We start from the raw sequence: 72,089 nt of genomic DNA on the forward strand, positions 1-72,089 counted from the left end.
TCATTCAGATAATTGTTACAACCCCAATAAGAATCAAAACAACATCAGAAGTGAAACTTATATTTTCTTATAACATCAATGAAATGAGGCTCTGTTGTTGACAGGATATACACAGCTGTAAACTTGTAAGTTGAGACATGGGTGCCTTATTCTGTCAAGTGATTTTTTATTACTATTGATCTCCAAAACAGCTGTACAATTCAGATATCAAGAATAAGCCTCATGAAACTCAACAGTGGTGACACTCAACATATGAAAGCTTTGTGCTGCAATGCATTGTCGGTAATAGCAAAGAAGAAAACTCATCCATGACTCCCAGCATGTATAAAACTCTACTTTACTTTTGTCACCATTGTTGAGATTCATACGCTTATTATTGACTTCTGGAAGATTCAATCCAGAAATCTTTTAATAGAAACTATCTTTTAAAGATTTCTGCTGCTTTCTTAAAAAAGCTGTTATGACAGAGATGTAAATTGGGAGACTCAAGTCTAAAAAATGATAGGAAAAACCAACACTCTAACTAGATTTGTGCAAGAATTCCCAACAACAGGACAATATCATTAGTTTTTTTTTCTTTGTCGTTATAAATGTGCTTTAGAAACACACAATTACAGCTAACAATAAAACTTAACATAATACATCAAGAGTTAGAGCTCAACTAAAGGAGACACACTGTTATGATAAATTCTTATTGATCTTGTTTTGTAAAGCGATTGTGTTTGTTAACAGCAGATGTTCATCCTTAATGACTCAATCATCACTTAATTATCTCATTATCTGGTCACGTGTTGAATATAGGGAGACATCTAACATATTCTGTCAGGGGGAGCTGAGGACTGGAGTTTAGATCCACTGAGCTACACGAAAGATTTTGTTTCGTTCTCTATAATAAATCTTTTAAATTCAGTCATATACACAATTATTCATACAGTATGTACAGCATAGGCCTAAGTGCTACATTAACACAAAGACAATACAAACTTGTTGTTTTTTATTGATGTGAAGTGGTGGCGTATTAAATGAAACCTTAAAAATATAAATCGATACAAAAACAGTTATTCCACCCTTTGACCGCCAGATGGCGCTAATCTAACAAACCATTTTGTGGGGAGAGCCATCATTAGAAAATACTGATACACTGCATTTCCTCTGTATAACAACATTATACTTTAACAATGCAGGTTCACGTTAGGATATGATGGAAATTAGGGCTGTGTATTTGGCAAGGGCCTCACGATACGATACATATCACGATAGATGGGTCCCGATACAATATATCACAATACATTCGATACGATACAAACGTTCGATATATTGCAATAATTTGTTTTAAATAAATACGAATTAAGAGTGAGCTAAAAATACATGTTGGTGTGTACAATCTATGGTATTCTGGTATGTTCATCACATTATAGTGATAACTCTGCAGACACAAAAGATTCCATTCAATTTTATTAACAAAGCTATTTATAAGAGGTATTTGTAATCTTGCTTACACAGTGTTACTGAACAGCGAACATATAATGTTTAAAGTGCATATTTAGTCATTAAACATTTAAATGCAAATGCCACAAAAACGTATTTTTTTCAGTATGTTGTTAATAAAAAACAAAGTACATTAAAATCTATTCATAAAACTGAAATTGTCAGTATGACTCTCTTTTATATACCACTCCACCAGTGCAGTTTTCAGTAACTCCGCAATGTTTATGCCAGTATGGCTTCTCATGCATTGCGCGTGTCTGTGGTTGTGATGTAACCCCAACATACGATGCATTGCAAATCAGGGTCACTCGCTCTCCGGGGTAAGGGATTTTTTTACCTCTTCGTAAATCCCGGGTACTTCTACGCAGTGGCGGCGCCAGGGGGGGTCTTGGGGGATCTCAAGACCCTTCCAAAAAACGCCTTGACCCCCCTTTTGACTCCCCACTCCCTTCCTGATTAAAAAAGATTTGATATATATTAAAATATATATATCCGGGATAAAGATTTAAAAATAGTTATCTTCAAACTACGCAAAACAATAATAATTAATAATTTAGTCGACATATAAAAAATATAAACATAAGAATCAATGCGACGCACCATGAGCGTTGCTGCCGCTGCGCCTTGCGTCATTGCGTTCAAGGCGCTGTCGCGAGCCTGTCGTCGTGCCCGCGTCATACCCGCGTCGTTCTTTTGGATTGTAAATAGGCTTGTTTGAGATGCGCCTTGCCTCGCCTGAAATATAGACGAGAGTAGGCGGCTACAGTGAGGGGAGGAGTGAAAAAAAGTGCAGGCAAGCCGGACACTTCCTGAATCTCGCTGTGTTGTGGACTGCAAACGTCAACAATGGAAGAGATCGCGTTCGCGTTCTTTATCGCAGACGAAGTTGATGCAGTTGAAATACCACTGTTTTTACACGAAGATGGTTATGATGAGGAGAATCACCGAAGGTGAACAGTGCTCATTACTTAAAATGGCTTATTCAGTAAATGGTAGGGATATAAATCTATCCGATCTAGAGTGGTATTGAAACTCTCATCTAATGAAATTAATGTCGAGTAAAAAATAAACAGTCCTGACTGCAGATAATTCAGCACCAAAGAAAATTGTTTTTATTATTATTACAGTTATTTGGGTGAACTATCCCTTTTTTACATGACAAATATTCCATATAAATATATTACACAATTGTTTGTCACCTTAATGTAAGTTTCAATTCATGTTTAATGATTAGGAAAAGTGTGTGCTGCAAATTATTCTTAAAAAATAATATGAAACAACAACACATTCTAAATTAAGAAATGAGCATGTGTGGGTTTTGTTTATTGCACTCCTGGAATCAGACATATCCAAATAAAGATATCGGATAAAAACACAAACATGAGGCCTAATTGTAAAACAGTCACATTAGATGTATGCATGTATTGATGGATTGACTAATTTATTTAATGGAATAATGCTGTACAAAAATGTCAATGTATAAAGAGAATACACATCTCTCAATAAAGAGAAAATAAAAAACAAACAGGACTTCACTTCAAACCAAGACAAATAAAAATAAAACATTTCCTAATTACTAAGTACTATAGAAAAAGTAAATCGTATTAGGCTATAGGTAATGGACTTCTTAGAATTAAGGGGAAAAAAATATCAGCTGACATTCTCAGCCAATGAGCACGAAGCTGTGTCGTCAGTCAGTCGTTTCCCATAATGCTTTTGAGTAGCGCAGTCGGTGGAGAGCAACTGCGCTCGACTGCTCAATCCGACACAGCCGCCTCGCTGTCGCGAGAGTTTTTGGGCACACGTCAGCATGAGGTCAGAGCAAGGCGGACGTAACTCGGACACTTTTCTAACCGGCATGCAGCTCGCGGTGATCACCGGTGATCGGTTCTGCGCAGATTTTGTTCATCTCAAACAAGCCTAATATGTTTTCTGTAATGGGTGTGGCCAGCGCCGCCGCTCCCACGCGCTGTGCGTAAGGCACCAAGTGCTGAGGCGGCACCAAAAATAGCGTAATAAAAAACATTTTTTTAAATCTAATATTATTTCATTAGGCTATAGAAAAATTATTAGGCAGGCACATTTTAGCCATGTATATGTAAAAAAAACAAACAGCTGAACAATCCTATATCACTAATAATATACCACTGTCGCAAATCCTTACAAATAAAATACACCACCGACTCCACCAACTGTTATTTTCTTTGCACGAGCTAAGATATACGGAAGCTTGTTGGTGATATTATATGAATGAATCTACTTTACGCCATTTGCTTTCTCGCACCCGCTTACTTTTGAGACATTGTCCGTATGACAGCGAATCACAGCGACATCAACAGGAACGGAAAAAATGGTTAGGCGATGAAGCGTCATTTTGAATCCATTCAAAACATGACTTATTTAAGGTATCGATTCTATAGGCTGGACTATCGATACACTATCGTGAAAAAAAATTATCGCAGTAGTTAGCTGTATCGATAATTTTGCACAGCCCTAATGGAAATATCATCATCCACCCACCCACCGACCTTTTGTTAATTGGGAACGTTCCTTAAACATTAACAAAATTGACATTTTGAATGTTTTTAAAACGTTCTCTAAAACACGAAAAACTTCTAAGAAACATTCATATAACAAACTTTTGTTAGTTGGGATATTACAAACAAACAATAAAAAAAATTGTTTTACCAATCAACTAGGTCAAAGTAAGGGACGATAAATTATTTTCATAATAAATACATCAAACTTTTGTAATTTCAAAATACACAATAGGCCTAGATCATTAAAATTATGTTAAACACAACCCATAGTGTTGATAATATACCTTAATGTATCACTTGCTAATCTTTTGAAAGACTTGCAATAATACTACTGAAAACTTGAAAGACTACAATAATACTGGACAATGCTTGTACTCTATAATATAACATACAATACATATATGTATAACATAAATATATACGTATATGTGTATGTATTTCATTTTCTTTTGCGTTACAATTGATGTTCTTCTCTTTCTCAGAAATCCTCTGATTGGATGTGCTGATGAATGTACTTATTGATCTGCAGACATGTCTGGCCGCTGTGAAAATTAGCCGTTAAATGCATTTGAGAGCACAGGGATCATAATAATATCATGTGATGGTTAACAGGCTTTATCACATCCATACAACTGCAGTAGGCTACCAGTCATAAATGCGTCCGTCTGTTTAGGTAGGTGCTTATTTCTAACTGATTGCCTTTCTAACAAGATATTGTTATTATTGTTTTGTTATTGTTATATAAAATATCGAGTTTTGCATTTGTGACTGCTAATCCATATGATAGATGTAAAATTGTTTAATTATTGATTGAGACACATTTACATTTAGTCATTTACAATAGTTTAGTCAAATACAATTTTACATTTAGTCATTTACAATAGAACATTTACAATAGACATTTACAGCAGCAATAACAAATCATTGTAATACAACATTTTAAGGGTTTCTTTGATAGCCCATTAACGTTTATATAAGATATAATGTATCAAATATGAAGTAATAATATGGATGTTATAAAATGGATGTTTTTAAAATGACGGCAAGTTACCACTTTACTAGAAGAATAATATGGATGTTATAATATGGATGTTTTTAAAATGACGGCAAGTTGCCACTTTACTAGAAGAAACTTTCACATTTCTTTTTCTTTACTGGAAAGTAAATTAGTAAATATACCGTCGTCCCTGTTCCCGAGAGCACACGAGGTGGCACTAGTCACGTTGTAGTAGCAGCACCATAGAATCAGAGCGGAAGGACGCTAAGGGCAGATCCAGTCCATTCCATTTGACTGACAGCACGCAAACCAAATACTCATATGGAGCAGCAGATATTCACCAATCATGGTAAAGTATGGCGTTGCCCTCAACCAGTCACTGCAGTGTGCTATGTTTGCTGGGCACCCTGATAGGCTAACTCTGCTGCGCCGATTCTGTAAAATTACAGGAAGTGTTCCTGTAAGCGGATCCGTTGATAATACTGTAGTGAGCTCTATTAAATCCATAGTTTCTCTGGCTGCGTTATTATTAATGTCCTAAACTGTTAAAGTGGCTGAAGCTAAGGAAACATGGAAAAGATGGGGGACAAGCATTTTTGCGACGATCCTTTCAGGTGATTCATTTTATATTTAATTATTAATGCAAAAACAAATTCTAGATATAACACACGATATAGTATAAATGTTGTATACCATACACAAACTGCCTCTAGAACGCGGAGGAAATGGGTACACAAGTGTAGTAGGCTATACTAAATGAAAATCACTCACCCAACTATCCCTTTAAACATTTAGTTTGTTTACATGAACAGTCATACTCAAGTAAGATAAAAAGTAAGGTGATGTAAACGCGTAAAATGGATGTCTTTTTTAGGGGAAACTCACAGCAAAACCCGCCCAGCAGAGGTAGTTTTTGCCCATTATGGTGGGTTCACATTAAACGCGAACAATAGCGTTCCGCGCTCTTTATTACTCGCAGGAAAATGTCGCTATTTTCGCGAAAGTTATGCGATCTATCAAATATTAGGCTTGTTTGAGACGAGCAAAATCTGCGCAGAACCGATCACCGGTGATCACCACGAGCTTTATGCCGGTTAGAAAAGTGTCCGAGTTACGTCCGCCTTGCTCTGATGTCATGCTGACGTGGGTCACAGCTTCATGCTCATTGGCTGAGAATATCGACTGATGCATTTTCACTTTATTCTAAGAATTAAATTACCCATCTGTTTATTTAAATTTACATGGAAACGAAACAAAAACAAAACACGCCCAGTGAAGTTAAGAATTAGGACATGCATATTTTATATTTCTCTTCAATAGAATTCAATAAATGGACTGTTTAGACATTATGCCTCATCTTTGTGTGGTTTCATCTGAAAAGTGCCTGGGTCTTAAAACAAGGGAAGAAATTCTGAAGAATGTTTGCTACAATACAGCTTTGACTTGCATGGTATGGAAAAATACTATGGACGTGAAATGGTGGCAGAAACCTTCTTGTTATTAAATATTATAAACATTTGTTATGACCTAAGTCTCTCAAAAGCAACTTGCAATTTACTTCATTTACCATTTGTTTATACAATCCTTGAAAATGTCTTACATGTTGTTGTGTAAGCTGTTTATTTGGACATTATTTCACAGTACATTCTGATTATGAAACCATCTTCATGTAAAAACAGTGGTATTTCGATTACATCCACTTCGTCTGCGATAAAAAAGCGAACGCGATCTCCTCCACTGTTCACGTTTACAAGCGACAGAACAGCGAGATTCACGGAGTGTCCCACTTCAAAGGTCTTTTTTGACTCCTCCCCTTACTGCAGCCGCCTACTCTCACCTACATTTCAGGCGAGGCAAGGCGCATCTCAAACAAGCCTTTTTTCAACCTTCGCGGAAGACGAAATTGACGCGCGATTCGTATGAAGGTAGAATAGTAGCAAATCTCGAGAGCACGTAGATGTGAATTTGAGACATTGTACAATAAATATTTGCACTTGTATGCTACAATTTACACTCACAGCTTCGATGTGAAAACCTGTAAATTAAAAATCTGAGGTTGAACGCTGAGATTTGCACTCGCAAACAATAGTCACAAACCTGTATTCTGAATTTGAAGCTGCAGACAAGTAGTCACAAATGTGTAAAATGACAGACACAAACTTGAAATACATATTTGCATTTCTTCTTACATTCACATTCGCAGTACAACCTCAAATAGGCACTTGCAACTTCTCAAGTCTGTCACTGCAAGTTCAAATTTCGCGCTTCGACTTTTGCTACTCTTATCGCGATATATCAGTTGCAAAACTGATTTGTGCACTTGAAACTCAGTAGCAGCGAGGGGCGCGAGGGGCGGGGGTGGGTGGCTGCAATGGAGTCGTTTTATTGGTCGGCACCTAGCCAATGAAATCGGGCTTCTTTTCTACGCGATGACGTCACGACACCCGCAGCCTCGCATTCGCGACACTTTGGTTGTCATCGTGATGGCGGGATATAACGATCCGAGGGCAAGTTTTTCTTTTTATACAATATTTGTTATTCAAATTATTACATACATCACATATAACATACTGTGTAAATACAGTTGACATTGTGTGAGATGTCTTTGTTATGACCACTTGACATAAACCAATATATCATAACCTGCAGTGTACACGTCATAACTTGACATTACTAAGACAACATAAATTGTAAATTGTCATGTGGTTGGTTTTGACATTGGCTGTCATGAGGCAATTATAACTGTGTCATGAATATTTTTCTTGACCTCAACTACAGTGGTACAAATTTAATTTGTCATTAAAATGTTATAATGGCCTTACGACAGCCAATGTCAAAACCAACCAGCTGACAGTTTTTAATGTAATGTTAACCCATAAAGCTAAGTGGTTTCTTAAGTTTGATACTTAATCTGCTATGTCATGTTTATGACATATTTGTGACAGATTTGTGTTGTCTTAGTAATGTCAAGCTGTTATGACAAAGACACTGACAGGTTATGATGTATTGGTTTAAGTCAAGTTGTCATAAAGACATCTCACACAATGTCAACTGTATTTACACGGTATGTTATATGTGATGTATGTAATAATTTGAATAACAAATATTGTATAAAAAGAAAAACTTACTGTAATAAAGTTCCATAGAAGGGAAGGAAGGAGGCGGGAACCGGCGAACATTCAAACAATAAAACTTTAATTTAATAAACAATTAACACGGAAGTAACCGGCAGCCACCTCACGGTAGACTGCCGGCCATAAAACATACACATAAACATAAACACATGTTCGGGCCCGGTCCTCTCTCGTCAACAGTCCTGACGATCGTCCTTTTAAGCTCCCAATCTCCTCTGTGATAAGACGCGGGACCGGTGCGTGCACAGCTGCTTGCACTTATCACTCACCGGCCCAGCGTCACGGCTCTCGTCCTGCCTTCCTCACCACACTTACCCTCGGATCGTTATATCCCGCCATCGCGATGACAAGCAAAGTGTTGCGAATACGAGGCTGCGGGTGTCGTGACGTCATCGCGTAGAAAAGAAGCCCGATTTCATTGGCTAGGTGCCGACCAATAAAACAACTCCATTGCAGCCACCCACCCCCGCCCTTCGCTGCTACTGAGTTTCAAGTGCACAAATCAGTTTTGCAACTGATATATCGCGATAAGAGTAGCAAAAGTCGAAGCGCGAAATTTGAACTTGCAGTGACAGACTTGAGAAGTTGCAAGTGCCTATTTGAGGTTGTACTGCGAATGTGAATGTAAGAAGAAATGCAAATATGTATTTCAAGTTTGTGTCTGTCATTTTCACATTTGTGACTACTTGTCTGCAGCTTCAAATTCAGAATACAGGTTTGTGACTATTGTTTGCGAGTGCAAATCTCAGCGTTCAACTTCAGATTTTTAATTTACAGGTTTTCACATCGAAGCTGTGAGTGTAAATTGTAGCATACAAGTGCAAATATTTATTGTACAAGGTCTCAAATTCACATCTACGTGCTCTCGAGTTTTGCTACTATTCTACCTTCATAGATTCGCGTCATTCAACAAATCTAAACCGGTGATTTATGTTAATAATTTATGTTTATATTCGTTTATATTATTATTTTACTGTATAATAATTGTATTTAATAAACAATTTGTTGAATTTTGTTGTATGTAAATTTTATTAAACAATTTGTTGAATCCCAGTAAATGTCGGACTCCGGCAGGGCTGCCCTTTGTCACCGGTTCTGTTCGTAATTTTTATGGACAGAATTTCTAGGCGCAGCCAGGGGCCGGAGGTTGTCAGGTTTGGGGACCACACGATCTCGTCTCTGCTATTTGCGGATGATGTTGTCGTTTTGGCCCCTTCAAACCAGGACCTTCAGCATGCACTGGGACGGTTTACAGCAGAGTGTGAAGCGGCTGGAATGAAAATCAGTACCTCCAAATCCGAGGCCATGGTCCTCAGTCGGAAAAGGGTGGCTTGCCCATTTCAGGTTGGTGGAGAGTTCCTTCCTCAAGTGGAGGAGTTTAAGTATCTCGGGGTCTTGTTCACGAGTTAGGGAAGGATGGAACGGGAGATTGACAGACGGATCGGTGCAGCTTCTGCAGTAATGCGGTTGATCTACCGGTCCGTCGTGGTGAAGACAGAGCTGAGCTGCAAGGCGAAGCTCTTAATTTACCGGTCAATCTACGTTCCTACTCTCACCTATGGTCATGAGCTTTGGGTCATGACCGAAAGGACAAGATCCCGGATACAGGCGGCTGAAATGAGCTTCTTCCGCAGGGTGGCTGGGCGATCCCTTAGAGATAGGGTGAGAAGCTCGGTCACCCGGGAGAAGCTCGGAGTAGAGCCGCTGCTCCTCCACATCGAGAGGGGTCAGCTGAGGTGGCTTGGGCATCTGTTACGGATGTCTACTGGACGCCTTCCCCGGAAGGTGCTCCGGGCCCGTCCGACCGGGAGGAGACCCCGGGGAAGACCTAGGACATGCGGGTGGGACTATGTCTCCCGGCTGGCCTGGGAACGCCTCAGTGTCCCCCCGGAAGAGCTGGAGGAAGTGTCTAGGGTGAGGGATGTCTGGGCATCTCTGCTTAGACTGCTGCCCCCGCGACCCGGCCCCAGATAAGCGGTAGAAAATGAATGAATTAATGAATTTGTTGAATGGGTCCTCTAGTCCGGTCGCATTTAAACAAACAGTGTGGCACATTGACATCTAGTGGTTGAGCTTGGTATCGGAGTCTACATTCAAAATATATTGAGAGAGATGTTTAGCCAAGTAACAGTTCTTCTAAGTTTCTTTTGATTGTTATCAGAAAGGCACTGTAGATTGTTTGTGAATGTGTACCTTAAGCTCAGTTGGGGTCACAAAAGGGTACATGCGAAGTAATGCTTATTAATGTTGTTAAGATGAAACCGTCTATAGAGGTGACCACAGACTGCCACAAATAGATTTTTGCATTCTCATTTGCTCAAACAGCAAAAGAAAAAAGAAAAAAAAATTCTCATAACAACGACATGAGAAAAATAGAGACAGTCTGATAAAGGCAGTCAAAAAAGAGAATGATGTCAAATTTACAGTGGCTTCCATAGATGCTCTATTCTGGATCATCTCCGATACCATCTGAAGAGTAAGGGGGGTGGGAGCAGTGCTATGATTTGAATTTGAACATTTTATTTCTGTTTTTTCTTTTAGATTTGCATCGAAGGATAATGCATTTTGAGGATGGAATACTCATTAAAGATTACATTCGGATGATGTCGTACATGATTGTGTTGTGTTTTACACTGGCCATTTCACTGTCGTTCTGGATTCTGTCCATAACTGCAAGCACATACTATGGTGAGACATTTCTAACAGTTTGTGTTATTTAGTTTTGTTTCAGCAAGTGTTGATGATGCAAGCATATTGTGCATTCTTAAAGTCACCATGAAACCAAACAGGAAAGTGTTTTACACAGAGTTGCAGTGATTATTTTAAATGATTTATCAGGGCACACCATTATTTAAACAAAAATAATTTGCACTTGTAATCTTTAATCAGAAACATTAAGCTCCTCTCCCCCTCCCAACAACAACTCTTAACCACATGACGTCAGCAACAAAAAATAGGTAGGACTTTATACTGACTGTCCAATGGCCAGGCATTTTTAGCCCTACCCTCCAGACCCAACTTACAACAAACCTATCACTAAGGGAAGGGCATAATAAAGTCCTGCCCTATTTTTTTCTAATTTCAGAAGGTAGGAAGGAAACAAAAAGCTGACAAAAATTCCCTTTTTTGTACGACATTTTGAAAAAGAGTGTCTGCTAAACACTGGTGTTGCAGCAGTTTTCATTCATTGTTTATTAAATGCTATTTTGCAGGTACATTGCAACCAGTTTCACCATGGCGATGGCTGTTTTCAGTGCTCATCCCTCTTATTATCACCTTCAAAGCCTTTAAAAAGAAGAGTCTTGATCATGGTGGTGCTGTTGGAGGTGAGAAGCATATTTTGAGGTCTTTTAAATCATTCTGCCTACCGCAACAACATCATTATTAAAGCCCCATGCATATTTCCATAAAAAAGATTTTGTGGTTAAAGAATACAGTAAATTTCAGTTTAATTAATTGTGCTGATCTGATTTTACTTGAGCAATGTTTGCATCTTAATGTGGCAAAAATACGATTTGCTGCTCAAATATTTTTTTTTTACGTAAGCATAATCTCATGATATTTTTTTTTGTTTTAAACATGTTTATTGTGCAAACTTCCAAGCATGTTACAGACAATAAAAAGGTCAACTGTAAATAAGAAGTCTTATTTTTCCATTTTTTTTCCCTGGGGGTAAATCTTTAAAAAACATAGATGAGAAAAAAAAGAAAAAAAAAAAAAGGAAAAGAAAAACAGTGACAACAACAATATTAAATAATAATAACAATAGTAATGAAACACTCAAAAACAAAAACAGAAAAGGTATTCGGACAAAATTAAGAGTCTAACAAAGTTAGGGAGTTAACATAAGAAAGAAATGGGTCCCATGTACTATGAAATCGTTTCACAGATCCTCTAACTGTATGCTTAATTTTTTCTAAATGAAGAAAAGACATTAAATCTTTTAACCAAGAGGTTGAGCCAGGGGGATTAGGACTCTTCCAATGCAGCAATATACGTCGCTTGGCTATGAGGGCAGAAAACGCAACAAGGTCAGCTTGATATTTATTAAACCTGCCCACAGGGGGCACACCAAAGATAGCAATTAGAGGGCATGGGGTCAGGGGGATGCCCAGAATTACAGAAAGGGAGTTGAAGAAAGACGACCAGAAGGAGTCGAGCTTAGGGCAGGAGAAAAACGTATGTGTGTGATCTGCAGGGGAAAGGGAACATCTAATACAAGAATCATCCATGTCAGGGAAAAATCTCTTTAGCCTGGCCTTAGTGTAGTGAATCCTATGTACCACTTTAAACTGAATGAGGCTCAAACGAGCACAAGTGCAAGTGGAACTGATTCTAAGCAGTGACTCTCTCCACCAGTCCTCGTCTAGTGCCAGCCCAAGCTCTTTTTCCCATGTATCCTTTAGCCATAGAAGGGAAGATACTTGCGAAGAGAGTAAAAGATTGTAAATTGGTCCAATGCTGTTTTGTGACGCTGATGAAGACATTATATCATCTAAAAGAGTCTCCTCGGGTAGGTTAGGAAAAGATGTAAAATTAATTTTAGCAAAACTACGAAGTTGGAAATATCTGAATCGACCGTGAATAGATAAGCTAAATTTAGTAACAAGGTTTTCCCAACTACCAAATATTTTGTCTAGGAAGAGATCACAAAAAGAGACCAGACCTCTCTTTTTCCATAATTTAAAAGTTGGGTCTAGCAAAGAAGGTAGAAAGAGGTGGTTATTGCAAATAGGGGAAAGGACAGAAGGAGATTTTAGTCCAAAATGTTGCCTGAACTGTTTCCAGATTTTTAGCGAAGAAAGTACAACAGGGTTATTAGTATACTGAGAAGGCCGCGTTGTAAGTGGAGCAAAAAGCAGTGCGGGTAGAGATGAAGTGCAAGAGCTGGCTTCTATAATGCACCAATTAGTGTCAGGGGAATGATACCAAGTTTTTAGCTTTTGGAGATTAGCAGCCCAATAATACAACTGAATATTAGGGAGTGTAAGGCCTCCATCACGTTTGGGCCTCTGGAGAATTGATAATTGAATTCTGGGGGGCTTGCCCACCCAGATGTATGAAAGTACAGTGGTGTTAAGTGATTTAAAAAAAGATTTAGGGAGAAAGATCGGGAGAGTCTGAAAGAGAAATAGAAACCGAGGTAATATGTTCATTTTAATTGTTTCGATGCGACCCACTAGTGAAAGAGGTAGTACCCTCCATCTCTGGAGGTCTGATTTAATCTTCTCAGTCAATTCCACAAAGTTATTCTTATAAAGTGAGCTAAAGGAGTGTGAAATGTTTACACCCAAGTATTTAAAGCCACTAAGAGATAAATGGAAGGGTAGCGCGTCAGGAGGAATCAATTTTGCTGACTGGTTAACAGGGAAACATACACTCTTTGTGATGTTCAGTTTATAACCAGAAAATATTCCGAAGGCCTCTAGCAGATTTACTATTCCGTCAACACAGTTTACTGGGTCTTGAACATATAGCAATAGATCATCAGCATATAGTGCTACTCTGTGTTCGATACCTCCTCTAATTATGCCTGAAAATAATGTGGACCCTCTCAGGGCTATAGACAGAGGCTCTATAGCGAGTGCAAAAAGCAATGGTGAAAGGGGGCATCCTTGGCGTGTGCCACGCGAGAGAGGAAAAGGAGGCGAGGTTTCGGAATTTGTTTTAACTCTTGCCACTGGAGCAGAGTAGAGAAGACGAATCCATGAGACAAATTTAGGGCCAAATCCAAATTTTTGGAGGGTTGTGAACAAGTAATGCCATTCCACCCGGTCAAATGCCTTCTCCGCGTCGAGCGAAATAACCATCTCAGGGTTTGGAGAGGCAGAGGGAGACAGAATCACATTTAGAAGTTTACGTACACTGGATGACAGTTGACGGCCCAAAATGAAACCTGTTTGGTCATCTGATATAATATCAGGGAGGCAGGTCTCAAGTCGGCATGCCAGTACCTTTGCCAGTAACTTGACGTCAGTGTTTAGCAAGCTAATTGGTCTGTAGCTACTACATAGGTTTGGGTCCTTATCCTTTTTTAGTATGAGGGATATCAGCGCCTCGTTCAGTGTTGGCGGCAAATCTCATGATATTTTTAATGTAGTCCATATCAGACTCTCGTCTGAACAGCCAACATTCCTAAACTTACTCTTGCTAACACACGAGCATGTTTTAAAGAACACTTTAAAATGTTTTTTTAATTGATATATTTATTTAATTCAATATATCCAGTTCCCACAGAAATTAGTCATATTTTTTTTATGTTACACTTCCAAAATTTAAATAACTGATATATTTTTAACATGCCCTTGCCATCCCTCTAATTGCGATTTTCCACTAGGTGGTCGATTAGTCTTGGTACACTTTGGCTACGTTTGCTTTTCCAATGTAGTTTAGTACCGCTTCAAACTGGGTGGGATTATAACGTATCGTCCTAGTTGCGCCGCCTCTACTGCATCATCGATGCGTCACGAGCAAACACAAAACATGCAAAGGAGCATATCGATGGTTGATGGCAGCAAACCAAAATACTTCTAAAAAATACTAGAGAGTTTGGGAACTGTTGCAACAAAAAGAAGATGACAACATGATTTGGTTTGCTCAACAGCGCACAAGGGCTAATTATCATATTATCAATGTCTCAAGTAGGGCTGGGTATCGATTCAGATGTTCCGATTCAATTCCGAATCACAAGCTCTTGATTCATGTCTCAAGTAGGGCTGGGTATCGATTCAGATGTTCCGATTCAATTCCGAATCACAAGCTCTTGATTCATGTCTCAAGTAGGGCTGGGTATCGATTCAGATGTTCCGATTCAATTCCGAATCACAAGCTCTTGATTCATGTCTTAAGTAGGGCTGGGTTTCGATTCAGATGTTCTGATGATTTCAATGATTTTAGATTTAATACAAATCCTATAGATATTTCTAAAAAAGATCAGTAAACATCAGATTACAATATGCATTTAAAAAAGAAATGAAGAGCCACAAACCTGTTTATTTAACTTTATTTTTAGACGCACGTGGGTAGGGCTGCACGATGCATCGTTTCAGCAGGATGTGTGCAACTGATCTTCTAATCATATCACAAGAGGTGCGATTGGTCAAAACATATACGGTACATATTTTTGTGTTTCATTCCAAAAGGAAAAACACCTACAAATATATTTGCCTGATGTAAACGAATCGCTTCTGAAAAAAAACTTAAAGCACATGTTTTAGGTGTAACATGTTTTTGACACGCTGGTGGCAGGCGGCAGGTGCTGGGTTTGCACAACAAAATGAGCGCGGAACAGGAGAAAAGCACAGAAATTTAAGATTTGGTCGCATTTTGGTCCTTGTTACTTAGTCAGTAATCTGCAAATATTTTGGCTACAGAAAGGATGATCTTGACCAAAAACAGGCACTCTTTCGGCAGTGTCTTGCAGTTGTTGCCACAAAACATTTAAACATGTCTGATTTGTTTGATCTTTTCAGTAAGCACCACGAAACGTATTAAAGACGAGTGCAAAGCCAGGTCTGATTGCATATCCAAAGCAAAAAACAATTTCGGATGCGTTTTCCAATGTAACACCATGTGAGAAGGGTTCCAAGTGGCAAAAAGATATCACTGATGCAGTAACATTTCCGCGAAAGACATTGTACCAGTTAACACGGTTACCAAACAGGGTTTTAAAAACATGATCCGGTCACTTAACAAGTGTTATGTTATACCATCACACGCCTATTTTTCTCAAGTTGCCATCCCAGAGCTGTAAGAGAAATGCAAGGCACTATTGCTATGCCATGACCTCACTTAAATAATAATCCTTTTAAAAAAAGGTTAAATCAATAATTTACCAAAGATATTAGTTTTATAGGCAATTTATTAAGGCAAACTTAGTTATCTGGAAGCTATTTTATTTACAAAAACAAATGCCATTTATTTGGGGATTTGGTGAGGTAAAGGAGTAATAATTCACAAATTATATTCTTTGAAAATAAATGGGTTATACTATAGCTCTTTAAAAGGAATCAAGAAGAAAAATCACTTACAAAAATTAGCAAATTATTTTTCATCATTAAACGTGAAATGTATGTGATTACTTATCAATGAGGTTAAGGTCTGGACTCTGTGGTGGCCAATGTGGGAAAATTATGTCTCATGCTCCCTGAATGAATCCTGGTATTGTCATCTTGGAATTTGCCAGTGCCATCAGGGAAGAAAGAACCCATTGATGGAATAACCAAGTCATTCAGTATATTTAGGAAGTAAGCTGACCTCATTTTTTGGGCACATAACGTTGCTGAACCTAGACCTCCAATCCAATGGGAAGCTCTTACCTATTTGCTTAGTTAAATCCAGGTGGTGACTCTTTTTTGGACAGGCAGTGTAGTTCTTCTGATAAATGGTATTCAACATGCACTCAAAAAAAATATTTGTTGGATTTACATAAAAAAGTTGTGTCAAGTGGTTCTACGCAAATATGTTGAGTATTTTCTACAATTAAAATTTAGTTAAATTTAGTTGTATGAACAAAATACATTTAAATTAAGTTGAGGAAATTACTGATACAATCTGAATGGTTTGTATTTAAAGTTTATCAAACTCAATATTTAACGTTCTCAATGGTACTTTTTGTTGTCATACATAAATTATATACAGACATACTGCATGCAGGTCAAAGCACAATGGGCCTCATTTAGGAAACGTTTGTAGATAAACATGTATGTATACATTTTCAGTAATTTGTGTGTAAAACGGACCTTCCCAAAGACGTTCTTTCGGATTCACAAATACTTTGTGAAATATGCCTTCTAATCTGTAAAAAATGTAAGAAGTCCTGTTTTAATAGTTGATGCTTCTGTCTTAGGTCCTCAAAGGACATTAGGCCTTTTACATCGAACAAGTCCATAAGACTATTAATACATTGATTCGTCCAGTATCTAAACCTACCGTCGAACCTGCCTGGAGGGAAGTCTGGGTTAATAAACAATTGGAGTCAAGTCAACTTTATTTATATAGCGCTTTTTACAATTTTCATTGTAACAAACCAGCTGTACAAGAAAACATATTGACTATAAGCAAAACATATAAGGCTATGCAAGTCTAAACAAAAAAAAGGTCAAAACACAGAAGACAGACACAGATTCAGACACACCCACACACAAAACACAAAACACTCCACACAACACGCACCAACACCCACAGACACACATACAAACGCGCACACAGAGAGAAACGTAGACACACGCACAGGGGCCATCACCTAGAACCACACACCCAAGATAAGGAGAGAGAAACACAGGTCAAATATTAAACAGACTGTAAATTCCTATATGCAGTGTTAATGAAATAAAACTTAAAAATTCTAGCTGCCCCTCTGCCAGGCAAACAGTGCAAACCAGAATGCAAACGGTGGCAAGGAACCCAAAACTCCATTGGAGGAAAACAAAAACTAAGAGGGAAACCAGGCCTAACCAGGGGATTCCAGTTCCCCTCTGGCAAAAGCTGCAGCCTCTGCACAAGCTCTACAGTGCTTGCACAACAAGGCAAAATAAAAAAAATTCATTAATAATTTTGTCAGGTCTTGCCATGGACCCGCTCTGGTAACCTTGGAACAATGAGACAAGACTGGCTGAGAGTAGAGTACTGTTCTGCACTCTTTGATGCAACAATACATCAGTAGTGTTCCTGGTTCAGGTTATCACAGTTTTATAGGGTTATCACATTATAGGGTTATCACAGTTTTCCAATACGGATGTCACTTCTTTTTGAGAAACAACAGATCCCCAAGAGGACATTTTGACAATGTCTGTTCAAGGTCCAACCAAGTAAAAAAGTTATCGGAAGCAACCCAATCCGAAATGTATCTTTGATGTGCAGACCATTGATTTAGTTTAATATTAGGTAAATTACTCCCATCGAACCTGGTAATTGAAGTGAGGACAATTTAAACCTTGGTTTGCTCTTGTTCCAAATGAAGGAGCTGAGCCAGCCATTGATATCTTTTAAAACCTTTTTAGAGAACAGAATAAGGATCATTTGCATTGGGTTGAGAGGCTTGGGTAAGACAGTGATTTTATAATAAGAGCCACTCTGCTTAACCAAGAAATATGCAGAGTATCCCATCAGTTTAAATCCTCTCTAATTGTACTAAACAAGGGGTAAAATTGTCTTTGAATCAATCTTTGAAAACAGGGCTTAAAAGGATACCAAAGAGCTTATACCTCTATGTCCTTATATACATTATTTAAATGTGCTATCAGATTTTATTCTTTACGCATAATTAATAAAAATACCAAAGCTCATTGGTATTCCTCACAGTGTTTTGTATTGTAATTTTAAGTTCATTGCACTTGAAACACTTAACGTTTATGGATTTTGCAGGTTTGTAACAAAATGTATGTGATGTTTACATGGTTGTTTAAACATCACCTTAAAATGTGATTTTACAGGAAATGATTGGTTAATAATTGCACTACTTCCATAGTTAAAGATTCTTTACATGTCCATTAAGTAAAACCAAAGAATGTGCAGAAAGATTTGTCAGTGCCTTATTTGTGTTGACAGTACTGTTCCTTAATTGTCTAAATAGTCAGCATAACTAAATAAATCTTTCTTTCTGCAGCAATGCTGGTCGGCTTCATTCTTACCATGGCAAACACGAGCTTTTTCGCAACTTTGTTAACATTTTTTGTCACATCCAGCAAACTGACAAAATGGAAGGGGGAAATTAAGAAACAAATCGACCCTGAATACAAAGAAGGTTAGTGTGCATGACTGTTTACTGAAGAATGAAAATGTTTGTCATCTTTATTTTTGTATTACCTTGATGTGATAAGCATTTGCTAATTTTTATTACATTTAAGTGATTAAAAATGCTAACGGAGTAATTTAAACTTCTTGTAACCAGCGAGCAAGTGCTTGCGAGCTCACACACCTATTTAATAGGATCTTAATATTATCTCCGATTGATGGAGTCAGACATCGTTTGTACCAACATGAATAACAATCTTACTGAATTTACGATTACCTTCAGCCAGTACATTTAAATTTGATTTGATGTCAGGCGCTCTGGCTCCCGGTAAACTTTGGACTTTCGTGGCTGGTGCCCCTATGTCTTCCATACAATAGAACTAGGGCACTTTCAGCAGGTTTCTCAGTCGGTGCGTCACTGAGAGGAGCAAACCTGTTCAACTGTAATCAGAATGGTTGAGTGATGTTTTGACATGCAACGCCGGCATCTCACAGTCACAAAGGCTGCGTCCATCAGCTCTAAAATGCTGCCTTCGGAGGCAGCATTTCAAGGTAGGAAGGCATCAAGACACGTCCGAATCCAATGTTTGGTTTACTTCCTGTCTCCTGAGATACCTCCATCAGGCCTTCTTTCTGAAGGCTGTCCGAATGTGTTTCTCGAAGCTGCCTTCATGCCTAAACACTGCCTCAGAAGTCATTGCCTCATGAGACAGTGAGGCAACAAGTCAGCTGCCTAAGCTTTTGGACACAGCCAAAGTTTCCCTGCTGCAGGGGATCTTCAACTGGAACCGAACTGTGCGCACTAACATTACTCGCATCCAAAGTTTTTTCTATGGCCCTTTCACTCTTACTATCCTCAAATGAAGATAGGATGTGAGAGACTAATTCTGAGATGTTCTCTGTCAGCCTAACTATTTCCATGCATTTATCACATGTAAACCCCTCACCCCTGACAAAGAAGGCTAAGCTAAACATATATGACATGAGATGCCATGTCAATGTCAATAAGACATTCAGAAGATGTCATAAAAAAGTTATAAAGTTATAAATGATTTAGGGAACCGCTTTCTAAAGTTTTTAAAGTTGTTACAGAAATATTAATCAAGAACTTTTTTGATTATATTTTTTAGTTAAAAGGATAGTTCAACCAAAACAAAAAATGTTGTTGTAATTTATTTAAACTCATGTCATTCGAAATCTTTCTTCAAACTACATTCTTCAAAATATTTTTTTAGTTCTGCAGAATAAAATAAAGGCTGGCATGTTTTTCTTGACATTAGGGGGGAATATATGATGAAAGAATTTTCATTTGTGCAATTATTGTATAAACTAGCTAATGCATGTAATGCAATGAATGACATTGACTTTTGGTGTTTTTGACATCCACAGGAGGCCAAAGGACCTGGTTGCAAGTGCTGTGTAATGGGGGAGTTCCCACAGAACTGGCTCTTCTCTATATGATTGAAGCTGGTCCAGGGGAAATAGCTGTAGACTTTGGCAAACAATATTCTGCTTCATGGATGTGCTTATCACTTTTGGGAGCCCTTGCTTGCAGCACAGGGGATACCTGGGCTTCAGAAGTGGGTCCTGTGCTTAGTAAAAGCAAACCCAAGCTCATCACCACCTGGAAAGATGTCCCAGCAGGTACATAACAATAAGACTCTCAATATACTAGGTCAGGATTCGGGCCCTCTCCCACCAAATAAAAATGTTTCAGGAGCCACAAAATATATGTAACCTTTAAATTACTATAACACAGGTTATGCATGTAAGGTAATAGTTACCCAGTTGCACCACTAGGTGACAATATAGTGCGATTCCAATTGTGTTAAGATGTTAGCAATTTAATGGGTGTTGCAATCGCGGTGTTGCACGTGATGCTTTAAGTTAGACTTGACTTGGACTAGATCTTTTTTTCTGTGAACTTTTGTTTTTGCTGCGTTTTATGTACAAGTCATGTTAATCGCATGATGTATGTGGAGAGTTGTACATTATGAGAATCGTGCTAGCCAGACAGGATTTAAACTACGCAGGCTAAAGACCTAAAAGTGTGGTTAAAAGATGAAAAAACATTCCAAACCGAATGTTTTCTCACCGTTCCATTTCTAACATACGCAAACAGTGTTTGGCGCTGTCTCACATCTGTCAAAGCATGTACATTGCATGCACTTATTTCGTCTTTTCTAATGAAATATTTGAAAAAGCAAATACATTTGTACATGTGTATGCTTTGTCAGATATTTCTTGACGAAATCAGGACAGAAGTGGTCAAAAGTGGACAAAACAGATGGATTACACTAGCAAGTGTAAACGGGTATGTGCCTCTTTCGTCCACTTGTGATCGGATCGACCAAAACGCAACTTAATACCAGGCATAAAGAGGGTCTTATAAAGACTGCAGGGAGCCGCAGCAGGGGGGCAGAAGAGCCACACGGGTTGCCAACCCCTGTTCAAGGTTAACAGAGACACCACAGCTAAAAATTATAATAAAAATTATAACTATTGAACAAGTGTGGCAGCTGCATATTATAAAGTATAAACATGACACCATGACCATATTGAGTATGTCTGTAGCTCAGACAGTGTTTTTTTTTAGCTCAGTAGAGCATTGAGTTAGCAGTGCAAACCCACAAAAGGTGCTCCTTGGATTTTGAACTGATTACATGTTCTGCTAAAATGTATTCTGTAAAAGCATTTGCTTTGGATAAAGGGAAGGCCAAGTGCATACGTTTAAAAGTGAATTAGAAAAAGAAGCACGGTCAGCAGAAACTCGCGGTGCAGAGCCAGGCACGCGTATAAACGAGGCATTAGTCTATGATGACCCATAACCATCTAATTTGTGTCGCCATAGTGCAACACAGTTCCATGTAAATTAGGAAGGAGGCGGGACCGGATTAAATTAATACCAAACCTTTAATAAAACAAATAAACAACAAACCTAAAGTAAAATGCCGATAGCTCCCTCACGGTCGACTGCCGGCCACACAAACATAATAAAACATAAAGTCCAGGCCTGGTCCTCTCTCGTCGTACACTCCTGTCGCTCATCTTTTTATGCTCCCGGAGCTGAAATGTACCTATCATTGATAGTTTGAAGACTGCCCCCACAGAAGAATATCAGTGACTACTTCTCCAGAGCCGCCCACTGGTTCGCGAATGACTGAAGCCATGTACACATAGTACACACTCCTGCATTCGTGATGATTGACAAACTTAACTTTTAAGGTTTATTTTCGTATTGTTTTTATTTGCTTATTTTGTCTGTGAAGATCTGGCAACCCTGTCATTTTAGCGAAGGGCTCTCAAGAGCGGCCATATGTGCAAAAGATAAGACTTCTTTCACTGTTATTTTTATGTAGAGCAACAAACATGCAACATATGGTGCAGTGCCTGGTTGTGGAAGAACACAGTTGCTTCCTTCGGTTTCTGATTTTATGAATGAATGGTTGAAGTTTATTTTAAAGACGTTCAAGCTCACGTGGGTATTGATTTGTTCGTTTCAATTAACTGTGGATTCCTTTGTAAACAAGGCATGTCCATGCTGGATTTGCAGAGAGACTGAGATTAAAAACCAATACTGTGCCATCAATATTTAATCTGACCGTAATCTTATGCGAGTAAATATATGTACGATGCGTCACAATTGCTTTATTGGAGATCGCTGTATGTGTCCTGATTATGTGTAACCTACGTGTCTAACAAAGTTTACAGAAGGCTCCACGTACATTTCTGTGTGTCTATTTGACAAGATACATCATAGGGCACACTGCTTTCTTATTCAATCATAGCAGTGGGCGTTTACTTCCAAGTATTCAAGTCCCCGCCCATAACAAACAAGCGTTTCTTGAGCCGGCCTTAAAACCAGGGTAGAAAATAGCCTATTACTGAATTTGAAAACCATGTGAAAGTCAACCTTTAACCTTTAACACAGACATGCAAAACAAGCAGATAGAACCACATCTGAATAATTCCAATGTTATTTATAGCACAATTTGCTTTTGTTAGCTGTGCAGCGCTACTTTCTGGTTAAGAAGTAATACTTTTGTCAGATTTCGTGTTATACAGCAAATTCCATTTTTATGTCTGGATTACGCGATTCCGTCTGCGTTTTCCTCATCACGGAAATCATAGGGCGCTAATTATGCAAGGTAAATGCTTACTCAACATCAGGAGCTTGTAGAAATCAATAAATTCGTAATAATCGTGAAACCGTAATTATTCCTGAGACTATAATCATAGCAACAAAATCTGTCCTTGCATCCCTATTGCGGAGCAGAGGACAAACGACTAAAACACATTATAAACAGACATTCTGTCTCTACTGGACGTGGCACGCTGAGACGCAACTAACATGTTGTTCTTGATTTCTATTTTCTTTTGCTGTGTTGCATTGCACCGCTCTCGTGTGTAGACAGACTGTAGGGTTATAATCAGGGTTCTAAATTAACTTTTTTGATCACCAGCCAATGTGGCTGGTAACTTTCTAAAGTTACCAGCCAATCAGAATTTCCACTAGCCAATTTTTTTCGGGTGAAAATATGAGTAACACTAAATGCATTTGATCATTTTATTAACAATTTTGGCATGAAAAATACATATAAAGTACAATACATACAACAAAATATACACAGAAAGTGCATACATTTCAAGTTTGGGATTTATCTACAGTATCGATCTTTATATCTATCTACAGTATCTATCTTTCTATCTGTCTTTATATCTATCTACAGTATCTATCTTTATATCTTTCTATTTATCTTTCTGTCTTTATATCTATCTACAGTATCTATCTTTATATCTTTCTATCTGTCTTTATATCTGTCTATATCTATCTACAGTATCTATCTTTATATCTTTCTATCTATCTTTATATCTGTCTTTATATATATCTGCAGTTTTAATCCTTAGGCTCTCCTGATGACTTCGGGCACTCTCATGGTCCTTTACTGCCTCGACTTTAAAATTAGTAGTTCCTACCACGAAATTGTTGGTTTTGTTTTTTTCTTTCGCGTACATGCGGCAATCCTGACAAAACATGACGACATTTTCGTGATCAAACACAAGCCATTCACGACCCGTCAGCCATTTGGCATTAAATTTTCTTTTCTTCGTTTCTCTGTTGATATCCTCATCCCCTGCCTCGTTCCTCTTCTCGCCCCCAGAAGTCTGTCCCAACCACCGCCTCATTTACTTTAGCTAATCTTAACTTTATACTTTACTTTGCTAGCTAGCTAGCTAGCTATCTAGCTAAACTCCGTCTTATTTCAGTCTGCTCCCTGCTCTGGCTCCGTTCGTTTCCATGGTTTTTTTTCGCGCTGGTTTCCCTACAAACTGCGCGCAGCCAATGGGCGTATGAAACGTCACCACGTAGCATTACGAAACAGTGTTCTTGGGAAATGTAGGAAGTACTGTCAGGTGGATAAATGCATAGGATAAATGACCGAGAACAGAGCCTTATGTATCATGCATGTAATGCCTCATGCATCACCGGCCAAACTGGCTAGTAAGTTTTTATTAACACCCGCCAAAATGAATTTTTACCCGCATTTGGCGGGTTGGCGGGTGTTAATTTAGAACCCTGGTTATAATGAATCAAACTTGTGGTAGAGTTGTATGCCAGTTTGACACTTAACGTCTTGCACTTGTGACTATATAGTTTATCAACTTGAAGCTGAATATTACTCTGCACTTTCAAAGCCATAATTCCCCTCTGTGCTCTGGTCTTGACTTGCAACCAATCAAATCTCAGGGTACTGCCCAATGCTCTGGTATCCGAAGAACTCGGGTAATCGTGCCCATCCCTACTATGGGCAACAGTTTTGTAATTGTCAATTAAGCACATTTAATAAATCATTGTTGTTGAAATATGAAATTAACAAATGATCAATATATAATATGCCATTTTCATTTAAAATGAATCCTAGGTACCAACGGAGGAGTGACAGCTGTTGGTCTAGTGGCTAGTTTATTGGGTGGAGCCGCAGTGGGTGGAGCATATTTCTTCACACAGTTGCTGATGGTTAAAGAGTTGCATTTAGCAGTTCCGCAGTGGCCGATTATCTTGTATGGAGCCATAGCAGGTCTGCTTGGATCACTGCTGGACTCATTCCTCGGTGCCACCATACAATTTTCAGGTAAGGTGTCTTATACAGATGTATTAGTTAACAGCATTAGTAAAAGTGATAGTTCACCCAAAAATGAAAAATCTGTCAAGTGGATGCAAATATAATTGGATGGATATTGTTGTTTATCATGTGTACTAGACTAGCATGGTAGGCTACACAGGATATCAGTTAATTATACAGTTTAACAGTTTCTTAATTTTCTAAAGTCCCCTTGTGGTGAAAATCAAGTTTTTAATGTTGATTCAAGTAATCCTCAAACTCAAAGATGAGTTTTACTGCAAGTTATGAAATTCTGGAATTAATGAAACTATATTTCTTGCAATTTTTAATCATTTTAAATCTTTCTTTTTTTAACTCCCCATCAAGGATATGACGAAACCATCAGGAAAGTTGTGAGTTATGAATCCCATAATGTCAAAAGAATAAGTGGGAAACCCATTCTGGATAACAATGGAGTTAATCTTTTCTCTTCCATCCTTATAGCTCTGTTCTTACCTGGGTTTGCTTGGGTATTCTGGCCTAGGCAATGAATTGTGGGATTTTGTTGTTTAAGATTTATTTCAACATTATGCTAAAACAACCCAGTTTCTTTGTTTTTAGACAAAGTCTCCCAAGTAAATAAAAATGTGTGTCTCTATGAGCCCAAGATGATGTAAAATTTGCTATCTAGTGTTTAAATTGGAGAAAGTTCATTCCACATTTTTACAAGTGCATAATCAGTGCTCAAAGCAAAGTATTTTTTCTACTGCCCCGGACGGGCAAGTGATTCAAATTTGTACTTGCCCTGCCAAAAGTTTCACTGGCCTCTACCACAATACATACATTTATGAAATAAATACAATTGTCTAGTTATTTGTTTGTTTGTTGTTTTGTTATCTGAATAAATTAGGTAATTATACTATAAAAACTATTAGGCTTTCAAATGTTGTTGACCACAATTTACCAGCAAGTAATAAAATAGTAGGCCTATGTGCAAATAAATGAAATCAAGCAAACATGAAAATAATCAGTGCTTTCAGGTGTTTCAGGTTGGTCTAATACAGCGTTTCTCAAACTGTGGGGCGCGCCCCACTGGTGGGGAATAGAGACGTGACAGGTGGGGCGCCAAACGTGAGGAAACGTTAATTTTTATGCCTTATATGGAAACGTGAGATCAAATCTTCCGGAATTTTGTATTCATGGTTACAAATGAAATTGTAGTGAGGTAGGCGGGGCGAGAGCCGAGATTAGAGGCCGGTTCGTGAATGATAACGAGCCTCAGCTGTACGCGCACCGGTCTGGTATCACGGAGGAGATTATGAAGCATAAGTGGACGAGCGACCGGACCGTCAGTAAGAGAGGACCCGGCCCGGAAATAGTGTTTGTGTTTTGTACTTTTACGTCCTTGTTTATTTGATTTGATTAAAGATGTTAAATGTTCGCGGGTTCCCGCCTCCTTCCTTCCCTTCGTGGAACTTACACTGGTGCCGAAACCCAATAGTATGGTGCGCGTACAGCTGACGCTCGTTATCATTCACGCACCGGCCTCGAATCCCGGCTCTCGTCCCGCCTACCTCGCTAGAGAAATTTTAACCTTTTGAGCGGTATCCGGTTTGGTCCCATATATGGGATATTATTTCTGTGCCCCTGAGAATACGGTCCCAGATATGAGATTAAGAATGTTCAGTGACTGCCAGATTCAAATTGTGCTTTCGCGCGTTGGTTTGCGCTGAGCCAGAGACGGACGAGCTCAGCGCTGTCATAGATCACAACTATGCAGTGTTTTCAACCTAATAATGTTTATTTTAGGTTTCAGCCATTTAAATACACATAAGCACAATAAAACAATACATTTGGAGTTTGTAAGATACACACTCATGTCTGTGGAAGCAGCAATAACAATCTATTCAAATATAATTTGACGACGTGTGTTATTCACATCAGACAAACATAGTGGAAGTAACTATAAAGTTTACAAGAGTTAAACTTCTCGGAGTTCACCGGCCACTTTCTTGCATGTATTTCGGGAGAAACTGATGACAGACAAAACTCTCTGAACTGCGTCGCAAAGAAACATGGTTGCCCCCGTCTCACGTAGATCAAGATTATTTATAAATGACCAAACACACTCACTTACACATTTTTGAGAATCGGAATATCAGATAGTTGATGACGTGGTAAGCAAGTTTGTGAATATTTTGAAAGAAAAAAGGAAATTAAGGCGTGGCTGCGGTGTGTCACGTGACAAATATGACGCGTTGCCATGGAAACATTAAGGGGTAATCATTACTAGTCTATATGGAGTCTATATTAAAAGAACATTAGATATGAGACCCCGAGAAAAATATAACCTGGAACCGAAGTACCAAAATAACATGACATCGGCATATTAATTGTAACGGAACAAACTTTCGCGGCCATATTTAAACGTTTTTTTTACAGATTTCAAAATGGCACTTTTATATCTTTTCTATTTTTGAAATTAGTAGTGCACAGCTGCACTTTTATTTTCTCTATTTTTTTTATTTCATGAAAGTGATTATGACACAGCTGCACTTTTATTTTCATTATTTTAGAACTTTCTGTTATTTGATGTATATAGTTTGTATTTTAGATACAACTTGTTACTCTGATACTACTTTTTAGTTCAATAAATTGGAACATGTTAAGCTTGTTGCGCATTTCATTAGCATTGTGTTGGGAATGACCAAAAAAGTTTGAGAACCACTGGTATAATAGTAGTTATCAGGTACAGAAATTAATCACACATATGGTATCTTAAACAGCCCTTGAGAACCTAATTTGCTAGTTGCACAAGATGGCACCGGTAACCTATTGGGACACCAGGGTCAGCAGACTAATTTCCGGTCGTACAAAACTGTATGGGAAAAGAAGTGTTTAATGGTTGGAAAATATGGGCGTTTTAGATAAAAAATAAAAAGGACCCACTGGTGGAGCAGACACTGGTCCCTCACGCTGTAAAAAGTGAACAGTTGGATCAAAAAATACTTCCATTTGTAACACAAATCAAATGGTGCTGGCTCAAATTTTTAAGATTCTTATTTGCATTTCAATAACATATCTACATTAAAAACACAGTCACATAATCTAACAAGGGTCAGGAGAAACACTGATCACTCTGATGGTGACCTTAGTTAGCTACTGATCTTACCACTCAGCATACCCGTTTAAAAAAAAAGTCACCGCCCGTCACAGGATTCCATTTCATTAAGAGAGCTAGATTCCTGCTATTGCTCAAATGTTACACTAAATACCTAATCATTGAAGCCACAGATGCTGCAAAAATCTATTGTCCAAGATGGTAAAGAATGGGTAGATGAGAATGTTTTTATTTCCCCCTTTAATAACCAAAAAAAATAGCTTTTTTCATTAGTATACGACTATGCCATTCAACACATTTACTTTATTGTTGCTTTATAATGGGATGAGACTGATTTTAAAACTAAAGAAAACAACAATACATGGGCTCTAGCCCTTGGTTTCTTAAATGGATCCATGGCTCAGAACTACACTATACATTACCAATCACTACAACAAAGTCATAAAAACAGCTGATTTCAACTGCAGCTCACAAAGTACAATAAACAAAGAAATAGTCACACCATCTCAAAAAAGTGCATTTTTCAAAGAAACAGAATAAAAAACAGCAGTATGGAAACAGTCCACATGCATTGCATGTTGTTTTCTTCTGAAACCGCTCTGTTTGAGGCAAAAACCATTGAAATAATGTTATCTTCTGATAATCTTTTTCATGGGAATTTGGGAATATTATTTTATTTGGCTGCGCGAGTTCAAGAACTGGTTCAAAACATGTTTGAGTACACAAACTATTTATTAACTATATTACAAAAAGTTTTGCTGAGCTTTTCATTTTAACTCCCTAACTAAAACATTTCAGACTAAGAATATAGTGAAAACATGCAGTCTGCAAAAGTAGTCCAAGGAAAATAAAATAAATGAGTTTCTCCTTTTACATTTCACAGAAAAAAAATCGCATACAGGTTGGGAATTTGTGTGTAAATTATTTTTTATTATTATGTAAACTATTCATTTTTAAATATCACAGACATTTTTTACTCCAAAAGGCACTCAGGATAACAAAATGATTTGCTTCAAACACTGTGGCTCTTCATGTGCCTGTTCAAGTGTGTACGACATGTGTATGCCTTCGAGCACAGTGGGCAGGGAAAAGGTCGCTTCCCAATATGAGTGTACATGTGCTTGCTCAAGTCATACCGCCGGATGAATCTTTTGCCGCACTGTAAACAGCAGTGTGGACGTTCTCCAGTATGAAAACACATGTGAGCTGTCAGGTGACTTGAAACTACAAATTTCTTGCCACATATTTTGCACTGATATGGTTTCTCTCCAGTGTGAGAGCGCAGATGCACTTGCAAGCATCCCGCAGACACAAAACCTTTTCCACACTGATGGCAAACATAAGGCTTTTCTCCTGTGTGAATTCTGATGTGAATCTTCAAATTCCCAGAGAGAGAAAACTGCTTATTGCAGTATGGACAGATGTGTGGCCGTTCACCAGAATGACACCTCATGTGAGATTTCAATTGGATCTTGCTGTAAAAGCGTTTTCCGCATTGCGAGCAAAGAAGAGGTTTCTCCCCTGTATGGTTTGAAAGATGGGCAAGAAGGCTGCTGTTTGCTGAAAAGCACTTTCCACACTGGTCACATATATAGGGTCGAAACTCTGCATGTGTCTTGAGATGGCTTCTTAATTCGCTGTCAACACTGAATGTTAGGTCACAAAAACGACATTTTCCTGGTTGCCGTTCTGGTTTGGAAGGGCGGATGTCTTTGACTTTATGGATCTTCTGGTGAATTAAACTGGCTCGGTATGACCCAAACGTCTCGCTGCACTGTTTACAGCTGTAACTTCTTCTAATTGAAGGTGATTTATGAACTCGTCTGTGACCAACTAACCTTGACAGACTTGTGAAAAGCCTTCCACATTCAGGGCATTTGTGTGTGGTTTTCTCTTTGTGTACTCTGTTGTGTCTGTACAGCGTTCTTAAAGATCTAAAATGGGCTGGACACTTGACACATTCAAAAACTCTGGCATTGCAGCCAGTGATTCTGTGTGAAGCCAGCTGTGTCAAATCGCTGAAAACCTGCCCACACTGAGGACACTTGTGTCCCCCCTCCATGGTGTGAATTTCCTGGTGCTTGAGAAGATCAGTGCGATATATGAAATATTTTGTACACTGCTGACATTTGTGGACGGTCCTGCCAGCATAATGGAAGCCTTTAGAAGTTTTATTCGGAAAGGTGTCAAGGGTGGGAGGCTGAAGAGGCACAGCAGCTTTAAAAACAAAATGTTGTTGAAGGAAACAGAACAAAAAGAGAAGAGATGTTTAGTCTAAAAATGAGAAAAAGGCTAAATAAGAAGTTAAAATATTCTTAGATGCTATACCTCGATGGGCAGTGGTAGTGGATGATGGTACATTCGGTTCTTCTTTGTTACTCCTATTAGAAAAACAAAGCTTATTTTACAACATTAAAGGAACAGTTCACCCAAAAATGGAAAATCTTGTTATCATTTGCTTACAGTTGTTTACCAGTGCCACATCCAGAGTAAATTTACCTCTTAGTGACCATGGTATATATTTTTTATGTTTATTTATTTACAAGCAGCATAGCAAGTTGTGGTTGGGTACCAATGTTAAGCCTTTGAACCAAAGCTGCCTCAGTCACATTTGATCAAGTGTAAATTAATATTAAAGCTGCTCTAAACTTTGTTAGAGTCGTGACTACCGAACAAGAGAGTCAGGAGATGAGCCAAGAAGCAGAACCACATCTCATTGAGGTTATTTCAAACACACACAGCGATTTTTTTAATAAAAGGTGCATTTATGTTTTTCCATTTGGCAGACGCTTTATCCTAAACCACTTACTACACATGTAAAATATACATTTTGTCATTATGAGTGTCAGTATTTATTTAGCATTTATTTTATTAACATAATGTAATGTTTTAAAATACTATAAACAAGCCATTCATATTGTTAAAACATACTTTTGTAAATGTGGCCGTGTTAAGCATTATTTCGCCGTATTTTAATTCCTGTTTTAATGCATTCATGCCACACAGAATGTATATTTTGCTGTTAGACGAGTTTCTTTTGAATTTTTCAAAATTCGCATGACTTATGTACGCCAGGCGTCTCACGTTTTTGCCACTGCATGATTCTGGTAGAGTGCCTGAAGTTGGAAAAAAATAAGCAGAAAAGCGCTGACGTCATGTTCAATCGAGTGAACAGAGAGGTGGGGGCTTCCGTTGTGGTGACGGAACTTTACAGTTGCTTGAAACATCTGCAGACTGCAATGATAGAGAAACTTGTGGTGACGTGTTAACCAAGCAAGGTCAGAGTGAGCACCCTCTGCTTGTACCTGTTTTTAAGTTTGCTAATATGACCTTTAACAGCAACTTTAGAGCTTGTGCTATATTCCTTGACTGACAGTACAGCGGTTTCGGTTATTGCCGAAAAACAGCCACTTAAACAGTCTATGCAAATACACATTTGTCGTTACATGCCACTTTAGATTTGGATTTTGTGCCACCTTTGCTGTGTAAAGATGTCCCTAAACTAGAAACATAAATGATTAGTCAGTTGTTAAACTAGTAACAACCCCATCAATACTTAGTAAGTTGGAAACTTACTTTTGCAATTCATCTGCATTAGAGATAATTTCCTTTTCTCCATCTCTGTCTCTTGAGCATTCTGATGATTCACTGCCGGAAATTGATCCTATATCGTGGACATTGGGATCACTTGTCTTGGTCTCCTGGACCACACTGCCAGAATTTGATCCTACATCTTGGACATTGGGATCACTTGTGTTGGTCTCCTGGACCACACTGTGTTCTTTAATTAGCAGCTTATCAGGACAAACAGGCACTTGTAACTTGCCATCACCGTTGTGCTGGTTTATAATGGCAGACTGACTGATGGGAGGCAGAGACAATGAAGAGAATATTCGATCCTCCACTATGGAGGGAAGAACTACAAAATGAAAAAACAAAACCGGATTAGCCATTCACAATTCATTTACAACCAAAAAATGTGTAAAATTCTATAGGAAAATATGTTCTAGAGAGGTGTTCTATAGATTTCTAGAGAAAGAGAAATAAAACGACATATACAGTATATACTACACAGTAGTACTGAACTGAAACGTTTCTACAATTTCTTTCTATATTTAAATGGCCCCAAGATGTAAAATCAGGCCATTTCAATAATCAAGAAATCTAGATTTACAGAGGAAAGTTTTACTGACTAACCAATTATCTATAAGAACGTGATTTTAAAGCATATGCAATTATACAAACATAAATAAATACCATTTTTTTCCATAGTCCCACACACATCAGTCTGCAGCAAGGATAGTAAATTCTGTGATTTACAGACAGAGTTTACACATGCATCTAACTCTGCAGGGTGACAGCTGAGCAGCAATGAAACCTGAAAAATAAATTATCCAACTCAATGCTCTACTTCAAACAATGTGCAAACTGAGGTCTACATAACTATGTTATACACTGTGATAAGCAATAATTAATTCGAACCAAATATTAAAAGATTATAATATGTTAATAGTAGTGAAAGGGAAAGTAATACTTCACCCAAAATTTAATTAAATCAATCATTTACTTACCCTTATGCAATCCTAGGTCTATATGACTTTCTTTTTTCAGCCAGACACAATTAAGAGTAATTTTTAAGACGTCCTGGCTCTTCTCCACTTGGTAATGGCATTAGATAGTGTCCCACTTTTTGATTCTCCAAAAGCACATATACAGGTGCTGGTCATATAATTAGAATATCCTCAAAACGTTGATCTATTTCACTAATTCCATTCAAAAAGTGAAACTTGTATATTATAGTCATTCATTACACACAGACTGATATATTTCAAATGTTTATTTCTTTTAATTTTGATGATTATAACTGACAACTATGAAAAATCACAAATTCAGTATCTCAGAAATTTAGAATATTGTGAAAATACAAAGACACTTGGTGCCACACTCTAATCAACTAATTAGTCAAAACATCTGCAAAGCCTTTTAAATGGTCTCTCAGTCTAGTTCTGTAGGCTACACAATCATGGGGAAGACTGCAGAATTTGGGATTTTCCTTAGTTGTCAGTTATAATCATCAAAATTAAAAGAAATACAAATTTCAAATATATCAGTCTGTGTGTAATGAATGAATATAATATACAAGTTTCCAATATCCAAACGTGGGAGGGAGGGGACTGTTGGCTAAGGAAATGTTACTGAGATGCGTCAATGAAATGTAGCAAAGTACAGTTAAAAGTATCCAGAAAAAAAATAACACTTTAGTATAGTACCCAAGTAAATGTACTTTGTCACTTCCCACCTCTGAACTAAATATTACCCTAAATGAGAGTTTCTAGCCACAAATTGGGTTTTACCAATATAATCTTGCATTTTGTCATTTAAAACACCTCTCCACTTTAAACTTTAAAACTGCGTGGCATGAAGAGATGTATGCAAAACACGCCTGGCTTTAAGACTGCGTACCTCGCGCTGCACAGAGATGCGTATTACTTTTAAACTGCGCACCTTGCGCAGGGACACGTTTGACTGCCCTATGGAAAGCCGTTTGGGTCACATTTCGCCATTAACCAGAAGCCTTGTTTTTTTCGCTGTTTAAGCCATACAGACGGCGCAAAGTACGGCATCTTGTAGCATATGTGCCGTAAATTATGGCGTTTTCACTGTAGAAACGCAGGCGTTAATGCGTCAATGTGAAACGCAGGCGTTAATGCGTCAATGTGAAACGCAGGCATCAATGTGAAACGCAGGCGTCAAAGCGGCAATTTGAAACGCATGCGTCAATGCGGCAATGTGAAACGCAGTTTACGTAAATGACGGCGCTTCCGTGTAACAAAGACGCCGTAAAAAGCTGCGTTTTCTATGATATTAAAATCAGCCCTGCCTTCTCTCATAAGAACATCAGCCTCAGTAGCGCAGTGGACCGCGTTCCCAATCTTGAGACCACCAAGGTTTTGACCCAGAATCTTTTCAATGGAAAAGCGCAGCCAGGTTCCAGATTGGGCTCTGGCACCATTATATGTGTAGTCTTCTCTTCTATACATTAAAATTAACTTTTGTCTGACTGAAGAAAGAAACTCCAATATAAATTATTTACATCATGTTTGTTAAACAGATATAAGATAGTATTTCAAACATAAAACATAACAGAACAAGTACATTAACTTTTGAAATTATTACATTTTTCAAAGCGATGGCTTTATACTTGTACTTTTGTACTCATGCACATGATAATACAATTTGTTGACAATTATTCTCATTATTAGTTTTATTTTTAAGTTTTAACAGCTCTAACAACAACCAGTACAAATGTTTGGCACAAATGAAACAAACACTTAAACCCAAAAAAAAACAGCTAAATTGATAATTCAGCTGACCTGAATCTTCTTTATATAAAGTGTAATCAGACCTGTTTGAAGTTTGGTACAGGCAGAAGCTGTTCCAATCTGGAAAGAAAAAAGCCTACAAGGACTTGTAATGCTTTATCAAAGTCAGGACCATATTCTACTGGAAATACCTCCTGCAACACAAAAACAATAATGTACAGTATGTTCTGAATGTTGTAACCATGAACATCAAGGCATTCATGTCATTGATTTGTTAAATTCCCAAAGTGTATGAACTTGCAATGCTTTCTTAATGTTTGTTTGTGTGCCAAAGTGTGAATTCCATGTGGCATTTTTCTGAGTTTTCTTTAGTGAAAACCCAGTAAGTCCACACACGTCCGTTTAATATTTGACCTGTGTTTCTCCCTCTCCTTATCTTGGGTGTGTGGTTCTAGGTCAGGGGTCGGCAACCCAAAATGTTGAAAGAGCCATATTAGACAAAAAAAAATAAAAAACAGCTGTCTTGAGCCGCAAAAAATTAAAAGCCTTATATAAGCCTTATAATGAAGGCAACACATGCTGTAAGTGTCTATATTAGCTTTATTACCCCCCTAGTATCAAAATGATAAGAAGGCTACAAATACAAAATGAGCATTCATGATTAAATGTTTATTTTCCCCTGCAGCGCATCCTGGAGAGAATGACGCACCACGTGACTACTCTGCTGTACGATGGTGCTTTAGGTTTAACTTCCATTATAATTTTAATGTATCATGTTTCGTTGCATTGATGAAATTAAAGAAATACAATAAAGAAATCAGATTTTTGATGTCATTTTTACTTTAGGATTAGAAAAAACAACAAAATGTGCAACGTGGATATGCATCCTGTAATTTCAGACATCCCCATGGAAATAAAATGCAGTCCTCTTCAATCCTCAATAACACAATACAATCCTCTTCCCCCAAACTATATACTATATACTGACAAAAATCAGTATCATCTGTGAACTGAACGTTTTCCCACGCTTTATTATCTCCCGGGTTGCAACAAAACTAGCAGCAGTAGTGGAGTTTGGAGATGCAATCCACTTCTTAAATTTATCTTTGCGCTCCTCTAATTTTCCACATTGGCAATGAAAGCAAATGATTCGGTCCAAGAACTGTTGAATCATCTGTTCTCCTCAATTATCTTACTCTTTTTTCCCCTTGGGATCCATGGTCCATGACACACCCGCCGGTTTGTTTGTTTGTCTGTCAGCCACCGGTCTGGCATCACGCGCGCCGCCGCCGATCTGACAGAAACGCGTGTCGCAGTATATGACGTAAATCTTCGTTGACAGAAATGTTGAAATTAAATATTATACACATTTTTACAACGTTGAAAAACTTTAAGAATGTTTGTCATGTTTTTCCTCCTACAGAAATTATATTTAAATTTTCATATTTTTGAAAAAGCTTCAGGGAGCCACTAGGGCGGCGCTTAAGAACCGCATGCGGCTCTAGAGCCGCGGGTTGCCGACCCCTGTTCTAGGTGATGGCCCCTGTGTGTGTGTCTGCATTACTGTCTGTGCGCATTTGTGTGTGAGTGTGTCTGAATCTGTGTGTCTGTCTTATGTTTAAACCTTTTTTGTTTTGACCTTATATGTTTTGATTATAGTCAATATGTTTTAAGGTACAGCTGGTTTGTAACAATGAAAATTGTAAAAAGCGCTATATAAATTAAGTTGACTTCACTTAATTATTTTGCTGTCACTGCTTCAGAATCGGGTCAGGGAAGAAACAGGCTGAAATAATAATAATAGTGACAATAATAATCTACCGGTCACCATTACTTGTACCAACATTCTCACTTACATGCCGTTCGGTTGTCAATAAACACACACGATGGTGCTGCCACCGACGTTTACCTTCTGAGCTGGAATGCATAACTGCCACCCCTTCATTTTTTCTATTTAAAGCCCAAATTACACAAAATAACTAACCGAGCTGAAATCATTTGATGATAGCTTGGTGCCCCCAATTAAAAAAATCCCATCTGCGCCACTGCTTTCGGATTAATTTAGTAAATATCCTAGCGTAAATATATTTAAAAAAACAAGAATTGTTGTAAGTGGATGCAGCAAAAATCGCAAAACATAAATGGCTAGAAACACACCTACAAACTTTGCTTGCTGCTGTCCGCTCTTTGGGAATTACACACTCAAGTGTGGTATTTATGTAAAGCTTAGAATTTCAGCTTTTGGGTTAATCTACTTGTCCGCAATGTCATCACAGCGGTACGCCAATAGAGAGTTACCATTTATTTCAAGTGGTGCAATGATCACAAAAAACTCATGGTTCGGATCAGTTTATGGATTTTGGGTCACGGATCGGATAATTTTTCAGATGTAAATGCTCATCGTAGTTTTATTATTATACAACTATAATATTTACATTACATTTACATTTATTCATTTGGCAGACGCTTTTATCCAAAGCGACTTACAAGTAGTTTTTATACAGTGTCACATTACTGCAGAGCAATCAGGGGTAAGGTGCCTTGCTCAAGGGCCCTTCAGTCATGACCTGCTGGCACTGAGATTAGAACCGGCAACCTTCTGATCACAAGCCCAACGCTCTAACCATTAGGCCATAAGGGGTTAATTTAGCTTCTAGGCTATGTTATACAGTATGCATGCATATAAAAATGAATAAATATTATATAAATGTGCAATCGGAGTAAACAGCTGACAACTGGATCGCAAGAGATCAGATAAAAAATTTGACAGGTGCTAATAGGTGGCCATTATGAATATCTCGACCATCTTTTTCTCATCATCTTAAATTCGTTACTGAATCATGAGTGGGCGGCGCGTCACAATTGATGAAGTGGTGCACGTTGATTGCGTCATTTACGCTCACTCAACTTTAACTGCTGCGTAATGCAGCAATGTTGTGTTAAGATATACGCGAGAATGCAATTTTATATTGGTTTCATCCAGATACTGATGACAGAGCGAGAACACGTTTACGGCTCATGTATTTGATTGAACATCAGAAGTGTGATAATATAAAGTATAATGAGAATATGTTTATGTACATGCCACTGCTAGAGCGGTTCTTATTCTCGAGTCATGAACCGGTTGTAACAGTTAAGGATCACCAATACACTGAACCGAGAACTGTTTCTTTCGGAAACACAACTGATGCTGTGCTACTGCTACAAGTGCATGTGAACCGAGGACTTGTGGACATGCAAAAGGCATGTTATGATTACGGATTCATATATTTGAATGTCCTGCAAGTGTATTTTCTTAACACATTAATTAATTGCGATTGCTATCATTACATTAGGACATAATAAGTAAATAAAAGGTGAACCGGTTTATTAAAACGAACTATCTGAAAGATCCGGATCGCACAGAAGAGATGAATTTTCCGTCACTTATTCACTTTATTTCTTAAGCAGACAAGAGCCTGAAACAAACATTTTCAATGGGTCTATCTACCTTCTAATCAAAGTATAATTACAAACTATACATCTGTTCACGCTTTAACATTCTTTTATTACAACAGCATATTTCATTTTAAAAAGATAACTGACCTGAAAGAAGTATTCTCTTTTCAAAGAGTCTTCCAGCAAGCTCAGAACAAGCTGAAGAACACTGTCCTGTAAATTCTCCATGTCCGAATCATTCACCTTAAAACATAAAAATGTAATCATCATCGACTGAATAACTGATTCGGACAAAATTGAAAACACAGTTTGTGGATTTGTCAAAACATTATAGCTGTGCATTAGACTGAAATGTATGATTATATGCTACACATGTTTGCAAAAAAGCTTGAAGACTATCATAATATTTTTGTGCATGGTTTAATTTATGAAAATCTAAAATGTTCAGATCATACACCAATGGGAACATTTTGCTGCAAGTAGCTGTACTAATAAATCAATGGTAATTTTTAATACAGTTATTCTGTCAATGTTTCTGCCTCTCTATGGTCATTCTAACATTGATGTTGTAGTTGGAGATAAAATAAACGTCTACTGAACCCAGAGTTTTTGACATTAAAATGTATTTTGACAAATATTTAGGGTAATCAGAATTTTCTTATCCATGTAAACATTGCTGTGCACAGCAGATACACAGAGCATTTTTAAACAGCACCATAAAAAACTAACTCTCCTTAAATCAAAAGGAATAAAAGAAAAAACAGACATAGAATCAACAATTAAATGAACAGTGCAGACTCTATATACCTTTAATAAATCTGTGGTCTGAATGCACTGAATGTGTGACTTAACAGTCTGAAGGTCTGCTGGGAGTTCACCTCTACACATCTCAAGAATCATCTAGAACAACAATCATCACATATAGTAAAGAGAATACATGACAAGTAATTGTAACTTTTACAGGGTCTATTTTATCACCATTTGGACACATTTATAATGATCTACTTATAACAATAACATATTGGCTGTATTCAGATAGTAGTTGTAAATCCCAATTGTGATGTGGGCCACATAAGATCCGTTGAAAAACAGAGTTGCCACAATACTACCGATACTACTAATCTGCCTCCATATAGATTTTGCAGCACTTTTAAAGTCAGCCAATTATTATGCAAAAATATTGTGTAACAATGATTAGTTGTGTAAAGGATCTGTTCAGAGTTTATCCGTGTTTTCCGTACGGGACGGCCCTCACGATTATAAATGCATTCACTTTATGATGGTGAAACGTTGCAGTTAAAGTTTAAGAGCGCGCTCTCTTGCCTTCTCTCTGTATCCGTGACACCGTTTTCATTTGCTGGTAAGTTGATAAAATACAGTCAACTAGACTTTTATTATAAGGATGTTTATGAAAAAAATATTGTTTACCTAAAAGTGGCTTGTAAAGGTGTGTGTGTGGTTGAATGATTACATTTTACATTTAATCATGTAGCAGACACTTTTATCCAAAGCGAATTTGTCTGTCAGGTATTCACAGAAGAGATGGGTTTTTAGTAGTTTTTTGAAGGTTGTGAGAGATGTGGTTGACCGGACCGTGTTAGGAAGAATGTTCCACCAAGAAAATTTTATATGAAGTATATTCATTTCACAAATTCGCATGAACATTTAATCAGATAAGATAAAGCCCGAACCAAAAATCATGTGAGGAGTTGGGGTGGAGGAGGGATGCTGCGAAATGTCATAGGACGATGGCGAGGAAGAGATTTATGTGGTCTACTCCGTACTGTTTGGTTAGATGGTATCTACCCTCTCACTGTATAAATTACATAAAATTGAGCTGACTTTGACACGGTGTCTTGACGCAACAAAGTCAAAGAAACATATTATAATGAGGTATTCTGCAGGGGATACAGGACCGAGGCAGAATCCAGCTCACGATGGATTCAGCCTCATGAATACAAAACCCATTTCTGCCTTTGTGATCAAAAGCACACATTTGAATAATCATTTGCAAATTCTTTGATAAATGAAAACGTAATTATTGAGTGAGTGAGAAGCAGCAGACTGTTCTTACAAAGTTGGATTTGACAGACTTAAGCACACAACCAGGGACCCGTTTCAATAAGGAGGTTCAAGCAACACTGAGTTAAAATATGAACTCTGAGTTGATTTACTCAGATAATCGCTACTCTGAGTTTTCTGTTTCAGAACAGCTGGTTTCAATGAGTTCAATCCACTCTGAGTAAGTTCCTAGGTTACGCAGGTTACGCGCGTTACGCCTTTAAAAAGCCATCATCAATTGAGCGAAGATAACATGATTCACCATGGCAACGCCACGTGACAAAGCGCTCCGTTTATTTCTCGCCAGTAGAATTGAAGGTACTGTTACAAACATACAGCGAATATGACCATATTTATAGAAGGAAGAGCAGCAAAAGAGAGACAATCGGCATGGGAGAAAATTGCTTTACGTGTCAATGCGCAAGTTTAATTGCTTATATATATATATATATATATATATATATATCGATTGTCTCGCTTTTGCTGCTCTTCCTTCTATAAATATGGTATATAAATATATATATCTATGATTTGTGTCATGTAGGTGCAATCCTTCTGCAATAAAAAGAACATGGCAGCAGCTGAAAATGAAATATAAGAACATCATTCAGTCCGATGAGTTTAAATGCTCTTGCTAGTAGGATGCCTGACTGGGAAATGTTTGATATATTTAATAAACTGGCCTTGAAAGTTATGAGGATATGAGAACCGAGCACTGTGGCTATAGAAGACAGAAAACTGGCCATGCTTGCACCTGCTCCAGCTATGTGTAATGGAGGCCAGCTAGTGAAGAGCTGTGCAGTGTGTAAGCCTCACTCTTCGACCAACAGAGACGCTCTAGCGACAGACGCTTGGGACTGCGGTCTTAAGGCTCCTCGTTAGAGCGTCCGTCTCCCATTCTGACCGACGTCGGTTCGAAGCCGGCGCAGAGCGGGGGCGAGTAGGACCGGTTACATGTGCACCCAATCACATTGGGAAATCCTAAAGGGTATTTGAATTATTATCTTACTTCCACAGGTGGCAGCAAGACCACATTTATTTGATCAGCCTAATTCAGAAATACGTACACCATTCACCTGCAATCCTATGAAACTTAACATAAATGTATAAAAAGTGCTTGAGAGCAATGCACACTTTTCTTACTGCTCTGCATACAGTTGCCTTGCTAACGTGTTCTGCATCCCCAGTGTTATAAAGAAACCTTCCATTAGCAAAGAAATGTTCATACAGAGAATCTGCTCAGATGTAAGAACGCGGCCCCAACGAGTGAGGTGTGATGTAAGGATGAAGCAGATTGTGGATATATTTAATGGACTGTAAAGAAAAACGGTTTCGCTCAAATAAAAAAAAACACGGATATGATAAAACATCCTAACGGGGCTTCACCATATATTCTCTCCCGACGTAAATTTAACTCTCTCCAAATTAATGCAACTTCCTCATCTACGGGTTTCTTGAATAAACGAACATGCCATTTTAATGTCTTTATTACGAACTTGTGCAAGATTAAGTAAAACGAATGAAAAAACAAACGTTGCAGGCAAGTTCAACACCGCTCGCGCTTCAAAAAGGGGGCGGAGATTGTAACAAACCTGGAATAAAACCTGCTCCTGACCAGGTTAGGTTCAGAATAGGTTACTATGGTTACTCACTTGAAGTAAAAGATACCTCGATTTCTGAAACAGGCTTGACTTATCTCGCATTCTGAAACTGAAAACCCAGAGTATCCCGTTTTCTGGGGTTAACACGGAGTTTGCACTTACCCTGCTTTCTGAATGGGTCCCAGGTGTTAATGGCAGTGGGAGCAACAACAACAACACAAAAGCAGCCAAAGACACACCTTTATTCTTTGGGTAAAAATTTTGGGCGGTGTTCTTCGATGCTTCTCACAAAATTACGTAGAAATGTGAGGATGTTTAAACCTGGCATTTAAGGCAGGTTTGAATGAGCCTCCACTTTTAAATAAAACATCTCTTTTGGTTTGCGACTTTAATATTAGCAATTGTATGTGTGTAACATATGCATTAACAACACGAGGCACACCAAAGATAAAGTAAAACACGAAATCGCGTCATATGACTCCCTTAAGAACAGTCCACGAACGCCTGCTTGCGAAGTAACGTTTGTTTATGTTGTAAAGTGTGTCGTAACTCTGTTTTTCGATGTGTGTGTACTGGCTATGCTGCTTAGTATTCTTCAACAGAATGTGACATGAACAAACAGCAGACTGACATATTTTTAACACTGTGTAATTCTGTTAGGAAAGACTCTCTCTGTGAAAGCGCAACAAATACAGGCTTTACATACCTTTGCCCGCAAACCTACTATCAAAGTTGCCCTCTGTCTTTTGCTTAAGATGTCTGGGACAAGGTTTGTCATTACAGAAACAAATTCTTCCAGTTTTCCAAACTGCTCCACATTCTGTTCCTGGACAATTTGCCACATCAAGGCGGATGTGAGACGCAAAGGAGGAACAAGCAGGCGCAGAGAAGAGAGGGGAGGAACAGACGCTAGAGAGATAATCAGTTGATATTTGTTTGTATGCATACATACACAAGCATAATACACATGCATGTAAATTATTATACGTATGTGTATATTGTATACAAATAAAACTTCAAACATGTAGTAGTCGCTTGAACATCTACTTAAACATGTGCACCTTACGCCAATGCTATTCTACATCAACAACATCCCATCTAAACGACGGACATTAACTGTTGACAGTAAAGATTTGACGAATTTAGCTTGACAACGTGGTAGAAATTAAAAACATACCCATTATGCTTCTTTCCTTAATATATTGTGCTTGATAAAACGCCTTGCTTCCAACTTTAACGGACTCGTTTCTACAAGACACTGCGCATGCGTTCTTTTTCACCTTTTATGTTTAATGGCGGTTGGCAAACCAGCTTTTGGTGAGTTACCACCACCTAGTGGGATGGAGTGTGAAGACAATAAGGGAAAAAACGAAATTCTACTTATCAAGCCAGTATCTTTCAGGTATTTAAATAAAATAGGGTACACCGTCAACTGCTTATGTGCAGTCTGGGAGAGGCTTTTAGCTGTAGATTAAATTCCATTCCCAAGTTTAGCCCTGTCATTCCTGTATGTTTCACACTGTAAAAGTACATGATCAACTGTTTCTGCCATCCCACAATGCAAGCAACGTTCTGACTCAATCCTTCATATAATGTACAAAAGTTGATTTAAACTGCTGTGACGTTCTCTCGGAAAGTCGCTAATTCCCTTGTAATGTTTTAATGTTACTAAATGTTTTAATGTTTACTACTCTTAATGTTACTAAATCCAGATATTATTTCTGTGTTGAGGTGAATTATCAAATTTCAGTGAAGGCACCATTAATCTGGGTAATTCAATCTGTAGAATGTTGGACAGCAAACCGTTCTGGGGCACTTTTGACCAACATAGTATTTTTGTACCCAGTCAATGGGGGGTTAAATCTGTCTGGTTATAAGTATTCTTTGAAATATCTTTATCTTTGTTCATCAGAACAAATACATACAGATTTGTAACACCTCGAATGTGACTTAACGATATTTTGGGTGAAGTATCCCTTAAACTCTTCATTCCTTTTCTCTTGCCATAAATTCATAGATTTCCTTATTATACATTTTGCTTTAGCTTTGCTTAATGGTATATTTATATCAACTTCTCTTTTTTTTAAACTGTGTTTTGCCAAATTATTCACCATCTCATTCCCCTCTATTACTACATGAGCTGGAATCCGCAAGTATGTAATATCTATCCCTAGATGATTTACTCTATTTAAATCTTTTAAAACTTCAAACAATATATCCTGTCTGGCAGAGTTTTTTTTACTTTTAAAGCTGCTGTATCCTGCACGCTTTCTTCTTGTTTTGTAGTGTAAGCTGAAACCAGCGTCTTGTGTGCATTACCGCCACCTCCTGCTCCGGAGAATGGAACAGAGTTCTATAATCTATTTATCAGTTTCTCTAATTAAATCAAATACATCTTTATTATTTACATCACTTGGCCATTTTATTGAAACCTTAAAATGTACTTATGGAATTCCACTTTTCCCAATTTCTTTTACATTATTAATTTCTTGTTCATATTGCACTCAAGAGTTACATCATGACACCCAGTAAGAAATTTGCCGCAACTGTTACAATCATTAAAAACTCTCTCTCTTCATTGACCAAATAAAAAAACGAAATAATGAAAAATTGATTACTCTGATGGCATTATTATTTTTATAAACATTTTGATAAATATCGAGATAATGTCGTTATCGTAAAAGTTTTGGAGCACGATAATTGTGTAGTGAAAATTGGAAATCGTGACAGCCCTAACTGAATGCTTTGTATAAATCTAAAAACAAAATATAACTATTTTCTTGCATTAACTCAGAGTAATCTATTAAATCTGTTACTAAATTTATATTGTAACAATGTGCGTTTTTCAAAAAACCTGGTTGCGTCTCTTCGATTACAATCCAAGACAGATTTTAATCTTCTGAAAAATATAATTTTCCAAAATGAATTATATAGATTAGCTGTCATGTCAACATTTTAAAGGCAGTGCAAATTAATAACAGAAAACAAAGAAAATGTATTTCTTTTTGCACATTTTAAGTGATTCTTTTCTAAGTTTAGCTGTCATATGCCAATATATGGCAATGAAAGCCAATGTTTAAAAGGCAATAAAGTTTGTTAAAGTGGCCCTAACTCAGACAGTTTATGTATATCTCATGTTAATCTTGAGTTCTTACAGAACAGTATCGCACCCTTCAAGTATCCGTAGAGTCTTTAGTTTGAACACATTTATAAAAGACAGATACAGCTGTACGATTATTTCCGAAAACATGCAACACGTTTGGTGGGAGGGGGCAGAACTAAAGTATGTGCTTTATTACATTGTCACATTGCAAATAAAACTAGTTTCACTAACTGCGTGCGGTTCGTGTCCAGATTATTTTAGGGCTGGGACGCCCGCTCCATCTATCAGTTTCAAATGATCTCCAAATCCAGCGTTATATTCACCGTTTACATAACATTCATCACCCAAATGCAGCAAACAAACAACACAGCTGAACTTTAACGAACATAGTGCTGTCTCTCTCTCCTGCAAAACAAGTGAAAGTGACTTGTGCGCATGCTCCTTCTCCTGCTCTCCATGGTTGATGCCACATGCTTTTCCAGAAGAAAAGTTGTTTGTGGCAAGGGGGGCGTGGTAGCGGAGTCTACACTGAAGGGAAGAGGCGCGGGAATGTGCATATTAAGCCAAGTAGGTCAAGTGCATATTGAGATCACCTGTGTCTCGTTACAGTGATTGGTGAGGAGACTCTTTAAAATGCCAGCAGTCAGCAGACAAAGTGAGAGAGACCGGCTGGAAGACATCTGTCTGCATCTTGTGGGAAGACGAACGAACCCACAGACGCGACTACAAGCAAACCGTATATAAAGTTGATTCTAGAGTTATGAATTGTTGAGAAGTGCAGTGGCGCTATATTTTTATTTTAATAAATATCAGATCTGGTCTCCCAGCCACGCTGACCCCGCCTCCTTTTCTCCACACTTGTACGAACTTTATTACATTGTTAAGTAACGATTTTTCATGTCTGAAAAAAACTTTCCGAAACCTGTACGAACACTGGGGGAGTGTATCGAGCACAGAAATACTTCATAATATGTCCAACTCTTTTTTTTGACAAGTTGACCATTTTAAGCATGAGAACACAGGACGTTTAACACTGTAAAGAGCTCAGAATGCATGACACACCTTTGCACCACCCCTTTAGGATGTAGGGTTTTTGCTTTTGGGCTCGGGGTAGGTCTCAACCCAGAAACGATCTGATGTTTTCCCTGTATGTCTCGGGTACCCCAAATAGTTTCAGATTCCACCTGAGGGAATACCTTTCCAGACCGGAAATGCGTGTTTCAGGTGGTTTGCTTGGAGAGTCAGGAAGGGGAGTGTAGCGAGGTAGGCGGGACGAGAGCCGGGATGCACCGGTCTCGTATCACAGAGGAGATTGTGGAGCATATAAAAGGACGAACGACCGGACCGTCAGTGAGAGAGGACCGGGCCCGGACATTGTGTTAAGTTTGTGTTTGTTTTATGGCTGGCAGTCGACCGTGAGGTGGCTGCCGGTCTTTACTTCCATGTTTATTGTTTGTTTAATTTAAAGTTGTATTGTTTGAATGTCCACCGCCTCCTTCCTTCCCTTCTATGGAACTGCATTACACTGGTGCCGAAACCCGGGAGGAAGGAGAGACACGCTGTCGAAGAGTCCTCGCCGCCGAGTGGCCTCGCGGTGCCAGAGAGTTCGGGCAGAGCGGACAAGAGGCGTCCGCCAGCGGCTGCCCGAAGTGGTGGTTCTGGAGCAGAGGATACCTCGCCGCCGAGCAATGGCTACCTCCCCAGAGGGATGGCTACCTCCCCAGAGGGAGCGGGACGAGTCGCCACCGTCCGCCCGAGGCCGGAGCCTGTCTCGTCGGCCCAAGAGGGGATTTTCTTTTCATGTCAACTTTGGTTGGCTTTAGTTTTTTTGTATTATCCTTTATGCTTTGTTAAATTGAACCAGATTTTGTTGTTTGTATATTTTTTATATATTTTGTATATTATATATTTTTTAACCCTGGGATGTATAAAGTTGGAGAGTACTTATCCTACTATCTGGAGCTTGTTTTAGGGCATCACACTTTGGTGACTAGCAGCAGCTGGTCAAAAAGTGGCCTGACGAGCTCTGTGCTTCTTTTTGGATTCTTGGTTGATTTATTATTGTTATTTTGCTGAGTTTGATTTGTGTATGAGTAACGTGCGATTCTCTTTCCCATTTGTAATCAGTTTCTTTCCTTTTTTGGTAGGGCATGCGCACAAAGAGCCATTGTGTGATTGCTTTCAATCTTGTTGGTAGTGATTTCTTCACCGCGTCTAGCACCCAACATTATAATATCAGCTTTGTGTGAAATACGTGTGCACAAAATTGAATGTGGTGATTCTTTTATTTAGAAGTGATTTAATTCTGCCCTGGTGGGTAAGCCCCTTGCCTTTAATTGGTCTTAATTGTGATGAATGGGATTAAGATGTCTACACATTTTTTATTTGCATTAATTGAAATTTTTGTACTTTTTTTATCTCTGCCCTAAGTGATTTGAACCTGTGTTAGTCCTTGCGAGTAGTTTAGCTTTAGCTTAGTTAAAATCTTTTGGTGAAAATCCCAAGGTTGCGTGGTCGGTCATAGTCAATAGGCACAGCGTGATCTGATGCATGCACACGTGCACGCTCGCTCACATCATCACACGTGGCGTAGTTGGCAGGATTCTACGGTATTACAGACATTGATTTTGTAAATTTTTATATATATTTATTTTGGGGAACAGAACAGCAGCGTGTTGAATCACTCTATTGGTGGTGTTTCTCTGTGGTTTCTTTTTTTAGCAAAATGGAGGACGAAGTACAAGAATTAAGAGAGTTCATAATCAATTGAGGGCTGATAATGCTAGGTTACTACAGGCACAGGCAGCAGCTACGGTGCCGGTCTTGGAGGCAGCCTTACCTGGACCCTTTAGTGCCCCACATGTTATACCCCAATCTATCTATCTAATCCAGTGTTTCTCAAAAGTGTGGGGCAGGCCCCACTGGTGAGAAATAGAGACATGACAAGTGGGGCGCGACAAATGGGTGGACATCTCTATTAATTACTTTATTATTGACCATACACTCAAAAACAAAACAACGGCATTTAAATGTAAGCCTTACTTAAAACAACATCAGATTGCAAACAAATTGCAAGAATGATTTTTATGTCAGAGGTTTGTGACATGGAATGAAATGAAAACTGAAGATTTGGCACCAGCAGAGAAAACCAAGACAGACAGTGGACCTAAAGTTTATTACCCTTTTGTTTTTGGCTATTGGGGACAGGTGGAGCTCGGACCCCTACCCTACCTCCACAGTAGGGAATGGCAGAAAAAGTTTGAGAAAAACTGAAATCTATCTGAGTATTGATGAGTGGGTTGAAGAGGCACAGGCATGTATGAGGGTTCATCATATGTCAGTGGCGGACCAGACTCTTTCTTTTTGATCACTTGGAGGGAAAGGCCAGAGAGGAGGTCAGTTACCGTCAGGAGATTGAGCGCAGGGATCCGGCCAAGCGCTTACAGCGACGTCGTTTTTTTGGTCACCTCTTTCTATCATTGCGAAGTAGAATTCGCCAAACGTTGGATTGTTCACCCACAAACAGGCAAAGTGAGCTGGGTTAGACTGTCGTGAGACTTGGCGTGTTGGCGTGTTGTTGCGACAGTAATCCTGCTGAGTACGAGAGGAACCGCAGGTTCATACATTTGGTTTGAGCATTTGGCTGAGGAGCCACTGGCATGAGGCTACCGTCTGCAGGATTACGACTGAATGCCTCTAAATCGGAAGGCCTCCTGAAGGCAGCCATGCTGTGGGAAATTCAATAGGCCAGGGATAGCCGAAGGCCCAACCCCCGGCAGATAGCAATACACAACGTGACCGGGGTGAGCTCCGACACGCACCACAAGTTTGTAACAGACCCGGTGCCAAATGACTCGGAAACGACTTGATTCTGGGCCAGGTGTTGTGAATGGCAGAGCAGCTCCTTGCTGTGATCCATTGAAAGTCATCCCCATACGGGCCACCAATCTACAGTATAACCTTCCGAGCTACTTTGCACTGGTGAAATTAATACTCGTGATTTGTCAGTAAATTGGTTGATTGTTAATTAATTTTGTTGCACTCGATAGCCTTTAAAATGCATAAACAATGAGATTGTTTCTTTGTCGTCATATATTCAAGAATATTCATAGCACATCACCCAACATAGAAAATTACCCAAATTACAAAAGTGTCCACGTGTAGCATTTAGACAAGCTTCAAGAAAATGAGATCAATAAAGTCCTACAAGTTGTCAGGTTGAGATGAGGGTAGCCACAGCCGTTGCAATGATAATACAAGTTCTGTCCAGTGTCAATCTATTCCCAGTGGGTTGACAATAGAGTAAGCCACTGAAACAAACTTGTAAATACTACTTCCAGCTGTTAAAGTTCATCCCCATAATCCATTAGGTGTAGATTTTGACACTATACTCCTCTGAGGTCAGGTACAAAGTAACTCAGGCATAGTACAATCATCAACACACATAAAATCCCTACAAGAAAGCATTAAATAGACAAACATAAGCAAAATAATCTTTCACATTAACAAAGACATTACATGAAGCAAACTCAAAGAAATGAACATTAGACTTACATTTGAGAAGCAAATAACACAAAATACAATGTGGCTGGCAGTGACTGTTACAGTGTCCTTGGCCAGTGAGCAATATCAACATGTAGTTGCTGCAGCACTTGTTGGTATAGAGAAAGGGTCGGCAACCCGTGGCTCTTGAGCCGCATGTGGCTCTTCTGCCCCCCTGCTGTGGCTCCCTGCAGTCTTTATAAGGCCCTGTTTATGCCTGGTAATAAGATGCGTTTTGGTCGATCAGATCACAAGTGGACAAAAGAGGCACATACATGTATTTCTGCTTTGACAGATATGAGACATCACCGAACACTGTATGTGTGTTAGAAATGGAATGGTGAGAAAACATTCTGCTTAGTACGTTTTCCGTCTTTAAACCAAACTTTTAGGGCTTTAGCCGGCATAGATGAAATCCTGTCTGGCTAGCGCGCTTCTCATAATGTTTACACATAATGTCCGTATGCAGAGAGTAGACCCCCTTTGTGATGCAATTTAAAACTTATTTGTGATGCAAATAAAAAACTGTCACAAACTAGTGGGTGTTCATCAAACGCTGCAAAAACAAAAGTTCACTGAAAAAAGTTGAAGTCTGACTAAAGCAGTGAGTGCAGCACCACAAGGCCACTCTCCTATTGCCAGGCAACACTCCCACTGCTTGCCAGGGACAAAAATATATAAATTTCTTAACATCTAAACACAAGAAAAATCACACTTTATTGGGTAACTACTACCTAATGTGCATGCCAACCTGTGATATAGTAATTTAAAGGCTACATATACTTTACAGATCCAGATAAACTTTATTCGGTGGGAGAGGGCCCAAAATGGCTCTTTTGGTCGCAAAGGTTCCCAACTCCTGGTATACAGGGAGTGGAGAATATCTCTGATGATGCAACACAAGATATACATCATAGACTACCTGCAGTCTTGCAAAGGTTTTTGATTAAACTTTTGTATAATATAAATTAGCTGGCGTTTATGGGTCTACTGTTGGCAGAAAAAGTAATGATACGGCAGGTCATTGCAGATGTGAGTTCGGTAAATATGATCAAGGAACAAAACAGAGAAAATGTTCCCATATTTAATGAGTCGCAGCTTGACTAAGCAAAGATGCTCAGAGACGAAACGTGAAGCAGTCCAGTATGGGCATTGCGAGAGACATTTCATGATCATCATAGATTGAAAAGTCAGTCAGTAAACACCAGTGCATATCTTATATAAATGTTTGTTTAATACCAAAATGTATAGCAGGTGCAACTATCAAATTGACTTGCTGCCTAAAGGAGGAGCCTGAATATTCTCTGTACACAGTAAACAAATCATTTTGAATTGTTTTTTAATTTTATTTATTTATTTAAATATTTAACCTTTGAGAGTCTCGGACCCCAGTTTGTGACAATTTTTATTTGCATCACAAAACTATGTGGGCAGTCAAAACTAATGTATGTGATTGGATAATGATAAAAAAGAACTCATTTAGTTTTATTTTATTTTACTTTATTAAAAAACACACACACATCCAACCAAAACATATAAGTTACTTAATCACAGAGTACAGGTTGTGGAGCGTGTACTATAAGTGGCAATTATTCTAAATTTTATTAGATTTGATCTACAGCTGCAGATAGTGCTCTTAAAGGTTGGTATCGTCCCCTGGTGGTTGTGTTTTGCATGCAAACCAGCGTCAGAGATCCTCATGTTTTTCTGGTGAATCGGGAGTTTGGGAATCTTCCGAAATAATTACAGGCACGTCCTGATTTTCATCTGCTGACAAAATTATTATATAAATGTTTATAACAATTAAATTTAGCATAACATCATTCTAAACATTGCCTGTGAGTCAAGACTGCAACGTAAATTCCTCCGGTTGTTTGGCAAATGAGACCTCACAAACTCACAGTAAGTGCCCCTTTCATGCTGTATAAATCTGGTTATAGGAAAAGTTATCTAGTTTTGTTGCTCACAGTTTAGACCGTGTATAATGCAAAAAAAACCTGTCATCATTCAAACTGGCTCTTAAAATAAGTTTTATTTACAGATCCACTGAAAAATGGTTAATGTACCCAGGCATTCCAAACTGATGTATTGTTAGATATTCACTTTCCATATAGATGTGTTAACAGTGACTGATGGTAATTTCTTTGTTTTTTATTTGCACTGTAACTGTGATATATTGTTAGCGGTACAGCACTTATTTTCATCATACAGCATGTTATGTTGCTGAATACTGTAATGCTATAACTTTAAATAATGTGATTATGAGGTAGATACAGAACCGATCCTTCCAATACACAAAGTCCTCAAGTTGCGTATGGCCCAACGCGAAGCTTAACAAGAAGGCATGTTTTTTTTGTTGTATTTTAAAGTCTTATCTATTTTGGCAGAACTATGAAATGAATTACTTACAAAATGGGTCTCCAAATTCAATAATTTGTCCATGAAAATGTGTCATTCTTAGTTTGTGTCATTCCACATCAATACTCAAAATGCATTTATAACGTGTTGTGTTTAAAAGCAACTAATCCGGATATTTCCAGAGGCCGCTTCTGTAAAAATTAACTTGGGTGCAACTTCCGGTGAAGCAGCAGAAGTAGTGTATTGCAGCGTTGAATAATTTATTCTGATGACAGAAAACGTGACTGTGATTCATATTTAGAATTGTAATACTTTTGGTTTTGTGTGAGAATCTATTAAAAAATCATTTAAAAACTGATGAGTGGCTGTGACAAGCAGGCAAAGCTTATCTTGGGCAAGAGAGTGCTTCACATTCACACACAGATCTAAATTAAACGGACTGCTCCTGTGAGGAGAGTAATCACATAATGTGATGAGGACTACATTTCTCATGTGATATGCTCGATATACAGTGAGGGAAATAATAATTTGATCCCCTGCCGATTTTGTAAGTTTGCCTGCTTACAAAGAAATGAAGGGTCTAAATTTTTTATGGTAGCCTTATTTTAACTGATAGAAACCAAATATCAACCAAAAAAAACCTGGGAATTTTTTAAATAAAATAAGGTTTTGATTCTTCCTTGAACCGCCACCTTAACGGGTGAAGGAGTTTGAGTACCCTAGTGACCCATGGAGCTATGTTGTCGGGGGCTATATGCCCCTGGTAGGGTCTCCCAAGGCAAACAGGTTTTAGGCGACGGGTCAGAATAAGAGTGGTTCAAAAATCCCTTATGATGTTAAATATACCAAGGACCGTGACGTCGCTCGGTATGGCGCAACCGGGGCACCACCCTAGAGCCAGGGGTCAGGGCTCAGCCAGAAGGAGCGACGTGGGGCCGCCTTCCCGTGGGCTCACCACGTGCGGGAGGGACCATAGGGGGTCGGTGCATAGTGGATGGGGCGGCAGTCGGAGGAGAGTGCCTCGACAGCCCGATCCCTGGATACGGAAGCTAGTTCTAGGGACATGGAATGTCACCTCGCTGGTGGGAAAGGAGCCTGAGATGGTGCGTGAAGTTGAGAGGTTCCGACTAGAGATAGTCGGGATCACCTCTACGCATGGCTTGGGCTCTGGAACCACACTCCTCGAGAGAGGATGGACACTTCACCACTCTGGAGTTGCCCATGGTGAGAGGCGGCGGGCTGGTGTGGGTTTGCTTATAGCCCCCCAGCTCTCCCGCCATGTGTTGGAGTTTACCCCGGTGAACGAGAGGGTCGTTTCCCTTCACCTACGGGTCGGGGTTAGGTCTCTCACTGTTGTTTGTGCCTACGGGCCGAACGGCAGTGCAGAGTACCCGACCTTCTTGGAGTCCTTCGGAGGGGTGCTGGAAAGTGCTCCGACTGGGGACTCAAACATCGTCCTACTGGGGGACTTCAACACCCATGTGGGCAACGACAGTGACACCTGGAGGGACGTGATTGGGAGGAACGGCCCCCTGATCTGAACCCGAGCGGTGTTCAGTTATTGGACTTCTGTGCTAGTCACAGTTTGTCTATAACGAACACCATGTTCAAGCATAAGGGTGTCCATCAGTGCACGTGGCCCCAGGACACCCTAGGCCGCAGGTCGATGATGGACTTTGTGGTCGTTTCATCTGACCTGCGACCATATGTTTTGGACACTCGGGTTAAGAGAGGGGCGGAGCTGTCAACTGATCACCACCTGGTAGGGAGTTGGATCCGATGGCGAGAGAGGAAGCTGGACAGACTCGGCAGACCCAAACGTACTGTAAGGGTCTGCTGGGAACGCCTGGCCGAGTCTCCTGTCAGAGAGATCTTTAACTCCCACCTCCGGCAGAGCTTCAACCAGATCCCGAGGGAGACTGGAGACATTGAGTCCGAGTGGACCATGTTCTCCATCTCCATTGTCGAAGCGGCCGCTCGGAGCTGTGGCCGTAAGGTCTCCGGTGCGGGAATCCCCGAACCCGGTGGTGGACACCGGAAGTAAGGGAAACCGTCAAGCTGAAGAAGGAGTCCTATCGGGCCTGGTTGGCTTGTGGGACTCCTGAGGCAGCTGACGGGTACCAGCAGGCCAAGCGGACTGCTGCCCGGGTGGTTGTGGAGGCAAAAACTCGGGCCTGGGAGGAGTTTGGTGAGGCCATGGAGAAGGACTATCGACTGGCCTCGAAGAGATTCTGGCAAACCGTCCGGCGCCTCAGGAGAGGGAAACAGCGCCCTACCAACGCTGTTTACAGTGGAGGTGGGAAGCTGTTGACCTCAACTGGGGATGTCGTCGGACGGTGGAAGGAGTACTTCGAGGATCTCCTCAATCCCACCGCCACGTCTTCCATTGAGGAAGCAGAGGCTGAGGGCTCAGAGGTGGACTCGTCCATCACCCAAGCCGAAGTCACTGAGGTAGTCAAGAAACTCCTCGGTGTCAAGGCTCCGGGGGTGGATAAGATTCGCCCTGAGTACCACAAGTCTCTTGATGTTGTGGGGCTGTCTTGGCTGACACGCCTCTGCAGCATCACGTGGCGGTCGGGGACAGTGCCTCTGGGATGGCAGACCGGGGTGGTGGTCCCTCTTTTTAAGAAGGGGGACCGGAGGGTGTGTTCCAACTATAGGGGATCACACTTCTCAGCCTTCCCGATAACGTCTATGCCAGGGTACTGGAAAGGAGAATACGGCCGATAGTAGAACCTCGGATTCAGGAGGAACAGTGTGGTTTTCGTCCAGGCCATGGAACACTGGACCAGCTCTATACCCTCTACAGAAGACCTAGGACACGCTGGTGGGACTATGTCTCCCGGCTGGCCTGGGAACGCCTCGGTGTCCCCCCGGAAGAGCTAGAGGAAGTGTCTAGGGTGAGGGATGTCTGGGCATCTCTGCTTAGACTGCTGCCCCCGCAACCCGGCCCAGGATAAGCGGAAGAAAATGGATGGATGGAAGGTTTTGATTTGAAAAAAGTATTTGATCCCCTACCAACCAGCAAGAATTCTGGCTCCACAGATTGGTTATGTCCCTATATGGACCACAGATTAGTCCTGTCAGCTTGTTATGTATATAAAAGATGCTTGCCAACAGAATCTGTATCTTTCATTTCAACCTCTCCACCATCATGGTCCAAGACCAAATACATTTCAAAGGATGTCAGGGACAAGATTGTAGACCTGCACAAACCTTGAATATGCTACAGACAAAAGCTTGGTTAGAAGGAGACAACCGTTGGTGGGATTATTTATTATTATTTGGAAATAGAAAAAATACAAAATAACTATCAATTGTCATTGGTCTGGAGCTCCCTGCAAGATTTCCCCAATGGGGTAAAGATGATCATGAGAAAGGTTAAAGATCAGCCCAGAACTACACGGAAGAAGCGTGTTAATGAGTTCAGAACAGTTGGGACCACAGTTAGCAACCAAACCATTAGTGACACGCTATGCCACAATATATTTAAATTCTGAATTTAATTAAATTCAATTCAACTTTATTTATATAGCGCTTTTCACAATTTGCATTGTTCCAAAGCAGCTTTACAGGGGAAAAATTAAAAATAAAAACCCCCAAAAAAGTGTAAAACACGCTATATGGTGTTTTATATAGCAGATTAAATTATTCTAGTAAATAATATCTAATGTCAGCATCTCCTGGTGGTTTATTTAGCATATGTTGCATTTAGTGAATATAAGTGACTTAAGGCTTTATAAGTGATTAAAAGAACTTTAAAGTCAATACGATACTTAATGGGTAGCCAGTGAAGGGTTAATAAAATTGGGGTTATGTGATCGTATTTTCTGGACCTGGTTAGAACTCTGGCAGCTGCATTCTGAACTAACTGTTTGTTTATTGATGATGCAGGAGAACCACTAAGTAGCGCATTACAGTAGTCAAGTCTTGAGGTCATAAATGCATGAAAAAGCTTCTCCGCGTCAGCAACACATAAAATATTTCGTAACGTGGCAACATTTCTTAGGTGGAAAAAGGCTGTTTTTGTGACATTTGAGATGTGATTTCGAAATGACAGGTTGCTGTCTAATATAACGCCTAGATCTTTTACAGTATTAGTTGGAGTAACAGTACATCCTTCAACTTGCAGTTTATAATCAGAAATATTCGGTTTGCGTGTCTTTGGTCCGATAAGTAATATTTCAGTTTTATTTAGAATTTAAAAGAAGGAAATTACAGGTCATCCAATGTTTTATATCTTCAATGCACTCTGCCAATTTGGATAGCTGGGAGGAATCATCTGGTCTTGATGAGATATATAGCGGAGTATCATCTGCATAGCAATGGAAGCTAATTACATGTTTTTTAATAATGTTTCCGAGGGGAAGCATGTATATGGAGAACAGCACGGGTCCCAGAACCGATCCCTGAGGTAATCCATAATTTACTTGCGTTAGATTTGATGATTCCCCATTTAAATTGACAAATTGATGTCTGTCTGACAAGTAAGATCTAAACCATTGTAGTGCCTGTCCCTCAATACAGGTATAATTGTATAGACGATCTAGAAGTATGTTATGGTCTACGGTCTCGAACGCAGCACTAAGGTCAAGCAGGACCAGGAGTGAGATGTTACCTTTATCTGATGCTAGAAGCAGATCGTTTGTAATTTTAACGAGCGCAGTTTCAGTGCTATGATGCTTTCTAAAGCCTGACTGAAATTTTTCGTGTATGTCGTTATTTTGTAAGAAAGAGCACAACTGAGTGCACACTACTTTTTCTAGAATTTTAGACAGGTATGGGAGATTTGAAATCGGTCTATAGTTTCCTAGGTTATTTGGATCCAAATTTGGTTTCTTGATTAGAGGCTTAATGACGGCCATCTTAAAGGGTCCTCGGACATGGCCTAGATTAATTGACGAGTTGTTAATGTTATAAATGGGCTCAATTGCAACAGGTAGTAACTCTAATAATTTAGTTGGTATGGGGTCTAATAAGCAAGTTGTAGGTTTAGATGTTGCAATAAGTTTAATTAAATCTTCCTGTTTTATAGGTGAAAAACGCTGTAGTCTTTCTTTTGGAGCGATGGTTGGTGCTAAAACATTCGGGGACAGATTTGGAGGTTGAGTTTTTACTATTTTGTCACGAATGTTTTCGATTTTCTCTGTAAAAAATAACATGAATTCTTGCTACCGAGGTGCTGTGGAATAGCCAGGTCAGGTGGAGTCTGTTTATTTGTTAATTTAGCGACTGTGCTAAATAAAAACCTGGGGTGGTTGTGTTGTGAGGTTACGGAGGTGCTCAGCCTTTGCTGCTTTTAGTGCCTTTTTATAATAATTTGCACTTTCTTTTCACGCCATTTTAAAGACCTCTAATTGCGATTTTATCCATTTGCGCTCTAGTTTGCAAGTGACTCTTTTAAGGGCGCGGGTGTTGCTATTGTACCATGGTGCAATATTTTTCTCATTAATCTTTTTTGACTTCGTAGGTGCGACAGCTTCTAATGTATTAGAGAAAATAGTTCCCAATTTGCTGGTCATGTCATCGAGCGATTCTTTATTTATTGGTATGGTTATTAAAGGAGTCAGATCTGGCAAGCTCTTTGCGAAACTATCTTTAGTAGCGGAGGTGATTGTTCTAACTTGTCGATAATGAGTTAAAGGGCTGATTCCTGCCGTGCGCAAAGTACCTGGTATAAGATAGTGATCGGTGACATCGTCACTTTGAGGCATAATATCTATATTGGTTAGATCGGCTACGTGAGATATAATCTGGTCTAGTGTATGATTAAATCGATGAGTGGGTCCTTTAATGTGTTGTAATTCCCCTAAAAGATTGTAGTAGTTCTGTAAACGCCAGTGCTAATGCATCGTTAGCGCTATCTACGTGGATATCAAAATCTCCGACAATTAGTATCAAACGTTAACCAATAGGTCGGATAGGAAGTCCGCAAACTCTTTCAGAAAATCACTATAGGGACCAGGGGGTCTATACACCGTAGCCAATGTAAAAGAAAGCAATGTTTTTTTACTTTTGGTAGGAATACTTATGTTCAACGCAAGCACTTTGAATTATTTAAATTTATGCTCTGTTCTCTTAGTTACAGTAAGAAAGTTTCTGAATATTGTAGCGACGCCGCCACCCCGACCAACCGGACGTGGCTCATGCATATAACAGTAGCTTGGTGGGGTACACTCATTTAGACCGAAATAATCATTTGGTTTAAGCCAGGTCTCGGTAAGAAAGAGTATATCAAAACTGTTGTCCGTGATCATTTCATTTACAATAACTGCCTTTGAATTGAGTGATCTAATATTATGTAGGCCGAACTTTATCAATTGGTTTTGGTTGTTTATTACATTGTCTTCAGGTTTAATCACAATCAGATTTTTTCTCTGACTTTTACCAAAATATTTACTTTGTAGTATTATTCTGGGGACACATACGGTCTCTATATATTTGGAAACAGTAAGCTGTTTCCAAATATAGCACCCGCAAGGTCCTCCTGCCCAAGTAGGACCGCCTGGCTTGTCTGAAGTTTGACAAAGAACATCAAAATGATTCAGAAAAAGCTTTGGAGAAAGTGCTGTGGTCAAACAGGGAAAAAAATTTCTCCTGTTATTAAAGAGAGAGAAATACTGACTATGACCCCAAGAACACCATCCTGACAGAGAAACATAGTAATGGACACATTGTGCTTTTGAGCCAAAACTAATGCCAAGAAAACCAAAGAGTTGCTTAAGGAGAAGCACATTAAATGTCCTAGCCAGTCTCTAGACCCTAGTCAGTCTCTAGACCCTAGTCCTATAGAAGATCTGTGAAGGAGGCTAAAACTCCAATTTGCCTGGTGACCAACTATCAGAAATTCGGACCTCTGTGCTTGCCAACAAGGGCTTTTCCAGTTAGTACAAAGTAATGTTTTCCGCGGGATGAAATACCTTTGATCAGTTAAAATAAACCTACCATAAAAATTATAGACCCTTAATTTCTTTGAAAGAAGGGAAACTTACAAAATCAGCTGAGGATCAAATAAATATTTCCCTCACTATATATTTCTTCATTAATCGTCATAAACAAAAAGTAGAGAGAAAGTTAAAAAATGTAAAAAGGCAGCTTTTGCACATAATCTTTAGTATTATGTTTATCAGATGAATTGCGAGCTGACGATACAGCAGCTTTATAATATGTGCATGCGGACTGTGTTACGCTTTGCTGTTCGTTTTTAATTACAACAAAATTATGATTTCCCACTTTTTTTAAATATCACACAATCTCACTCTAACCCCAAAATACATAGACATAGCACAAAGAACACAGTAAGTAAAATATCATTATATGCTGATGATATCCTCCTATATGTCACTAAACCTCTATTTTAGTCTATTTTAACAATCTTAGATACTATTGGTCATTATGGTACATTTTCAGGTTACAGGGTGAACTGTAATGCCTACCCAGACAGCAAGCAAACATTGAATCAATGTTGTCAATGTTAATTGCATTGAATCAATATCACTTTTGCTTCCGCAATTAATGTTAAGTATGCAAATATATTGAGCCATTTATCTCTCTATACCCAAGTTTCCTTTTAGAAATTGGTTAAGAAAAAAAGTATTTTTTTTTGTAAATCATGTCACATTTTTGCAATTGAGTTTATGGTTTTCATTATCACAGTGTTTTTCTTCTTTATCATTGTATATTTCTGTTTGTTTTTTAAAGTTTGCGTAAAATTTTATTGGCACAAAAACAATTCTATATCCCTCCCTCCATCTCGGTGAGTTCAGCGTTCCTCACCTGGCGCAGTCTTTTACTCAAACCGCAGCATAAGGCAAGTTTTATAGTTAAATTTACGTTAATTAAAAACGCACATGGCCCGTCTGTAATCCAAGCGACCACAATAAAACTGTTGCGTGCGTTTAAAATCAATGAAGCGGGCACTACGTGCCTTCGAACTCGTTCTTAACACAGTAACGCATTTGACAAGAAAGACAAGCGAGACACAGCAGTGAAAGTGCTAAAACCATATACTTTTAGGTCATACAGCGAAGCCTACATCTCTTTGTACTGTAAGATTAAAGTTGACCCTCTCAAACCAGTAAAGTTTAAAATCCATGAAAGGTGTACACAGCATAAACTAACCTTGTTCTTGCTGTTTCACACACACACCATCTTGCTCTTGAAAACCACTGGCACATTGGCACATAAAGCTTCCTTCTGTGTTAAAACACTCATGGTCTTCTTTAATACACACTGCCTCTGATTTCTCGCATTCATTCACATCTGCAAGCACAGTACAAACCATTATTGGGGACATCATTTGGGGACAGGGTTACTTAAAATAATTTAAACCCAAGAAAAGTCAAGGGAAATTGTACCAAAAGCAATAAAAGACAGTATATACTATACATATTAATATATAATATTAAAAATTTTCTGGTAACTAAACAAAAAAGTATATTAGCTTCTGTGTTCTATCTGTGAAATGCATGTACATGTGTTTATGGAAATAATTTTACTGCCACAAAGAGCTAAAAATGTGTATAAAAGTGAATATTTTAACTCCTGTGCACTCACTGATCAACCCAGTACCTTGTATATAATGTTCCAGGCAGACTGAGAACAAAAACAACAATAAAGCCCTATATGCCCGTACCTAAGGAATTGGATAAAAACAGCTAATATATATGGTCAGTTTCAGTCAGCATTTGCCATTAAGGTGTGCAATATACACTCCCCAGCCACTTTATTAGGTACACCTTGCTAGTACCGGGTTGGGTCCCCTTTTTCCTTTAGAACTGCCTGAAATCTTTGTGGCATAGATTTATAACAAGGTGTTTGGAAACATTCTTCAGAGATTTTGGTCCATATTGACATGATAGCATTATGCAGTAGCTGCGGATTTGTCGGCTACATATCCATGATATGAATCTGCCGTTCCACCACATCCCAAAGGTGCTCGATTGGATTAAGATCTGGTGACTGTGGAGGCCACTGGTGTACAATGAACTTCAAGAAACCAGTTTGAGATGATTTGACCTTTGTGACATTATCCTGCCCAAAGTAGCCATCGCTCATACACTGTTGTCATCCTAGGGATGGTAATGGTCTTGGACAATCCTCATGTAGGCCGTCGCGTTTAAACTCTGCTCAGTTGGTACAAAGTGTGCCAAGAAAATATCCCCCACACCATTACACCACCACCAGCAGCCTGAACCATTGAACCAAGGCATGACGGATCCATGCTTTCATGTTGTTTAGGCTAAATTCAGACCCTACCATTGAATGCATTGACTGGTCTGACTTATCAGACAATTTTTCCAATCTTCTATTGTCCAATTTTGGTGAGCCTGTGCTAATGGGGTATAGGCACATGATGACATGCATCCGCTAAAATCTCAGCCAGCTAAGCCACTTATACGCTCATAGTGCTGCGCTAATCTTTCACCAAGTGACAATCGTTTTTTTTTGGTTTAGTAAGAAAATATTCAAATTTCAGCAACCCTATAGCACTAAGGCTGAGCATTGCTATGTGCCTCTTTGATCATGCCTTAAGTAAGAGCAAATGTTTTTATCATATTTGTGAATGTAGCTTGAAATGGATAGCCTGAAGCGCTTCAAATTTTTGGTTGTTGATGTATAACATATTGTTTGGATAATTGGACTCACATCGTTGACTGTAATCCTGTGTGCATCTTGAAGCGACCAAGTGAACAAAAGGCATTTTTTACCTATGGACCCTACGTGCACCGATGTAACTGAAATTTTTGCAGAAATACATCATCACTCCATGTGCATATATCCCATTGTAGCCTCAGTTTCTTGTTCTTAGCTGACAGGAGTGGCACCCACTGCTCATCTGTTTTAAAGGAATTGTTTACTTTTAACATACATTTTCCTGATCATTTACTCACCCCTGTTGTCATCCAAGATGTTTAAGGGAATAAGGGTCTTATCTAGCGAAAGATTGTTCTTTATATAAAAAAGATAACACGTAATTACGTTGAAAAGGCTTGACGTTGGTAGAGCAGGGCGAAAAAATCCTCTCCTTAAAGTTAAAAATCATCCGACATCGACTAGTGTGACGACCACTTCAACTTTTGTTGTATATACAGCTTTTGCATATAATGATCTTTAGTATACTGTTTATCAGATGAATTAATTGCCAGCTGACGATACAGCAGCCTTATAACTCCCTTTTTTTGTAAACAGCGTTTGACTTCGTATTTGCACATTTAACTTATAAACACTGACTCTGTACTTCAGCCTAGGTCAAGTATGACCTTTTCAACGCATGTTGAAAGTGAACAATTCCTTTAAGGTTTGACATGTTGGTTGTCATGCGCAGTACATGGATGTAAGTGTTTTCAGACGTCATAGTGAGGATGGGCAGCGTTTGGGAAACACTTGAAAACACGAGTATACGAAGAGCGTTTGGAAATGAAAACACACTAGTGTCGACATAGTCTCTGATGCTCGGTTTAAACTTCAGCAAGTTGTCTTCACAACGTCTAGATGCCTGAATGCATGGAGTTTTGCCATGTGATAGCAATTTGTGTTAAAAAGCAATTGAAGAGGTGTAGCTAATAAAGTGGTTGCTGAGTGTACAGCTGACATTGAGTGTAACACAAAATATATCAACATCACACAATGTGTGTGGCCATACAGGTAATTCAGACCTGTGCAGGTGCCTTCCTCATCCTTATAGCCGACAGCACAGGTGAGGCAGCTATCAGCACCAGGTCCTTTACAGCCAGAGCACTTGGTATTACAGGCTGACAGATTAAAAACATAAGCAGACATCTTTTATACAGAGTTAAAAATTATGTGGACCTTCTTAACAATGTGTTTAAACTAACCTTTACATGAAAAAGAACCTTCTGTGTTCAGGCAGTATTGATCATCCTTACATAGCAGTGGATCTTTGGAACATTCATCTGTGTCTGAAATATTTTAATTTGGAAAAATAAGGAGAAACGCAGTATAATATTTAAATATAGGTAGACATAAAAAAGATGTGGCTTAGAATTACAAATAAAAATATCATACTAAATCTAAAATAAGTAACTAAGAATTAAGTGGGCTTCTTACACGGTGTTCACAATTGTTATGGAAAAACTAAAACTGAAGTGAACCCACTCTGAGAATACTGGCTAACTAGTGATAATGATCGACTGATCTCATGTTATATTTTTAGTCTGGTTATCATTTTACAGCGTGAGGCAGAGCAGTGTCGGGGCAGATGAGATCTTTGGAAGGATTCTTGAACCATTACATTATATAAAGTTGTTAAGAGATTATTTGAGAAGCACACAATCATCAAGAATCAGCATATTAAACTCAAGCAGAAGAAAACATGCTGCAATGCATGCTGGGTAACATCATAGTTCAAAACTCATTCATGACTCCCAGCATGCATTGCAGCATGAAACTTCTCAGTTGATTACCATTGTTGAAATTCATACACTGAATCTTGATGTATTTGTGTCTAAATTAGGAATTGTTGCAATGTTTATGTGCACAATGCATTTAGTGCACATTACTTTATAATATCTGATTGTCTCAAAACAGCTGAATATCTCTATCTCTTCGATCACACAAATTGACAGTTTCTCATTACCATCCAAGACTGGCATTACTCATTATAACAAATGTGCCCTATACAGTAAACACAGAGTTACAGCAGCCAGAGGAAGAGAAGTCAAACACAGAACTCAACTAAAGCAATCACTGATCAACATAATGGTGACTTCAAATGACAAACCAGCCATATCTAAACCTCTAAGCTCGTAGTACAATAGTAAGATCACAGTTTGAGCGCACTGTGAGTTTGCTGTGCGGTTACATTTTGACCTGTGCGGTTGCATTTTGCCCCGGCTGTTCCCGGATATTGGAAGTTTTAAATAACATCTTAAAACTTACTTTTTCTCTTTAGCTTTTTAATCTGTTGTTATTGTATGTGTACTGTATTTCTGTGTAATTTCTGTCTGTGAACCGATGTTTTACTTTACAGCACTTTGGTCAGCTGGGGCTGTTTTAAACATGCTCTAGAAATAAAATTTGCCTTGCTTTATCGAGAGCATTCTGAAAGCTTATGGTAACATCAAATGTTGACTGGGCAATAAACTTCCATGACTGTGCACAATTATATTTTGGGGGAAAACACACATTAACCAGGGCTGCCAGCTCTCAAGCATTCGCAGTGAGACTCACGCAATTTATTCTTTTATCAAACTCTCATGTCACACATCCATTTCTCACGCAGGGTCGCACCCGCCATATTTTTCTGTAGTGTTTAATAAAATGTGTTAAATAAATGCCCAAAACCCAAAATTTTGCATCTTTCCATCTCAGTGATCTAGCAGTGGACCCTAATTTCAAAATAAGTGGGCTGAGTAGTGACCAATCAAATCATAAGATTACATTTAAGATTCAGTGCAACGCACAACATAAGTCAGTCAACAAAAGTTAAAAAATATTTTGGATGTTTAGCCAAAGTATTCACTGATGCAAACTACAAAGATGAGGAATAAATGTGTGCAAATTGTGAATTCAGATTCAAACGGCTTTTATACTAGTGCATTTTCCTTTAAAAACGTGTAACACTTGCTACGGTTACACCTGGCATTTACAGGTTTTCGACCCCCAAAAACTGAGACTTCTGGAGACGCTGCAGACCCCGTTTTAGTTTGAAAACTCTGGGACCCCCACATTCGCTTACTGATTGGGTCGACTGTATCTTTGCGTTTGCTTCCCTGATTTGTTAAGCCTCTGTCATCTGAGCCATTGACACGCTACCTGAAGAAGACAATGACCAGCCTCGTGCACACCGTGTAAACAACAGGCCTGTTCAAGCTGTGCTGTGTACACAGATCAAGACAGTGACATTACAGTACCGTGAGAGAGAATCAAGAGCCATATGCTTTTAAATCAGGCTCTCAGTATTGTGGCATCTGTGTGGCGCGCACGGATTTTGATGAAATCAAACAAGCCTAATAACATGGTTTACCTCATCTATCCACACGAAGGCATAATTGCTTTTCCTTTCCATCATGTTCATTTTGTACTGACTAGTAACCAACTGTCTTAACAACCAACTTATGTATATAAATACAACTGTTTACATTTGTGTGTGCATGCCTATCGTGTCTGACTGGTCATGTGACATGCGTTTTCGGAAGTGAAGTGTAAACGCAGATTGTGGAAACGGCAGTATAAACAAGGATCGTTTTTGTTTTAAAACACCGTTATCGTAGGACAACAGAGTAATGTAAACAACACCTCACTTCAAGCTGAACTGAAAGTTGGCAGCCCTGCATTAACATTTCTAGAGGATCTTACAATAGAGGATATCAAATAACTGGTAACATTTAAACTTTTTGCATAGTTATGCATCTTAATGTATTATTAATAAATTAATTTAAACTATAAGGTAGTATAGTATACTTCACTCTAAAGCAGGGGTCTTCAACTTTTTTGGGGCAAGAAGAGATGAGAGTTGCGTGGAGCAGGGACCCCTGATACTTGTTGACACAGCAAAATTCAGTTTAGACAGTACATTAGCACTATAATGCATGTTATTGTTGCACCTATATATTTTTATGTGTATTATTTTTTATTGTTAAAATAGAATACACTGCGTGTCACTCCCGGATAATCTAAAATGGGCAAAGAGGCAGAATGTGGTTGTAGCTGCCTGGGTTGCTAATTAAGCAGAATGTTAAGGCAAACCGATGAGTTATAAAAAATAAAAAGAAATTCTACCAGGCTGTAAACATGTTTTTTTTTTGCTGTGAAGTGCATTTTAACATGGGGTTCAATGAGATTCTGCTCTCTTTTGGAGCCAGTCTCTAGTGGCCAATTGCTGAATGGCAGTTTAAGTCACACCCATTTGGTTTCACAATAGAGATCGCTGGAAGGTTGCTGCTTGATACACACATTTTTCCCTGTTCTACATTTTTCAATACTTTTGGGAATCCTGTTCTTACCAATACATGCACCTTCTTCGTCCTTCTCCCATCCCTTCCTACAATCCTTACAATCATTTCTGGTATCTCCAAAGCAGCCAACACAGGACTCGTGACACTCTAAAAAAAAACAATCAAACCAATATAATCAATGTTTCTATAGACGGTTTCAAATAAACAACAATATACAAACGTTACCACGCTTGTGTGGCCCAAATTTAACTTCCAGTACACATCCGCAAAGAAGAGTGCAACAAAGTTATACAATTGTTCATTTAATAAAATTAACACAGAGGTTGCACTAGACTTTTTCAGGCTCGTAAAACATCCGTCATAATCTATTTTTCCCGTCACTATGGTGCAAGGTGATATTACGTGCCAATTAGAATGTTTGTGACATCATCGCATCGTTCTTTGAACTTACTGTATATTAATGTTATAAATATAAAGCTGAAGTCGTTTATATATTTAGTGTTTCTGTTGTCAGAAATAAAATACTAATTACAGCAAATGTTCATATGTCCAGTCAGTTACAATGCCTCCGCACCGCGAGCCTCCCCTGATCCTGCGTGGGTTTTCATAAATAGACGAGGCGTTTATAAGTAATGAATGGAAAACGTATGTGTCCCTTCGCGTCCCTACGATCACATTCTGATGAAAGGAAATGATTGGATGCTACAAACTCAACCAAAAGGGGAATTACAAACTGCCCTCATTGTAATCTGTCAACATGACAGACACCCTTCAGATTTTTGGGTTAACGCAACCTCTTATTTACAATAAAATATTAATATATATTTATATTTACTATATAAATGAAATTGATATAGAATTTATATAAAATATATATAATATAAAATGTATTTATATTAACATAAATATAAAATATAAAGATTTATTTAATAAGCCACTAGCAAAGATCTATATCACTGCAAAGACAACTCCACTTCCACGAAATGAATCTCTCAGATTACCATTGTCTAAAAATTTCAGCAGCATATTGTCTGCACTTGAACAGGAACAAATTTTACTACATATAATGAGTAAATATGAAATATGATACTTGCGTTTACCTTTGCACAGGGAGAAGGTATCATTTCTCAGTTCACTAAAAAATCCATCACTGCATTCCAAACAAAACTCTCCTTCATAACCCTTGTCACAACTGCACTTTCCATTTCCATCTCTAGTTCCATCTCCATCACATTTTCCATTACCATGACATGGTCGTTCCAATCCTCCGATGCAAGCTTCAAATTAAACAAAACAATCCAATATTACAGACGTTTTCATAATAAAAATAATACTTACGAACAACAATGCTTGAAAAAGTGTGTGAAACATAGTAAACAATATTTTTGCTTGGTGGCAAAATACCTCAGCTCTATTAAAACGGTCGCTGGCTGAGATTTTAGCGCAAATACGTCATCACCGTGCGTTCATATAGTCTATTGCTGCAGTTCATGCATAACACTTGAAAATAAACTGCCACGTAAGTGTGCATTGCACTGAGGTATTTATTATCTGTGCAGTATGCACTATATCTTGCACATTATGTCAACCGTAAAAGGGAAAGTACTCGATACATACAGTTTGTATTACTAGTGTGATATTTCAATGGTTAACTGTTAGACTCAAACAATAAAGATCTGATCTGAATTGACTTACTGTTGCAGTCAGGGCCGAAGGAGCCTTTAGGGCAACACATTTTAATGGAGTCTATACAAAACCACTTAAACAGATCTGGGTGTTTTGCTTTCCTGCAGCCAAAACACAAATAAATAAATGCTCATTTCACTAAATGTATCTAGCATTAGATTACTGTAGTATGATAAAATAAAATAATAAAGTAATTCACAACATAAATTCTTCATTTGTGGTCCTCACCTCTTAAACCACCAGGTCTCAAAGTGTTCTTCGTGTTCTTCGACCATGTGGTTGCACTCAAAACTGCTACTGTCACACAAGCCCTCCAGTATCTCCATTAGCCGAATCTCACTTAAGAAAACCATACATTTTAATAAATTATTGCAAGCAGAGGCAATCAATATAATGCACTACACCAGTTTATGAAGACACATGCTGTAATACGTTTGCAAATAAGATAAGTCATTTATGTTTATTCTTCTTACCTTGATTCATATTTAGAGAGTTTTCTTTCTTCCCATGCTGTGTTTCCACCACCAAAATTTTGATTTGCTGTTTTTTCCAAACCCTGGAAGAGAAGGAGGGAGGATTAACCTTTTTCGTGTCCAGTATGTCAACACTTATCTTACTTGATTACACTTCAAATGTATAATGCTTTATTTAGATCTACCATCACTTTTCTAAGCCATTTTTGCAATGAATTATAGGCAATTTATTCAGACGACGCGTGCAGTAATTTCTAGTTACCTACAAAATACCCAGCACTATTATGGCCAATAAGTATTGTAGACATTTATAACATGACACCTGTCACTTACAACGAAAACACTTTTTGTGCTGACTTAAAATCGACCTTATTTTTATGTTGACCCCTAAATACTTTTATTGACCACTTGTCTGCCCAGCAGTTACAACATTTGATAATATAAGCTTTTAAGAAATTATTCTAATTTAGGAGCGTTTGAATGAGGTATTTGGTTATACATAATCAATATACATAACATCTGCTAGAGGAAAAACGTGCAAAATGTATCTTTGAATTTAAAGCTTGACGCAAATTGTATTTAGTGGAAAACAACCATTTTAACCCGACATTGATAGAAAAACGTACCTTGTCAAAATTTTGGGTTATTTGTCTGCATGTTGTGCATAACCCTTTTAAGTCCTTTGAAAAGACCGACCCAAGTGGTAATGCCAAAAGAATACAGAAAATCTGAGAAACACTACATATGAATGCCATGTTTCTTACACAAATGTACTATCTATACCTAAAGTTTCATGTCTTGCACCAGCTGGTTAGAATATCATGAATCAATGTGTAGTGTCTCGCATAAAAGTCGCTTGTTGTGCAAATTGATATATTTGTATATGTCCATGCCGGCTTCCCACCAGCTACACATTCGGATATCCGCTTCAGCCCCCTGATCCCATTGTGTCCTTTTGTGATTGGACATGCGCCACTGTCAGTCAACGTATGACCCAATGAACGGGGTCCACGTGCTGCACGTCGCAATACACGTACGAAAAACACGTGTTAAATTATGTTTCACTATTAAAAACATTTACAAACATGACAAGATGCCTTATTGTTATCAGCATATTTGCCAACACTGCCGGGAGTCTCCTGTGTCTCTACCCCTAACCCGCCAACCTTTCGTTAAGTTAATTCTCTTTGGAAACTTTCGTTTATCGTTAATTCTCCCGAGTATCTCTATTCCTGTTATTTGTCACGATAATCTTCCATAAGTACCGTTCTTCAAAATCATCACTGTGAAAAGTTATATGCACCTAGTGACTAACACTGTCATTGTTCTGCTATCCGAAGCTGATTAAACTATAATGTACCTATGCATTGTGATACTAATAACAGTTTACAAACATTCAATTTAAAACACACTCTGAAAAAGTAAAAATACAATATTTTAAATAATTTTCCATATTATTCCTGCCCATTTAAAGATAGCTTCCTCGTTAAGTTCCGCCCACTGTCTTGTTTTGGTTTTTGCCATTCCGCATCCTATTTCGTTTCCAGTGCTGAGCATGCGCCACAGCGCCAGCTTGTTCTCGCTTACAATGCCTCGGAAAGGATCATCAAATGAGCGTCCGCTTTTGGGTTTAATTGTCTGTATTGTTTATGTACATTTATTTACCTGTCCTTACACCAAAGTTGAGGAAAGTTTTAACTTACAAGCTATTCATGATATCCTATACCACCGATTCAATTTCGAAAAGGTAAGCTAATAAAAACTGATTCGTTCGCTTTGATAGATCTAAGTTAAAATGCATAAACTTTCAGGTCATTAGATTTTCGATTTTAAATATTATACGAACTACCACAGTACTGTTACTACAGAAACATACATGACCAAACCGAAGATGGCAGTAGCCCCACTTTAACAAAAAAGGTGTAGTTAATTCTTTAATATCTCTCTGTTTACAGTATGATCATTATGAATTCCCTGGTGTGGTACCGCGTACGTTTCTTGGACCTCTATTCATATCAGTCCTAAGTGCACCAATTACATGTGTGCTTACCCTCTTTCAAGCTCCCAAATTTTACACTCAGATTCTTGGTATGTATACTTTAATGCAAAGGCAGTTACAAAATAATACAATGGAATTATATCATCACAGCCCTTTGTGTTCAGTGCGAGGGGTTCTTGGACTATGTGTGATCCTGGCTCTGTGGCAGATGCAGAGAGAGGTCAGGAGGCAGTTTGGGTCAATGGTGGCCAGTTTGTTCTGCTTTATCTCCACCACACAGTTCCATCTGATGTTTTACAGCACAAGAATGCTGCCTAATGTGTTCGCTCTACCAATAGGTAGGTCATTGTATAGGGTATGCTAAAATGCAGCCGTTACTTTAGCTAATTGTAGTATGAGCTTTCTACTTATTGTGTTTTTATTGTCTAGTTCTGCTGGCATTCACGTACTGGATGGCTCAGAGGCATTGCCCCTTCATTTGGCTCTCTGCTTTGGTCATTATTGTTTTCCGCTTTGAACTGTGTCTCTTCCTTGGGCTGATGTTGTTGATGTCGCTCCTAAGCAGGAAACTCAATTTTCTACGGTTGATTTACCATGCCATACCTGCTGGCATGTTATTTTTGGGTCAGTGATGTTTTAATGTTATCTGTTATGTTTAGACACACACACACACATCACATATTTATTATTAGTTCTTCTGTTAAACACAAAGTTTTCTTTTTACAATGTATATCACATTTATAGGCCACATATTTAGTGAAATTTGGGGAAAAGCTATTTTATGACACAACACACAGTGAGTGAGATTTGAAATGATCTATGTGTTGCCATGTTTAAATTTATTGCTTGGGGTTTGCTTGTTGTGAGGAATATTTCATAAATTCATAAAAAAGTAAGTTAGGCTTAAGAAGTCGTGTACATCTGAAATAAAGGAATAAATAAGTTATTTAAAGGAAAATTTTACAAAAAATACACGAAAATTTTACAGACCCTAAAGTTTATTTGTCTTTTGTAGGTCTTACTGTCACGGTTGACACAATATTCTGGAACAAGCTACTCTGGCCTGAGGGTAAGGTAGTCTGGTACAACACAGTCCTTAATAAAAGCTCAAACTGGGGAATATCCTTTTACAAAAAAAAATTATGTAACATTTGTAGTGAAAGTGACCATATATACAGTGAGGAAAATAAGTATTTGAACACCCTGCTATTTTGCATGTTCTCCCACATCATGGAGGGGTCTGAAATTGTCATCGTATGTGCATGTCCACTGTGAGAGACATAATCTAAAAAAAATCCAGAAATCAGAATGTATGATTTTTTTAACTATTTATTTGTATGATACAGCTGCAAATAAGTATTTGAACACCTGAGAAAATCAATGTTAATATTTGGTACAGTAGCCTTTGTTTGCAATTACAGAGGTCAAACGTTTCCTGTAGTTTTTTACCAGGTTTGCACACACTGCAGGAGGGATTTTGGCCCACTCCTCCACACAGATCTTCTCTAGATCAGTCAGGTTTCTGGCTTGTCGCTGAGAAACATGGAGTTTGAGCTCCCTCCAAAGATTCTCTATTGGGTTTAGGTCTGGAGACTGGCTAGGCCACGCCAGAACCTTGATATGCTTCTTACAGAGCCACTCCTTGGTTATCCTGGCTGTGTGCTTTGGGTCATTGTCATGTTGGAAGACCCAGCCTCGACCCATCTTCAATGCTCTAACTGAGGGAAGGAGGTTGGTCCCCAAAATCTCGCAATACATGGCCCCGGTCATCCTCTCCTTAATACAGTGCAGTCGCTCTGTCCCATGTGCAGAAAAACACCCCCAAAGCATGATGCTACCACCCCCATGCTTCACAGTAGTGATGGTGTTCTTGGGATGGTACTCATCATTCTTCTTCCTCCAAACACGTTTAGTTAAGTTCTATTTTGGTCTCATCTGACCACATGACTTTCTCCCATGACTCCTCTGGATCATCCAAATGGTCATTGGCAAACTTAAGACGGGCCTGGACATGTGCTGGTTTAAGCAGGGGAACCTTCCGTGCCATGCATGATTTCAAACCATGACGTCTTAGTGTATTACCAACGGTGGTCCCAGCTCTTTTCAGGTCATTGACCAGCTCCTCCCGTGTAGTTCTGGGCTGATTTCTCACCTTTCTTAGGATCATTGAGACCCCACGAGGTGAGATCTTGCATGGAGCCCCTGTCCGAGGGAGATTGACAGTCATGTTTAGCTTCTTCCATTTTCTAATGATTGCTCCAACTGTGGACCTTTTTTCACCAAGCTGCTCGGCAATTTCCCCGTAGCCCTTTCCAGCCTTGTGGAGGTGTACAATTTTGTCTCTAGTGTCTTTGGACAGCTCTTTTGTCTTGGCCATGTTAGTAGTTGGATTCTTACTGATTGTATGGGGTGGACAGGTGTCTTTATGCAGCTAACAACCTCAAACAGGTGCATCTAATTTAGGATAA

General features: G+C 38.8%; 4 protein-coding genes across 18 annotated transcripts in view; 2 read left to right on the forward strand and 2 right to left on the reverse strand.

Annotated features, from left to right (window-relative positions):
- The first annotated feature begins 2,255 nt into the window (after positions 1-2,255).
- On the forward strand, positions 2,256-27,672 carry tmem19 (transmembrane protein 19). Of its 5 annotated transcripts, XM_079455370.1 has the most exons (10): positions 2,256-2,438; positions 4,511-4,701; positions 5,191-5,374; positions 10,701-10,847; positions 11,372-11,485; positions 18,766-18,903; positions 20,283-20,537; positions 24,818-25,027; positions 25,385-25,410; positions 25,502-25,869. In XM_079455370.1, the coding sequence occupies exons 3-10, from the start codon at positions 5,347-5,349 to the stop codon at positions 25,568-25,570; spliced, it is 987 nt and encodes a 328-aa protein (XP_079311496.1). In that variant the 5' UTR covers positions 2,256-2,438; positions 4,511-4,701; positions 5,191-5,346; the 3' UTR covers positions 25,571-25,869. The 5 variants fall into 5 exon arrangements, with proteins under 5 accessions (XP_079311496.1, XP_079311494.1, XP_079311495.1 ...); XM_079455368.1 differs by having other exon boundaries at positions 25,385-27,672; XM_079455372.1 differs by lacking the exons at positions 2,256-2,438; positions 4,511-4,701; positions 5,191-5,374 and adding an exon at positions 5,471-5,639 and having other exon boundaries at positions 25,502-27,664.
- A 1,161-nt stretch (positions 27,673-28,833) lies between these two features.
- On the reverse strand, positions 28,834-42,880 carry LOC306893508 (uncharacterized protein). Of its 5 annotated transcripts, none has more exons than XM_079455375.1 (9): positions 42,719-42,880; positions 42,248-42,450; positions 38,687-38,779; positions 38,027-38,122; positions 34,525-34,635; positions 32,376-32,496; positions 31,695-32,037; positions 30,447-30,499; positions 28,834-30,335 (listed from the first exon to the last, which is right to left on the reverse strand). In XM_079455375.1, exons 1-9 carry the CDS (start codon positions 42,720-42,722, stop codon positions 29,131-29,133), a joined length of 2,229 nt encoding a protein of 742 aa, XP_079311501.1. In that variant the 5' UTR covers positions 42,723-42,880; the 3' UTR covers positions 28,834-29,130. The 5 variants fall into 5 exon arrangements, with proteins under 5 accessions (XP_079311501.1, XP_079311502.1, XP_079311503.1 ...); XM_079455376.1 differs by having other exon boundaries at positions 28,835-30,335; positions 42,266-42,450; positions 42,719-42,847; XM_079455377.1 differs by lacking the exon at positions 42,248-42,450 and having other exon boundaries at positions 28,835-30,335; positions 42,719-42,798.
- Positions 42,881-50,545: 7,665 nt separating this feature from the next.
- Positions 50,546-69,156, reverse strand: LOC306893116 (cysteine-rich with EGF-like domain protein 2). 6 transcript variants are annotated; one of them, XM_079454702.1, is made up of 11 exons: positions 68,406-68,552; positions 68,249-68,302; positions 67,623-67,705; positions 67,378-67,488; positions 67,159-67,250; positions 66,564-66,740; positions 65,512-65,610; positions 62,383-62,466; positions 62,203-62,298; positions 59,666-59,806; positions 50,684-50,953 (listed from the first exon to the last, which is right to left on the reverse strand). In XM_079454702.1, the coding sequence occupies exons 4-11, from the start codon at positions 67,473-67,475 to the stop codon at positions 50,874-50,876; spliced, it is 867 nt and encodes a 288-aa protein (XP_079310828.1). In that variant the 5' UTR covers positions 67,476-67,488; positions 67,623-67,705; positions 68,249-68,302; positions 68,406-68,552; the 3' UTR covers positions 50,684-50,873. The 6 variants fall into 6 exon arrangements, with proteins under 6 accessions (XP_079310825.1, XP_079310828.1, XP_079310826.1 ...); XM_079454700.1 differs by having other exon boundaries at positions 50,684-50,956; positions 68,406-68,533; XM_079454699.1 differs by having other exon boundaries at positions 50,546-50,953; positions 68,249-69,156.
- Positions 69,124-72,089, forward strand: part of LOC306893115 (dol-P-Man:Man(7)GlcNAc(2)-PP-Dol alpha-1,6-mannosyltransferase-like) — a 5,826-nt gene continuing 2,860 nt past the window's right edge. The window contains exons 1-5 of one of the 2 annotated variants that reach the window (XM_079454696.1): positions 69,124-69,369; positions 69,578-69,710; positions 69,786-69,959; positions 70,051-70,245; positions 70,637-70,739. In XM_079454696.1, the coding sequence (XP_079310822.1) occupies positions 69,178-69,369; positions 69,578-69,710; positions 69,786-69,959; positions 70,051-70,245; positions 70,637-70,739 (797 nt within the window). In that variant the 5' untranslated portion in view covers positions 69,124-69,177. The remainder of the gene's footprint in view (positions 69,370-69,577; positions 69,711-69,785; positions 69,960-70,050; positions 70,246-70,636; positions 70,740-72,089) is intronic. The other variant, XM_079454697.1, reaches the window with a different exon arrangement.

This window comes from Barbatula barbatula (assembly GCF_947034865.1).
Source record: "Barbatula barbatula genome assembly, chromosome: 4".
Lineage (NCBI taxonomy): Eukaryota > Metazoa > Chordata > Actinopteri > Cypriniformes > Nemacheilidae > Barbatula > Barbatula barbatula.

Bases quoted from the DNA above. Each gene is read 5' to 3' on its own strand.
- tmem19 (XM_079455368.1), top strand. From the start codon at position 5,347: ATGGAGCAGCAGATATTCACCAATCATG. The intron at 18,904-20,282 runs GTTAGTGTGCAT...TGACATCCACAG, and splicing joins CGACCCTGAATACAAAGAAG to GAGGCCAAAGGACCTGGTTG. The intron at 20,538-24,817 runs GTACATAACAAT...AATGAATCCTAG, and splicing joins CTGGAAAGATGTCCCAGCAG to GTACCAACGGAGGAGTGACA.
- LOC306893508 (XM_079455373.1), bottom strand. From the start codon at position 42,565: ATGTTTGAAGTTTTATTTGTATACAATATACACATACGTATAATAATT. The intron at 38,780-42,247 runs GTATGTAAAGCC...TTGTTGTTCTAG, and splicing joins TAGTAGGTTTGCGGGCAAAG to ATGATTCTTGAGATGTGTAG. The intron at 30,500-31,694 runs GTAAGTTTCCAA...TTTTTCTAATAG, and splicing joins AATGCAGATGAATTGCAAAA to GAGTAACAAAGAAGAACCGA.
- LOC306893116 (XM_079454698.1), bottom strand. From the start codon at position 68,377: ATGGCATTCATATGTAGTGTTTCTCAGATTTTCTGTATTCTTTTGGCA. The intron at 62,467-65,511 runs GTAAGAACAGGA...AAAATATTTCAG, and splicing joins CGAAGAAGGTGCATGTATTG to ACACAGATGAATGTTCCAAA. The intron at 62,299-62,382 runs GTTAGTTTAAAC...TTAATCTGTCAG, and splicing joins AGGTTCTTTTTCATGTAAAG to CCTGTAATACCAAGTGCTCT.